The following is a 72,089-nucleotide window of genomic DNA, read 5'->3' on the forward strand; positions in this document are numbered from 1 at the left end:
TAGCCAGAACTAACCAATCCAGACCAGTGGTCTTGGCACTATTTGGACATATCTCATACTCTATCATGTTCTTGACACTAGCTTGACCTAAGTTCCGAAGTTGACAGCCTTACGTAGTACGCTGTGACGTTTTGTAAGTCATGCTATGTTGGATTCTTAGTTTTTAGAGAAGCCTTCAAAAGAACCTATAAAGTAACTATTAAAATTTGTATAACTACAATTAAATGTATCTACTCAACTACCACTTCCTTACAAGAGGTAACATTTATATCTAAAAGTTACAGGTTTGATGTTTGAAAAAATAGATTTTCCTTTCCATTTTACAGAACTAGGTAGAGTACTCAATCTTAGTATTAATTTATGAGCAAGGATTAAAGTGGTTAATGTCCAGCTCTATGGCTAAATGGTTAGCGTGCTGTCCTTTGGTCACAGGGGCCCCAGGTTGGATTCCCGGCAGGGTCGAGAAGTTTAACCATAATTGGTTAATTCTGCTGGTCCAGGGGCTGGGTGTATGTCATCTTCACCATCATTTTATCCTCATGATGACGCGCAGGTCACCTACGGGAGTCAATTCAAATGACCTCCACCTGGTGAGCCTAACTAGTCCTCAGACACTTCCAGCACTAAAAGCCATAGGCCATTTCATTTCAAAGTGGTTAAAGATGTGAAATAAAATGTGAATTATAAACTCACTAAATATGAATCCCAAACCTATACAATACAAAGATAGAAACCAATTGAGCTCTACCAATGTAACACGACCTAATAGGTTGAAAGTTGATTTTGATTACAATGTGGTCGTGAAAATTCAATATTCATCGACTTGGCCCTCAACGGGCAACTTAAACGCCCCCTACAGTGTGATGGCAGTAGGGCCAGACCTGTAGCTTAGATCCTTTCCAACACAACAAAGATGACCTAGGCCGCCGTAGCTCAATTGGTAGAGCAACAGACGCGAAATCGGGAGGTTGTGGGTTCGGATCCCACTGGTGTCCGGTTGGCCACTTTTGTTCTGCACTTAACATCTCTTCAACACGTACTAAATGTATGTAACACGACCTAATAGGTTGAAAGTTGATTTCGATTACAATGCAGTCGTGAAAAATCAATATTCAATAATGAAAATATCTGAGTAAGTAAATAAACTACAGCCCACAACAGTTCTCAAATATGGATAAGCACGCTTAGCACTTCCAACAATACAACTGTAGCCACCAACCGCTTCCTGCAGAATAGTGCACTCATTTTTCAGCTGGCCTGTTAACAAATGAACGACTTTACATCAATGACGATGAACATGGCTTCACGTGATCTCTACTAACGTGCAAAACAAGAGTCATTAGTGAAGGTGACCACAGCCAAAAATACAAGAAAGCTGAATTTCCTTGAAACTGTTAGAGTGCAACTTAATGCTCTCCAGTCTATTGAACACTAAATGTAAATACAATCCTATAACATACCTATAAAAAAATTTAAACAAAGAATAAAAAACTCACTTCTTATATTTAGTGCTCGACAGACTGGAAAACGTACAGTTATATTAACTGAGTCACCACTGGAAAATATGGCTTCATTTTTAGTGAATAGCATTACGAAGAAAATGCACATGATATTTCTAGTAGAAAAATTGATTTCAAGACAACATGGCGCACTTCACTTTTTGACAGGACCAACTGCTTACCCGTTATTTTAGTTATTTTGCAATGGAAAATACAGCCAAAATTTAATTTCAAGGTCCCATGGTAATCCTTTACCAGTTCTTTTAGCTGATGTAGGGCAAAATTTGGAACATACTCCTGTAAAATCCCCCAGTAGCTTGAAATGGTGAAATATAAAATCAAACATGTCCCCCTTTTTTTTTTTTTTGCTTTAAGTCGCACCAACACAGATATAGGTCTTATGGCGACGAGGGGATAGGAAAGACCTAGAATGGGAAGGAAGCGGCCGTGGCCTTAGTTAAGGTACAGCCCCAGCATTTACCTGGTGTGAAAATGGGAAACCACGGAAAACCATTTTCAGGGCTGCCAACAGCGGGGTTCGAGCCCACTATCTCCCGGATGCAACAAGCTCACAACTGTATGCCCCTAACCGCACGGCCAACACGCCCGGTAAAAGTGTCCCTTGTGTGACTCGGGATTTCAATTTATGTCATTACCAAATTTCAGCTCAATCGGTCCAGTAGTTTACGAGCCTATTCAGAACAAACACCATCTCATCTCTATTAACAGGGAGCCTATCCGGAACAAACAAACACCATCTCATCTCTATTAATAGTACAGATGTAGATTCACTGAAAAAAGAAAAAGTCTGTTCCATGGCTAAATGGTTAGCACACTGGCCTTTGGTTCAAGGGGTCCATGGTTTGATTCCTGTCTGAGTTGGGGATTTTAACTTTCATTGGTCAATTCATATGGCACAGGGACTGGGTGTTCGTGCCATCTTCAGCATTAGAATTCATTTTAAGTAGGGCCGCATCCTCACAGATGTGCAGATCGCCTATAGCCGTCAACTAGAAAAACCCACACCAGGCCTCTCCAGAGGCCACATGCCATTATCATTATTATTCAAATCATAAAGGTATTTTTTTTTAAGTATTCCTTTACAAAATATCACTAGATAAGTCAAAGGAAAATAAAACATTTTAACCTTGACAGAAATTGTCTTCAAAAAATCATTTAAAAATAAGTAAAATTAAATTTCACATTAATGTTAAGTATTACAAACATTTCTAGGCAGAAATTAATGGTCTTTCTCTGGATCAGCCCCCAGCAGCGCAACTGATAGAGAAAGCTGAATACCAGCCAGTAAGTCAACATAATGTTGATTGCTGAATGCAAGACTTTACCTGTACGACATGCAGAGATGTGAATTTTTCAATCGTCAAAAATCCACAGATATAAGACAAGATCGAACTTATGATCTTGGACTTAAGGTAACTCAATAACCACCTGCTCACAGGCAGTGATAGTAAAGAAAAAGTTCCAAATCCCTCATGCTTTCCCATAATGATATTTCCATGCAATTTAATTCTGACATGCAAAACCAAGCTGTTTCTGGGTACAAACTGAATCTCATAAAGAAAAGAGTGAGGGAACAATCTCTCTGTTTATTTAATTTAAAGGGTTTACAATGAACTCTATCTATGATTACAACCCTCCTGCCAAATACCAACTAAATAATTATGTTACTGATGCTTCAATTTGAGCGGGAGATTTATAGTGGACCAGTAGCATGAACTAGACAAGTAACAAAACATTGAACTTTGACAAAAAAAAATGTAAACCAGATTCTATAACAAAATTGCAAATAAGTTAAGAAGAAAATATTTACCTCTTTGCAAATCCGGTACTCGATGCGCTGCTTGGACCCCATCTCTACATCATCGTCATCTGCAAACTCGGCTTCTCCATTGATGGGCATGGATGGATCACGGATGCTCTTATCGTGCTTGAACACCATTTTGAGGGACGACTTTCCACGCTTCTCAGGTGACCGCTGCAGTTTGATAACGGTCTTGAGGGTGCCTGTGTAGGAGGTATCTTTGCGTTCGATGGTTGACTTGGACTGGCGAGACTGGAGGCCCAGCGCGCTAAGGATACTCTCCTTGATGGCCTGGTCCTCTGGACTGACTTCCTCCAACCCCCCTCCCTCTCTCATACCCACACTGTCCAGATCTTTAAGATCCTCCACATGCAATGGATCCTCATTCTTACCATCAACGCTAAGTGGTAAGCCATCTAACCCCTTCAACATCTCACATTCGTCCAGTGTATTAGAGTCTTCAGACAACTTATCATTTATAGAAGACCTATTTTCAGCTTCCAAGGTTGATTCAGAATCACTGGTGGTTTTGCAACGATTAGAATCATTGGAAAGATCACCAATTTGAGACATTTCTATATCGATATCAATAGACTTCAACTGTCCTAAATCATTCTCTACCTTTGCAATAACGCCAACCTTTTCTTCACTTTGAACTTCACACGATCCAGGAATAATAAGTTTCTCGTGTTCTTTCTCCAGTGAAGTTGCCAGCTTATCATCCATGATCCTCTCATTATCCTCTTCAGGAGTTAATATCTTTGGCATTTTCACAGCTTCCTGGTTTGATTCAGTCTTAAGTTCTTTGACAGTATTGCAACAGTCTATAGAAAATGGTTCTTCCTCTGTAAGCACCACACTCTCCTTTGCAACAGTCTCCTCCGATAAGACAGTATCTCGAGTCAACACCTCTTCTACACTCATCACAAGACTTTGAACAGTATCTTTTACTTCATCGTCAAGCTCGTTAGGAATATTTACTTTCTTAACATTCATGAGCTCACCACCTGACGAAGGTACAATTTCAATTTTATCAACAGCAGCAGTAATAGCGCAAACATCAGTTGGTTCCTCAACAACAGACATCAAAATATCTTTAATCTCGCCATCCTTTTTCTCAGTTAAACTGGTTAGAATATATTTATTATCTTCACTATCAGCAGAGCAAATGTTGTTAACCTTTTCAACTATTGAGGCTAATACATCGCTCACTGCATCCTCCTCCTTCTCTGCATTAACCTTTTCAACTATTGAGGCTAATACATCGCTCACTGCATCCTCCTCCTTCTCTATCACACAAGTTACACAAACTTTCTCCTCTACAGCAGCGACAGAACAAATGCTATTCGTTTTTTCAGTAACAGAACAAATGCTATTTGCCTTTTCAACTACTGTGTCTGAGATATCCTTCACCTTATCTTTTGCCTCAACTAGAGAAGTCAGAATGTCCTTAATCTTGTCAGCATTGACGGAGAAAATGTTATCTTTCTTTATGACCGTTAAGGCAGAGATATCCTTCACCTCCTCCTCCTTATTACCAATTAAAGAAGGAGAAATGTCCTTCACTTGCTCAGCAGTAGCAGGACAGAGGTTATCGTTCTTCTTAACTTCCGAAGCTGAGACATCCTTCATCATCTCTTGCTTCTCAAGAGAAGAAACGAGAATGTCCTCTCTCTCATCATCGGTGACAGATGAAAAGTTAACTGCATTTTCAACTGTCAGGCTAGGGACATTACTCGTTTCCTTCTCTCCCTTCTCAAGTAACAAAATCGGATCAACCTTTATCTTCTCAGCAGCTGTAGAATAAATGGTGTCCGATATCTCAACAGTATTGTTATTTGTTTTCTCTTCTAACTTCTCAAGTAAGGAGGTTGAATTCTTCTGTGCAACTTCAATGGTAGAAGCAGTCTCAGTTGTGGAACGTCCAGTGTCTACGGAGGAAATAATTTCCACATCAGAAAGGATTGTGTTTTCCTTGGTCTTTAGTGCATCTTGTAAAGCATGCTCAGTTTCTTCTGTACAAGAAGTAAATGATGATGCTGATTCCTTTTTCCCTGAACTAGTTACATCTTTAACATTCTCTTCAGCGGGCTCTGCTGTAGAGGATAACACAGGATTGCACTTCTCAATGGTGGGAAAATCTGCAGCGATCACAGTAGGAGCTTCAGAAATTTCTTTCAAACTGTCAGCAGCAAGACTAGGAACAGCATTAACACCTTCCTTTGAACAAGAAAGGGCAGGATCTTGAATTCTCATTTCCTTATCAGTTGGAGAGGTTGTAAAAGCCTTGTCTGAAAGTACACTGTCATCAACATCCATTGATTCCACAATTGGACATTCCCCCTTCAAACTTTCAGCAGAAACAGATGGACTTTTTCCTACATTATCAACAGTACTACTGTTCAGCTCCTTGGAGACTTCATTCCCTTCACTTGTTTCACTTATCTCTAGTGTATTTGTGGCAACACCAGGAACAGTTTTTGGATCTACGAGGGGAGAGTCATCCTTCCTCTTTGTGGAGAACTCGAAAGAAGCGTCCTTCAAATCACTTTCTTCCTTCTTCCCTTCAAGTCCTCCTCGTACCTTGGACACATCTACTGCCTCGACAGTCTTTTTCGGTGATTTCCTTGCATCACTAGAAGATGAATCCCGTTTCTTTTCAACGCCTGATTTCTTCATATTTTTGGCAGCAGTTCGTTCACCTTGTTTAACAGCAGCAGAACGCTCAACTCCATTTGAAACAGCTGTACCTTTAGCAATAGTTTTAGAAGCTGCATCTTTCTTAGCAGCTGCAGCTCTCCCTTTTCTGACAGTAGTAGCAATACTTTTCTTGACAGCTGTGGCAGCAGGATTTCTCCGTCTCCTCACTCCAATATTAGCAGCAATTTGTTTCCTAGTAACTCTGTTCGGAATGTCTTTACCCTCCTTTTGACCCCTCCTCAAAACACGCCTTTTAACCTTCTCTTCAGGCTTAGGCGCATTTCTTTTATTAGCACCTAAACAAGGAACTTCTTTCTGCAATTTGTCATTGATGGTTGAATTGTTTTTCCCCATATTTGGAGTATCACAGCCTTTATTCAGAGAACCACCTATATCGTCTTCATCACACACTTCAACTTTCACACGAACACCAAGAGCATTAGATCCAATATCAGAATCACTTCTACTGTTCCTTCGAATTTCAGTCTGCATTGATTTTTTAAGATCGGACATAAGTTCCGAGTCATCAACTTTCACTGACCAATCAGTATCTTCAATATTTTCTTGCTTTGGTATAAGAAGTCCACTAACTGCATCCTTTTTGCAATTACTTTGATCACTGAGCGCTGAAAGTTTTGCCTTTCGAAGCATCTCTTCTTCGTGTACCGCCCAACTGTCTACTTCAACTTTTACACTCTTCACAGGTTTTACGTTCGCCGGGCTATCTTCACAAGTCTTCCTCTTTTTACTAGAAGTTTTACACGACTCACTGATACGTTCACTAACTCTTTCATCAGCTCCATCCATGGAATTATCCTCATCCATTTGACATGAAGAATCCAATTCTTGTTTTATTCCACCTTCACTTTTGGGTGACCGAGTCCTAGGGGTTAAACACTGTAGCAGGGCAGCACGTGTCTTGGGGATGGACGTGCGCATGGAACGTCTCTTATGGGAGCCGCTCTCGTCAGCATCATCCCCAGCACCCTCTCCCGTTTTCACATCTTTCCCCTCTATTTCTTTGGATTCTATAACAAGGGAATTTTTGCCACCTTTGGAACCATCAGCAGCAATAATAGATGATCCTCTTCCTGAATCTAAAGACACAGGAACAGTATTATTAAGTAATTTATCATTCTCATCAAGACACTTTACTAACGAGTCCAATTCTTCATCAAAACTACTGCCATCTTTTATCCGTGCATCAGTGTTTTGATCAGAATTTTTGACAGAAGATTTCCTTTTATCACAATTAAATGAACTGATTTTATCCAAGGCCTTATTACCTACATCACTTGATAACTGACCTGCATTACACACCACAGAACTTGATTCTAAACTGCTCGTAGGTGGATCACTAGTATCCTCCACCTTGTCAAATTTAACTGTGTCATCAGAATTCAATCCCAAATTAGGAACTTTCTCTTGCACTGAATGTGCTTCTGTTTCTTTGGTATCAGATGTATTTGACTGAACTGCTTTGACATCAGATTCTGATGATTTCTTAACAGCAGTCTTATTATCACTAACATTCCTATTTAAAGCAGGTTCCATTCCACATAAATTTGAGTTTGTATCGGTTATATTCTTACCAGTGAACAGGTTAACATCATTATTTTCTTTACTTACTTCTACAGACTGAGTAGTACTCATCTGAGACACCCTTGCTTCACGAGCAGCAGAGAATTTCTGCAAAATTTCAGTGACTTTACCTCGTTTTATAAGAGCAGCAATTTTGCTTGAAATGGACTTACCCAAGTTGTTGTCCCTTGAGAGTTGGTCCCCTTCAGTACAGTTTAAGCCTAACGATTCCTGAGATATTTCTTCAAATCTTACTTCAGTCGAACACAGAATTGGCATTTTCTTCTTGTCATCGGCAACACAATTAATTTTTCCGTTCTCTAGTTTTGGAGAGGCACACGCATTACCTTCACTTTCACTGTTAACTTTATCACTCGCTCCTACAGTTAACGAACGCTTACGCCTTATGTACTCTAGCGGTTTAGCAAGTTCCTCAAAGGAGGGACTTGCTAACTTCCGTCGCTTTCCATTTCTTAAAACCCGAGCAGGAGAATCTGACCTTGTTACATACGGGCCCGATCTGCTACGTATTTTATTTCTAGGACCCGATTTACCACCAATTAATTTAATTGATTTGAAATTCCTTTTCACTTTATTAGGGCTTGGAGATGATTTGATAGACACTCCAGGTAGACTAGTAGAACGAACACGGTTAACCTTCTTGGCTACTGGATTACCAATTTTACCAATATTATTTGTCTCCCTAGGCAATAATTTAACTTTTTGTTTCCCAACAGCCCTTTTAACTACACCCGAATCTTCTTTATTTAATATTTTCTGTCTTTCATTTTCCTTCTTAATACTAGATACTGGAATGCCAATCTCTTTCTTAATTTCCGAGACCCCAATTCCTTTATTTAATTCTTTATTATCACCCAAATGTTTATTCCCAGAGTTTTTCTTTTCTCGAGCAGCCATTGCAGCTGTCAGTCACCATGTGTACCTATAAAATATTCAATATTCAGAGGTTAAAGCCATAGCAACAGTGTAAGATAGCGGTATACATAGACAACATAGAGGTTAAACCTACCATGTAATGGGAACCTACGAAACAGGACCAAATAGTCATCAGTGTAGTCTGTATAATCCATGCAATTTGCTATTATCTTAATTAGTGCGCTTCAATTCCAACAAATTTTCAGAAAAGAAGCATATAAGTACACTGCAGTTAACTAATATCACTATATATAAAGATTAGGTGTCACATGAACTACTATTTATTACTTTACAAGCTGTCAATGACAAAGCCAACAGCAACACCGAGTAGGCTTTACAAAAAACTTCATGCATAAATAAACAAAACACTATCGGTAGTGAAATCCGGAATGTATAACAATTTTTGAAACACAATTTAGGCAATAATATGAGCCCCTATCATCTAATAATGCCCTGGATATGTAAAAACATACCTTTAAGTACATTTACCATTATAAAATCCTATTGTAGGCAACTTCAGCACGCCGTAAAAGTTGTTTAAAAACTTCCTAAGGCTGAACACAGATACCGCAAACACCTTTCCTATATCATGTTATTTAACGCCACCTATGCGATGATACGCACGTAGTCATTGCCCAAAAATTTTGGCTCTTTAAAGTAGCTATTCATTGAAATATTGTAGTTTGAAACAATCTAGAGCTACTGAATTTAGTAAATATACAAGGAACCATCCTGTTTAAGCAGCACTTATAGTAGAACACATTTTATACCGAATTGTGTATAATACGCTGTAACTCCATATTGGCGAAGTTAAAAAATCTGAACGCGCGAAGCGTAAAGAAAACATGGCAGCTTATAAGATAGCTGTAAATGCAGTTAAATGTTTAATTCCATCAAAACTGTGCTATCCTGCTATAATTAATCCTGTATGCTGTACGGTTATCAGTGGAAATACAGCAGCAAATAATTCGGTAAATAATATGCTCTGAAATTTAATCTCACAGTTGAGTGAATAAAAGAGTGCCTTTCAATGCTTGCATTCATTTGCATTAGTTGTGTTTAATGACGAAACCATAATCGGTTTTCACGTCGATTTTATCAATTTTCTGTTCTAAAATAAAAACGAAAAACAGAGAAATCCGTGTATATATTTTCAGCTATATCTGTGACCCTATTAACTATTGACCTCATTAAAGTATTTTAATTCTTAAACTGTCTACAGCAGTTGACTACCACATTGGTCCGTTTGTAAATGCCATTTAATCATGTATTGGGCGGGGAGTAAAAGTACTCAAATGAATAAAACTAATTTAATATCGATGTTCATTTTACAGATAATCCCATTCAGATCATCTTCGTACCGAAGCAGCCCGATAGAAGGCCCTCCAGAACAATATACTGGCTATGAAATATCAAATTCACCAGAAGAATGGAAATTTGTTGAGAGACTTCTGCCTTTAAAAGTTGTGCCGGAGCCTGTCCCCAAGTCCGAGTACCCATCTGGATGGAAACCTCCCTCTGGTAAAGCAGGCATTTAATTCCATGTAAACTTAATGTGTAGGCCAATTAGGGCTAAATGTTTATTTGGACTAAATGATGGGCTCATAGAAAATACATGTACTGACACCCATACTCTATTCCTCACAGCATTTTAATTAGATAAATTTGATAAGTAAAACTAGGGCAGGCATAACTTCTGTAATACCTGTTGTTTGAGTCATCAGTCCATAGACTGATGCAGCTTTCCATGCAACTCTATCCTGTGCTAACCTTTTCATTTCTACATACCTATCGCATCCTACATCTGCTCTAATCTGCTTGTCATATTTGTCTACCCCTACCATTCTTACCACCTAGGCCTACACCTCCTTCAAAAACCAACTGAACAAGTCCTGGGTGTCTTAAGATGTGTCCTATCATTCTCTCCCTTCTTCTCATCAAATTTAGCCAAATCGCTCTCCTCTCACCAATTCGATTCAGTATCTCTTCATTTGTGATTCGATCTGTCCATCTCACCTTCAGCATTCTTCTGTAACACCTACATTTCAAAAACTTCTATTCTCCTTCTTTCAGAGCTAATTATCGTCCATGTTTTACTTCCATACAATGCCACGCTCCAGATGAAAGTCTTCAGAAACATCTTCCTAATTCCTATATCAACGTTGAAGTGAGCAAATTTCTTTTCTTAAGAAAGCTCTTCCTTGCTTGTGCTAGTCTGCATTGTATGTCCTCCTTACTTGTGCCATTGTTAGTTATTTTACTACCCAAGTAACAATATTCACCTACTTCTTTTAAGACTTTGTTTCCTAATCTAATATTACCTGCATCACCTGCTTTTGTTCAACTGCACTCCATTACTTTTGTGTCAGACTTATTTATTTACATCTTGTACTCCTTACCCAAGACTTCGTCCCTACCGTTCAGCAACTTCTCGAGATCTTCTGCAATATTATAGGCAAATCTCAAGGTTTCGATTTCCTCTCCTTGGACTGTGATTCCCTTTTCAAATTCTTCTTTGATTTCTTTTACTACCTGTTCTATATAAACATTGAAAAGGAAGGGGGACAAACTGCTGCCTTGCCTCACTCCTTTCTGGATTGCTGCTTCTTTTTTCAAAGCCCTCATTTCTTATCGCTGCCGACTGACTTTTATACAGATTGTAGATAATTCTTTGTTCTCGGTATCTGATCCCCATCACCTTCGGAATCTCAAATAGCTTCGTCCTGTAAACATTATCGAATACCTTTTCTAGATCTACAAATGCCATGTACGTGGGCTTGTCCTTCTTAATTCGATCCTGTAAGATCAGATGTAAAGTCAGGATTGCTTCACGTGTTCCTACATTTCTTTTGAAGCCAAATTGATCTCCCATCTCAGCTTCAACTTGTCTTTCCATTCTTCTGTAAATAATACGTGTTACAATTTTGCATGCATGAGATACTAACCTAATGGTGTGGTAGTTTTGACACTTGTCAGCACCGGCTTCCTTGGGAATAGGTATAACAACATTCACCGAAAATCGGATGGCACTTCTGCTGTCTCATACATCTTACACACTAGATGGAATAACATTGCCATGCTGGTTTCTTTTAAGGCAGTCAGTAATTCAGAAGGTATTTCATCAATTCCAGGTGCTTTGTTCCTGTTTAGGTCTCTCACAGCTCTGTGAAACTCTGACCTCAAAATTGGGTCTCCCATTTCATCAGCATCAATAGCCGCTTCCTTCCCAGTCCTAGCTCTTTCCTGTCTCATTGTCGTCATAAGACATATCTGGGTCGGTGCGACGTAAAGCCAATAGCAAAAAAAAAGTAATTAAGGTACAGCTCCAGCGTTTGCCTCGTAAAAATGGAAAATCACGGAAAACCATCTTCAGGACTGCCGATAGTGGAGTTCAAATCCATTATCTCCTGAATGCAAACTGATAGCTACATGACCCAAACCGTGCAGTCACTTTCCTATCCAACTTCTCGTGTTCGACTGTTGTTCTTTTCTGACGCTGAGGGTATTATGATTTGTGAGGCCCAAGGAGTCCTTAATTTCATATTCTTCATAGCCCTTTCCCTTTTATTATTGATACCTTCATTCTTTGAATGTACATACCTGTACCTTTTCCCCTCTGATTAGTGTTGAGAGAGGATAAACAACTCTATTCCTGAACAGAATATAAACTTCTGGTTTCACCTATTCACTAATTCATTAGACCATTCATATTCAAACAATCATCATATATCGTACTAGGACATGTTTCAGCTTGTATTGGGCCATTTTCAGCTAGACAAATGCAATTGTTCATGAAATATTTACCATTTTTTTAGCATTTACATTGGCACGTTATGGTATTGAGAACATATTAAAATGTTACACAAATTAAAAACATGCATGAATAAATATAGGTTAAGTAATTAAAAGTATTTAAAATATTCTCTCATTATTAGATGAATGTTTGATAGTGACACCACTTATTGATGGATCGATGTGGATACGTTAAAAAAAAAAAGTTTAATGGGTGCCGGAAGCTATCATGTTGTAAAATGTTAATTTACAGTATACTGACATTAGATCTGAGAACCTTATTGTCAATAAGGAGGCCTGTGAAGTTTTGTTATTGTTGATAAAATTGAGCAGGAATCTCATTTGAGACCTGGATACAACACGACTATGAGACCAAAGACCAAGTAACTGTGGATGACGGGATGATTGGGGGCATTCGTACCCTAGTCCACTCTGACATTTATAGTAGTACCGCTACTAACTCAGCTGGATGCAGTTGCAGTTTGCACTCCGTTGTCATTACTGGCAATGTGTGCAATGTGTACTTTCCTCCAGATTACAATCTCACATTCATGATCTCGTAGATTTGATTTCTCAGTTACCTCCTCCTTTCCTCTTGCTGGGAGATGAGAATGCCTATAACACCCTATGGGATTCTCTGTCTAGGGGGAGGATTCTTGAGGATTTGCTAGATGAATCTTTGTGTGCTGAACACAGGGGAACTTATTCAATTCAGCAGTGCCCATGGCACATTCTCCCACTTGGATGTCACCTTGTGCGGCCATGCGCTAGTTCCCCTATTACGGTGGTAAGTACAAGATGACCTCTGTGATAGTGACCATTTTGCAATATTTCTCATGCTCTTGAATCAAAGACAGTCTGAAGTACCAAAGTGCTGGTTAAGTTACTTCGACAAGAAAATTGGCCAGAGTTTTTAACACGCACAGTGATGGCGGATAAGGTGCTTGGTTCTGTTGATGACCAAATTTCTTCCAATATCACTGGAATTCTGGCTCCTGCAAAGGAGAAAATACCATCCTCCTCCAGTATCCCTTAACGGAAACAGGTCCCATAGTGGACCGAAATAATTGCAGCAGCCATACGTGATCGCCAACAGGCAAGAATTATCATTGGAATCCTATGATAGCCAATCATATAGGGTTTAAGCACCTCCGTGCTAAAGCCCGTTTCTAGATTCGAGAGTAAGAAAGCTACATGGGGAAAGTGTGAGTCTTCCATGACGGTACGTACTCCATCAACATAAATGTGGACAAAACTCTGCTGTATTGTTGGAGTCCATAACTTGCCCTCCGTCCCTGCAATCTCCATTAATGAAGATGTAGTTACGATTCCTTCAGTCATTGCAGATCACATTGTGTCACAATTCGCCGATACATCCAGCTGTGGAATATATGACCCTGCATTTCTGTCTATCAAGCACAGGGTGAGGCCTCATTTGCCTCTAGTGTTTAGCATTCCTATAATGGGCTTTTTATGGAGTGGGAATTGCGGAGTGCATTCACGCTGTGCAGAGACGCCTCCTCGGCCGGACAAAATCCAGTATCAAATGCTTAAACATTTGAGTAACCGATGTCTCAGAGGTATCCTCAACCTATTCAACTGAATATGGAGTGAGGGGGAGTTTCGATCTCAATGGCGTAGGGGAATTGTAATACCAATTCCCATGCCAGGCTACTGGATAGTTAATAGGCCAATATTCCTTATAAATGGCCTCCGTAAGCTGTTTAAAAGGCTGGTGAACTGGCGACTTGTGTGGGCTTTGTAGGATGGGGATCTCCTGACTAACTACTAGCGTGGTTTTTGCTCTCATTAGTCTGCCACTGATCGTATGGTTGGACTGGAGAACGCCATTCACGAGGCCTTCGTTCAGAAGCAGCACTTGGTCACCGTGTTTTTTGACCTGTAAAAGGTTGCTGTAGATGGCCAGGCAGGCATCAATTTTTGGAAATGAGACATATCTCTCATAGTGCATTGGCACTGCTGGTGGCTTCAAGTAGCCTATGCAGTGGCCTCCATGGTATGCACTAGCCTTGCGTCTTGGGTGGTGTGCTAAGTCCCAACTGACGAGCCTAACTTAGCACACGAGGGCGAAATGCAGGCAACCAAGAATGAGTTAGCTGGAAAATTTATAATGTCCAATAACGGACCATTATATTGGTATTACTGTAAAAGGTTTACAACAGTTACTGCCGTTATGGAATTATCTCCACCCTACACTAGTGGGGATTTTAAAATTATAAGTTGCTTCACATCGCACCGACACAGGTAGATCTTATGATGATGATGGGATAGGAAAGGGCTAGGAGTGGGAAGGAAGCAGCTATGGCCTTAATTAAGGTACAGCCCCAGCATTTGCCTGGTGTGAAAATGGGAAACCAGAGAATACACAATGTTAAAAAGAGAGAGGTTCCACCTATTCAATACAATGATAAACTGTTGCACAAAATTTATGTCGCAACATGTTTAATTTGGTTTAGGACCGGTTTTGACACATGTCTATGTCATCATCAGCCGATAGAAGAAATATGGCACTGCTTTGCTGATGATGACACTTCAAATGTGTTGAAAGCTGTCCCAAATGAACAGGTTGTAACCTCTATTTGGTTCAACTTAACAACGGAGTGTTGAAAGGTGGATCCTTCCTTCTATTTAATATTGTGACATAGACATGTGTCAAAACTGGTCCCAAACCAAATTTAAAATGTGACATAAATTTTGTGCAACAGTTTATCATTGTATTGACTAGGTGGAACCTCTCTCTTTTTAACATTGTGATTCTCAGTTCAGTACGGATCAATTATGAAGTTTTTAACTTTAAAACCACGGAATACCATCTTCAGGGCTGCGACAGTGAAGTTCGAACCCACTATCTCCCAAACACAAGGTCACAGCTGCCCGCCCCTAACCATACGGCCAGTTTGCTCGGTACCAGTGGGGATTTAGGGGAAATTTACCAATATTTATTGAGAATTTCCCTCCAGCATTTTAAAATCCAAATAGGGGATGCATTTTCTCAGTATTACGTCCAAGAAAATGGAGTACCACAAGGATCTGTGCTGTGTGTCACACTGTTCACAATCACCATCAGTTGCGTAGTTGCTACTGCTGGGTCTACAGTCATTCCATCGCTCTATGTAGACTATTTAGCTCTACATTTCAGCTCTGTAAGGAAGATAGTTGCTGAGGGACAGCTACAACAGATGGTCTCTGCAACACGGTTTTCAATTCTCAGCAGTGAAACACTCGGTTGTACATTTCTGTTGATATCAGCTTGTGCATCTTGATTCAGAACTCCGCTTACAAAACAGTACCCTACCGGTTGTAGACACCTGCAAGTTTCTTGGTATTCATTTTCGTAAGTGAGTAATGTGGCAGCCCCACATCTGTCAGGTAAAGATTGCTTGCATGACGAGACTTATATGCTTAAATTTCTCAATGGTACTTCGTGGGGGCTGACCGTATGGTGCTGTTATGGTTTTACATGGCCACGATTCTATCCTGAATGGACTATGGTAGTGCGGCACACAGTTCAGGGTCAAAAACCCTGCTGAACCTTTTAGATAGTTTAAGTGGAGTTAGGCTGGCAACCGGAGCTTTCCATACTAGCCCCATTGCCAGCCTATTAGTTGAATTGGAAATTTCATCTTTAGGAAGAAGACAGCGGCTGATACTCCGCACATACACTGCCAAAATTCGTGAAATGCCGTCACATCCAAGCTATCAATGCCTCTTTCATATCCAGTACCAGCAGAGGTACGAAAACCGGCCAAATGCCACACAACCAATTGGGAGTCAAATTGATAGCTTGTGTCATGAATTGGATGTGGCTATCAGTGGTTGTCTTGAGTGGAAGCCTAGCAAGGTACCGCCATGGTTAGTTCCATGGCTAAATATATGGATAGATCTACTCCATGGATGCCTCTGTTCAGAGGTATTTCCAGGACTTCGTTCACCAGTATCCGGATATGCCACGTGTCTTCACGGATTGCTTTAAGGCAGGAGGAAATGTTGGATGCTCTTTTGTCTCCAATAATATTAGGACAACTTTCCAGTGTCTGTAGCGTATATACTGTGGATTTCTTTGCCATCTTCAAGATTTGCAGTTTGTGCTGAGTGACAAAAGAAGTAACTTTCTCTTGTGTACTGGCTTGTTAAGTTCTCTGCAGTATATTGATACCTATTTCTCACAACACCCACTGGTGCAGCAGATTCATGACCTAGCCTGGTTGTCCGATATTGGCACCAGAATCATTTTCTCATTGCTTGCAAGCCACACTGAGATTGCAGGAAATTAACTTGCGATTCAAGCTGCAAAAGAAGCAGTACTTTTACCACCTAGACGTATGAACATACCCGCTGCAGATATGTATTCTCAGCTACGTTGAACCACCTTGGAGGCCTGGGAATCAAAGTGGCTAGCTATCCGAACTCCCAACAAGCCGAGAGCAATTAAGAAGACAGCTAATGTGTGGGGGTCCTCTTTCTGGCTTTCACAGATAGATGCCATAGTTTTGTGTAGGCTGAGGAAAGGCCATGGAAGATCTACGCACTCTTACCTGTCGAAGAGAAAGGACATCCCCACACCACAATGTGGTCTTGTGGTGCTGACTTTACCGTGGCCCACATCATCACAGAGTGCGCAAATCTCTCTGGCCTGAGACGGAACCTTGGCCTGCAGGAGATACTCAAACTCATACTAGCCGATGATGTGAATACTGCTGATCTTGTCATTCATTTTATGTAATAATAATAATAATAATAATAATAATAATAATAATAATAATAATAATACCTTGGATTTGCTCAGAATACAACTCTGGAGCACAAGAAAATCAAACAGGAACTCAGTGATAAATATACATCGAGGTTGCATCAGATTTTGCGCAGCTACCTAAATGCCAAGAACAAAATTAAAGCAATAAACACGTACCCTATTCCAACCCTTGTTTATTCATTCGGAATTCTGAAATGGTCTGCTACAGAAATAGACAGCATACAAAGAAAAACGAGAACTTTGCTCACTACCTATAGATTACATCATCCCAATTCATGCATGGAAAGGGTCACTCTCCCACGAAAATCGGGAGGCCGAGGAGTACTGGATCTTCAAGTCATGCTCCTGAATCAGATAAAGAACGTATGGAGATACTTCCATAAAAAGCAAGAAAACAGCCTTCTCCATAAAGCTGTAGTACTTGCTGACAAGTACACTGTTCTGTATCCATATAATGCCTCTGACCCACATACAAATCACCAAGTATCCCTACAGGAGAAAGAAAGGATACGGCAAGAGAAGACCCTCCACGGAAAATACTACAGCAATCTAAACCAACAGAGCATAGACAAGAATGCGTCGTGTATGTGGTTACAAAGTGGGCGCTTATTTGGAGAGACAGAGGAATTTGCAGTTGCTATACAAGACCAAGTAATAGCTACAAACAATTACAAAAAGTACATCATCAAAGATACCAGCGTACTCTCCGACAAATGCAGACGATGCTCCGTTCATCTCGAGACCATCGACCATATCACTGCGGGCTGCCCAGTACTTGCCCCCGTAGAATACACGAGACGACACAATCATGTCTCGGGAATCATACACCAGGCACTTGCTCAGGAAAACCAATTAATTCAGGAGCGTATCCCTTATTACGTGCCTGTTGCCATTTCTTGATGGATGCGGTATTTTTGTATCTGTCTCTTGGCACAGGCCAGAGCAAAGTGTAGCTTCCACCGAAGTCCCAGTCTCATCCATGGCTGTGACAATATGGAAGCTGCTGGGGTATGAGTGGTGCTGAGTAATGACATTTGGAACACAAATAGGGTCCGAGTGTTATGAAAGGTGTTGCAGTGGCAGCTTCTGGTCTAGTGAGGAAAGCAATGGCAAACTACCTCACTCCTCATCTTGCCTAGTACGCCTCATTTGGGCTCTGCCATTGGTTTTTGTGGTTTTCCTATAACTGCATAGCCTTTGGTGGTGCTATCTGAGGATCCAACCAGCCTCTGGGCTGATGATCTAACAGACATCCCTTATTACAAGTACCATCCAACACCATTCCTGGAGAACGAGTCGATTAAGCTTTATTGGGACACTGCTGTAGTGACAGACAAAACAGTCAACCATAACAGGCCAGACATCATACTGGTAAACAAGAAAACTGGGACGACTTTCATTATTGACATCGCTATCCCCAATGACACCAACATTGACAGGAAGTACAGTGAAAAAATCTCCAAGTACAAAGAACTTGCAGAAGAGATAAAGAGGATCTGGAAGATGAAACTGGTACGAATAGTTCCTGTGATTCTGTCAGTCAACGGCCTCATTCCACACACACACACTTCACAAGAGTCTGCGAGAACTGGGTCTTCCACCGAACATCTACAAAATTATGCAACATTCTGTCCTCCTGTCAACATGCAACATTGTGCGATCGTTCCTCTCGCAAGAATGAAGATCCCGTGATCTCCAGTTTTGTATATACCTGTACATCAATGTTTGTATTATAATGTGTAAATACTTTAATTATGTAAGGCACTTGGTGCATCCCGTGCCCCATTACTACCCATATTTCCTGTGGAGAAGTGTATGAATAATAATAATAATAATAATAATAATAATAATAATAATAATAATTTTGTGTGGCTATTTCTAGCTGAGTGCAACCCTTGTAAGGCAGACCCTCCGATGAGGGTGGGCGGCATCTGCCATGTGTAGGTAACTGCATGTTATTGTGGTGGAGGATAATGTTGTGTGTGGTGTGTGAGTTGCAGGGATGTTGGGGACAGCACAAACACCCAGCCCTCAAGCCATTGAAATTAACCAATGAAAGTTAAAATCCCTGACCCGGCCGGGAATCGAACCAAAGACCCTCTAAACCGAAGGCTAATACGCTGACCATTCAGCCAACGAGTCGGATATTCACTTTTATGTGTGGGAGTGGATTAATCAAGGGAATATCAATTTAAAGTGTTCTGTGACTCAGGGAACTTATGTTCCCTTTTGATGTGTTTGTAACCTTTTAGGCTTAATAAAAAAAAATGTTGTTATATATTTTCAAATTCCCCCGTCGAATAAATAAATTTATTTAATTTTTGTCTCCATTTAATTTGTTCAGAGAGGATGATTACAGGACATAGTTGTACTTCCTCTTGAAACAAAAACAAACCTCCATCGCCACCACCACATATTAATATTAAATTGTTACTTATAGCAAGTTACAATTAAATATAACAGTGTTCTTTGTTTGAATTTCACTGCACAATAGGTAATTTTAACAATATATATTGTAACGAGTTGGCGGGGTAGTAGGATCAATTAACACTAGACTGATTGCTTCAATACTAAGATTTATTAGCTAGGCACTAAACTACACAAGACTACACACAGCTTTTGCTTATAACACACACTTACGCAGTTCACGCACCCTCTCTCCCTTCATTTCTCACTTGTTCTCACACTACACAGTTTTACACTCACACACAAGGTCCCGCGTCGCACGGCTACACATTCCCTCCTTCGCCGACAGTCCGCACTGTAGCACACTAGTCCGATAATCATGGCAGTTCACATACTTCACTACACTGGCAGTCGCTCACGACTGAACCACACCAACTTCTAACTCAGTCTAACTCTCACTAACTCCTGGCAGGTCGTTCCTCTCTTATATACCTGCCCTGGCTCTTCTAGAATCGTCCGGATGCTGGATGGATCCAGGAGCATCACGAGATGGAACACTCCAGATTAATCGGGGAGTAATTTCCATGCTCCTCTGCTACGGGACCGCGAGCGGAAGTGAGTGGGGCTGGCCTAGCACTTAAATGCTGCTAGTGATTGGCGCAGTTGAACCGTAAGGGTGGGCTGGGCGCACTGCCAGTTGACATGGTGGACGCTATGACCATTACAATATATCACATACTTGTAAATACAAAACTCACCACTCTACTCCAAAGATAATCATGGACTGAAATGACTGAATGTTGAATGAGATATTTACAATGGGGAAGGGGACAAGAGAAGGCTTAAAATGTACCGCTGCTTCCCTCTAGGCCGTGTCAGTGAACCATACTGTCAAAGAAGGCTACAATGTGCTTCTGAATCCTCCAGAAAGATCTGGAAATAGAGGTGCACTTTGATTTGAAACTCATTTTAGCCAAGCATAATCACTACTTGGTTGTCATCGGAACCAACTGTAAATATGTACCTATTCATTGTGGCTTTGGAGAGGACTTCAGCCTGCAAGTCGAAGACAAGCAGGAAGTTCCAAAACCCTTTTCCTATTAGTACCCCTGCCAGCCTTGGTGGCTCGAACTGAACGTAATGCAGAAAGAAAAAATGCTAAGTTATTTGGACAGTGGATTTCAAAGTTTAAAATTATCTGGAACAAAGTTTTATATTTAATTATTTATAGATAGGTCAAGTGGTGCTTTGTTAGATTTACCCCAGTGGCTGTTACAAATGGCAGTGGGGGGAGCATAAACCTCAACCTTCACAAAGAAAATATTCGCTGGATGGTAAGATCCAGTGAATGGGAAGCCACCCGAAATCTTAGTTCACATTCCCTACAGTGCAACTTGTTTAGTGTTGTAGGAGTAGCATATTCAGGTACGCTCGTATGTGTCCATGAAGTAACCCCCTGTGGGCGGGGCCAGTAGAATACACCCGTGTTATCCCCTGCCTGTTGCAAGAGGCAACTGAAAGGGGACCTGGGTGTTCTCAACTTGGGAGTGTGGGTTGATGACCACAGGTTCCCTTGCTGAGTCTGTGATTCTGATCACTTATATCACTTGTGCCAAGCTCTTCGTTTTCAGCTCTCTTATGACCTCACTTAGTTCTTGTTCTCTTCTGACGTGACAATATTAGATTTGCGAGGCATAGAGAGACTTTCATTTTCTTCAGGCCATTCATAGCCCTTCCCTTGCTCATGTTATCATCATTCGAAGGATTGGACCTCTTCCTTTTTCTCTTGTTGGCAGTTCTCTGAGTGATGCATGGGACATTCATGGGTAAGTGGTAGGTATGCTTCTGCTACATCACGGGGCCAGCCATACACATTAATATGTTACTTTAATTTTATTAGTACATATGGTTAATAGCTTCCAAACTTCTTAATCCTTTACTACTGAGCTGTTATCTAATATGAACCAAGAAGAAAGATCCAGCTTGTAATTATATATTTCCAGATACAGTTCTTGCAACTGTTGAGATTATCTCCTATTTCGATGCACTTGTTTAATAGTTATGTTCAGGTGTCAAGTAAAAGGTTTGCTGATTGCTTGATGTATTAATTGAAGATATTGTCTGGTCCTTCTGTTTTTCGTTGATTTAATGACGTGTTCCACTTCTTCATATGTAATGGCTAGGAAGTTTATAAAATTTTTCCTATTTGTTAAAATCTCAAAGGCTTTTGGATTACCTAGATGTTAATGATCTTTGAAAAGTGCTGTTCCCAAGTGGACATACCTATAGAATTTGCATTGTGGTTTCTTCTTCGTTTTAGTGTGATATGGGGATCTCTCATAGCATCTTCCACTGTTCTCCTGACTTCTGCATCTACATATGCAGATTTCTTTTATTAGGTCTTTGTATTTCCTTCCCACTTATGCATATTTCTGAAGATCATGAAGTCTGTTATTTTGTTTTGCAACCTGTAAAAGGTGTGGGGTGTAATGTCACTCCCCATAGCATTGGGCATCAAAATAGGGCTTTGCTCTTCTCTCTTTTTTGTGGAATGGCTATTTTTATTATTCACAGTTTTGAAGATTGCTATGACCAGTTTTCCCAATAACATTACGTGTAATGCAATCACTGCATGGCTACAGAAAGACTGAAGTCGTGTGTTCAACAAAAGAAGCGAACACTAATAGTATACCTAAAATTCGTAGTATAAGTACATGTTATTTCTTCTTCCTCTTTTACTCTGCCTTTTCCTGTTCAGATGAGATCACCATTTCTGGTGAGTCTCTTTCACATTCCTCGGTACTAAATATCATATCCCGCAAATCTCCTTCATTGCATCTCTTCTCCCTCACAGTCTATCTTCCTCTTTGGTCTTCCTCTCCTCCTACCCCATCCATATTAATTTCAAATACTTCTCTCTGAATATGCCTTGATTCCATCTCGAAATATGTCCATATCATTGTAAATATCTTTTGTACACTTTGGTATTTCTTTCAGCTTTACACATCCTCTGATGTCTTCATTCTTTGTTCTCAATCCTCGTAACCCCACACATCCAGCTTAGTATCCTCACCTCTGCCACGTCCAGTATTTTTTTTTTTCATACTTCCTGATTGCCCATGCCTCTGCTTCATATAGCATTACTGGTCTAATTGCTATTTTATATGCTATTCACTAGAGATGGGAGTTACATGTTGTAACATGATACTGTATCCTATTCCATCAGTGTAAGCTGTTCCAGAAATATTATGTTCCACCAGAGACCCTAATACAAAAGTAACTGTCTGAGCAAAACCAAGGGGAGGGTAGGAGTTTCTGATTGGCTAATGGATATTAGGAAACATAGCAGCTCACTTTAAGGGCACACTCCTGCGCAGGGAGGACCACTATCTGATCTGTAGTGAACTAAGTATCTCTGGCCGTAGGGTAGAGAAAGTGAAATCGGTCTGCAAACGAATAAGAGTAGAAAATCTCCAGGACGGGGAAATTAGACGGAAGTACATGGATATGATTAGTGAGAAGTTTCGAACAGTAGACAGTAAGCAGGTTCAGGATATAGAAAGAAAATGGGTAGCATACAGGAATGCTGTAGTAGAAACAGCAAGGTAATGCCTAGGAACAACTGTTTGTAAAGATAGGAAAAAGCGTACATCTTGGTGGAAAGATGAAGTGAGAGCAGCATGTAAACGTAAAAAGAAGGCTTATCAGAAATGGCTCCAATCAAGGGCCGAGGCAGACAATGATTTGTATGTAGATGAAAGAAACAGAGCAAAACAAATAGTTATTGAATCCAAAAAGAAGTCATGGGAAGATTTTGGTAATAACCTGGAAAGGCTAGGTCATGCAGCAGGGAAACCTTTCTGGACAGTAATAAAGAATCTTAGGAAGGGAGAGAAAAAGGAAATGAACAGGGGAGGGTAGGAGTTTCTGATTGGCTAATGGATATTAGGAAACATAGCAACTCACTTTAAGGGCACACTCCTGCGCAGGCGTGAGCAATAATTTTGTAATAGTTTATAGAGGCAGTACTGATATTCCTACCCTGTTACTTGCTGGCCGGTTACAGAAATTCTTTAGTTATTCGAAGTGCTTTGTATTAGGCTTACCGGTGATGATAATACGGAAGCGTAGTTTCTCAAAACTGTTATGCAGAGTCTTCCCACTTTGCATCTTGTGCTTCACACCGTGACAAGGAGCAAAAGACCTGATACAATTTATTTGGACAAAAACTCAATCACAGGGAAACGGTTTCTTTGAAATGTGCTGTAAGAAGGTACAAAATAATAATTATTATTATTTTCAGAATTCAACTGGTTAATGTAGTTCTCATTAATGTACTGTACATGGTACTCATTACAAGATATTAGAATCATTCCGTATTGACGGTTTTCACTTTACAAAGGAAAGTTGGCTACACAGTTTGCGTCACATAGCTATTGGCTTGTATTCCGGAGATGGTGGGTTCTAATCCCTCTGTTGGCAGCCCTAAAGATGGTTTTCAGTGGTTTCCCATGTACACACCAAGCAAATGCTGGGACTGTTCCTCATTTGAGGGCACGGCCGCTTCCATTCTAGTCCTTTTCTATCCTATCCCATCGTCACCATAAGATCAATCTGTGTTGGTACGAAGTAAAAAGACAAACAAAAAAGGGAAAAAACAGAAAAGCATTCTGGATTAAACTCTGCTTATTTCTTTCCTGATAAGAGGACTGTTTCCTCATCTCTCATTCCGGCAGCATCTGAAGTGTATATGACACTCGTTCATCAACATATTTCTTAATGTCGGGTCTGAGTGTCCGTTTAAATACAGATCCTGGGACATCTAGGAATACACAGATACACCTAGCAATCACGGTGATTTTTACAAATGAAAGTTTCGAAGTGTTAGTTCTCGAAGTGTATATTGGTCATTACAAATTTTTCTAGGAATAGTTAAGAATGTGAGTAACGAGCTGGTGAAAGGTAAAGTGGGAGAGAAGAGAGAGAGATGGAGATATTGTATTGCTATTCATAAGTACTTACTAAGATGCGGTAGGGGCTGCACAAGACAACAGGTATAGTGAATGTTCCTTCCAAAAGTTGACCTGCAACTTGTATATGTTACCTTTATATCCTATTACTCCAACCTAATACTACAGTGTTACGGTTACACAGGAACATGATACTGGAAAGTAACCATTTGTCCCATCCCTACTATTCACTTGAGTTTAGTGGTCAGTTGTTTGTCACTGTGCACACCTGATATATTTTTCCATTCATTCATTCATTCATTCATTCATCCATTCATTCATTCAATTAGGCCATCTTAAGAACAAATGAAACAGTTTTCTTCTTCTTGCACCGAGCGAGTTGGCTGTGCGATTAGGGGTGCAGAGTTGTGAGCTTACATTTGGGATATAGTGGATTCGAACCTACTTTGGCAGCTCTGAAGTTGGTTTTCTGCAGTTTCCCATTTTCATACCAGGCAAGTGCAGGGGCTGTACTTTTTTTTTGTTTTTTTGCTATTTGCTTTAAATCGCACCGACACAGATAGGTCTTAAGGCGATGATGGGACAGGAAAGCCCTAGGAATGGGAAGGAAGCGGCCGTGGCCTTAATTAAGGTAGAGCCCCAGCATTTGCCTGGGTGAAAAATGGGAAACCACACAAAACCATCTTCAGGGCTGTCGACAGTGGGGTTCGAACCCACTATCTCCCGGATGCGAGCTCACAGCTGCGCACCCCTAACTGCACGGCCAACTCACCCGGTGTGTACATTAATTAAGACCACGGTTGGTTCCTTCCCACTCCTAGCCTTTTCCTATCCTATAGTCGCCATAAGACCTATCTGTGTTAGAGCAGATTGCAAAATTTAAAAAAATATCTTGTCTTCCCAAAACTGCTTCCTTCCTCGGTGTTGTTTTCTTTCTTCCATCCATTTACTGCCTGATTTCTTCGTGGCTCTGTCCTAAATTCTTTTCCATTTGCAGTTTGTCCTTTTTTAAGGTTATTTATTTATTTATTTATTTATTTATTTATTTATTTATTTATTTATTTATTTATTTATTTATTTATTTATTTATTTATCATTAAATGAACACAAGTACACAAATGTGTGTTCGTCAAGTAACTTCAAACAGTTCCCGTCCAAAACTTGGCCACTTTGAGAGCACTTGAATTAGCTTGAGTCATTATACATCTGGATGGGCACAACGGACAACATAAGATATGTTGTGTTGTTTGAAATTCAGCACAGTGACGTAGAACTGTCTTGGTTGGAAAATGTTGAGTAGTGTCTCAATTTAGCATTCCTAGGTATTGACTTTTATTGATCATCATCATCTTCATCTTCTTTCTGATGTTTTGTATAAATCTTGTTCTGGTCGCAATTTGTATATGTCATTCTTCCAAATAGTTCCCATAATTTTCCTTAGGATTCTCTTTTCTGTTTTGCTTATTCTTCTGTCTGAGAAGGTACTCAAACACACTATTGCGTATAAAGCTGCTGGAAGGATTACAGTTTTGTAGAGTTTCAGTTTAGCATTCCTGGGTATTGACTTTTATTCATCATCATCATCATCATCATCATCATCATCATCTTATGTTCTTTTATTTGTAATATTTTATTTCTCTTTTCAGTCTGTACTCCCATATATATTTATTATAATATATAACAGTATTTATGGCTAAACTAGTATGTAGTAAGTTCTTGTTCATTTTATACTCATTATCCATTGAATGCTTGGAGTGCTGTGAGTTTAATGCTAACTCTTATTGTTACAGATGAATGCCTCAGGTATCCCTATTACATTGAAAGATCAAAAAATCACATGCTTCCTGTTTACTTGGATTTAAGTTACCGAGGTATGAGGAAAATCACCAAACTGAAGAGGATACACGGAGACATCTGGGTATAATCATTTGATGAATTAACCAAATTTTCCATTTAAGCTTCTCCATCATCTTCCCTTCGTAATTTAATAACATTTATTAAACTCAGTGTGTATATGAGAGTTGTATATTACACAAAATTGTTATCAACTGCGTAAAATGTCAGCGAGTTTGTCCTTGCTATGCAATCATATAGATGATACTGTTCACAGCGTCGTCCACCTAGAGTGCAGGAACATTGAGAGAGATGACGCCTGGTGAAATCCTCGTTGGATGCAGATTCTGAAATGAAATCCATGCGCCGCCATTGTCGTATATAAGTGTCACCGTGGGAAGTTAGGGGCCCTCTATTAATTTGTGCTCATGACCGGCGTGTGATAGAAGCCTTCATCTATTGTATTAGCTTTCTCTTCCCATTCCTTTGTATGGGTTTTGTATGCTGGGATTTGTGGCAGATTGTTCTTTATTGCTACCTCCCGGATGAAGAAATCTGTGTCTGCTAGTAGATAAACGAGTCTGGTCCTTGTCGTTTGGGATAATAGAAGGGCTCTCCGTAGATAGGTTGATTTCACGGCCTCCAGCCTTCTTAGATTAGCGGGAGTAAGATGGATCAAAAGTTTGGTGATTGCGTAACAGGCTATATGGGCAATCTTGATGTGAAAATGTTTTAGAGCTGTGTCAAGTGGTAGCTTTTCAATGGTCTTTGTGCCAAAGTTGGCTCTAATTGCTGCGGTGCATATTTATCCTGTATGTTTCGTTAATTCTTTCCCTATGACTTGAAGGGTTAGTCCTAAGTATTTATAAGAGTTTACCAACTCTGTCTTGTTGTTTCTGCAGTGGATGTTGTCTAAATTAGAGATGGACCCTCTTAGATGCAGCCCTGCCCAGGGAGTGGCGCCCCTGCCTATTTGAGTCCCAGAGCACACTGATCTGGTATGTAACATCTGGTAAAGGGTCCCAGCTCAGGGTAACAAGTGAAGACCTCAATGGCAGCAAAAGCGGAGAATGTGATTCAGTACGGTGGAGCTGGCGGAGGAAGGAACCCATTCCTCTGGGGGTAGTACAGATGGAACCCACTGCCTTGTGGGATGAGGAGGGATCCTCAAAGGCTAAGGGAGTAAACCCCAAAAGAAAATCCTGAATTACGTTAGGCCGAGCAAGCCAGTAAAAGAGCTTACTTGTAGTTGCTTTCAAAACACATAAGGCCAGGCTGAGTGGCGCAGATGGTTAAGGCGCTGGGCTTCTAACCCCAACTTGGCAGGTTCGATCCTGGCTCAGTCCGGCAGTATTTGAATGTGCTCAAATACAACAGCTTCTTGTCGGTAAATTTACTGGCATGTAAAAGAACTCCTGTGGGGCTAAATTCCGGCGCCTCGGCGTCTCCAAAGACCATAAAAGTAGTTAGTAGGACGTAAATCAAATAACATTATTATTAAAACACATAAGAGCCTCGGAACGCATTTATCAACTAAATTAAGAGGCCAGCATGAGCAGACTCATGTCAGGGATGATGGTTTATGGCCTGATGATAGACAGGGTCTTGCCAGAATGCACAAATCCTGGAGGAGACTAACACGGATTGGAACCGTCAACTTACTCAGTCTCACAGAAAAATGTGAAGAACTAGTGGACCTCATGGAAAGGAGGAAATTAATGATACTGGGGCTGAGTGAAACCAAATGGAGAGGGAAAGGAATGAAGAAATTAAGAAAACAGTATACACTGTATTGGCATGGAAATGACAAAGAGATGAGGAATGGTGTTGGTTTCATCATGAGGAAAGATCTAGGAGTCGCTGGCATTCAGTATGTTAGTGAGAGAATAATAAAGGTGACTGTACATTTAGGGAAAGAGAAACTAACTTTGGTACAGGTGTATGCACCTCAAACTGGATGTTGTCAAGAGGATAAGAAACAGTTTCTTGATGATTTGGAAAAAAAAAAAAAAAATTAGTAAAGAGAGATTAATCGTTATAGGGGATCTGAATGCACAGATTGGGACAGATAGAACAGGATATGAGAACGTAATGGGACCTCATGGATGTGGTGGAAGAAATATAGAAGGCAAACATCTCCTTGAATTCTGTATGAGGAATGGGTTGGTGGTGAAAAATAGTTAGTTCAAGAAGAGACAGAGCCATAAGATAACACGTTACAGTTGGGATGGACTACAAAAGACTGTAATTGATTATGCCATCTCAGATGAAAAAAGGGTCGGAATGGTAACAGATGTCAGAGTAATACCCAGTGAGAGTCTTGACAGTGACCACCATCTATTAGTAGCGGATCTGAGAAACTTCTATGTGCCAAACAGGAAAATGCCAAAAATCAAAAGTATGGGAACTCCAGAAAACAGATAAGAGAACTGAGTATCAGAACCGGATAAAATCCCTGCTATCAAGAGATGAAAGAAAAAATGGAGAGGCAGAATGGACCAGACTAATGGCCGGTTTCTGGTACATCACAGTTACCTGTGAGTTACCTAAATGCGCTTGTAACTTTAACTGCACTGTTAATTTTAATGAGTTTCCGGAAAGTTAAATCCACATTTACTGTATAAGCCCTGGTAATGAACAGTACAGTTATCGTCATGTTTACTCCCGTATAATCCTGAATACCAACCGCCACCGAATAAAACCCTCACCCTTAATTTGAGACGGCAAAATACAGAAGAAAATCAAAAATCAAATAACTTGCATACCTTTTTTAATTTTCTTCAAATATACCACAAATATAAATTCAAACAGCTTACAATTAATAAAATCATCACAAAAATCATAAATAAAATCGGTCCAATACTCGGATCCTACACAATTCACCGTCGTCATCTGAAGTTTCACCATAGGAACTTTCGTCGCTGGCATCTTTCCACAAATAGTCGTCCTCACTACAGTCCACTGAATTTGAAATTCCACATTTCTTAAAGCTTTTGGAATGTGAACTCATGCGGTCTTGATCCAGCTGCATATTAGTCCCACTTCAGGCCTCTTCACTCGTCCGGTTGGTGTTAACGTGTGATCACCATCAGACATCCATTCGGTGTACAACTGTTTCATTGCAGTTTTGAAAGGCCGGTTCACGCACACATACAATGGCTGTAGAATAGAAGTAAGTCCTCCGGGAATTATCGCAAGATTGGTTTTTCCTTTCCTCATCATATCTTTTATGGCGTCAGTTGTATGTCCTCGGTAACTGTCCAACACAAGCCTGTTTCGTTTTTGTAACAAAGCTCCCGGGCGACGCTGCCAAACGCACTTCACCCAGTCCTCAACTAACGCACTATCCATCCAGCCGGACTCGTGTGTTCTAACAATAACACCGGACGGCAAGTTTCCTTTCGGAAGTGTTTTCCTTTTCAGAACCACATATGGAGGGAGTTTAGTTCCATCCGCTAATATGCACAACATTACCGTGCATCGTTGCTTTTCATTACCACCTGTTCTGATGGTTACACTTTTAGAACCCTTCATATCCACTGTATTTTCCAACGACATTTCAAAATAGACAGGTGTCTGGTCAGCATTCCCATTTTGACAGCAAAATAAGAATTTTGCTTCCTCAAATGAATAATGTGATGCTGAAAGGCTGTTAATTTTTCTTCATACACCCCAGGGAGACGTTGTGAAATAGACGTACGTCTCCAAATGCACGATCCCTTTCTATGATAAAAGTTTTGGATCCATCCACGGCTTGCAGTAAAACCCTGTGTTTTGAGTTCTTTTGAGATCTCTAGTGCTTTCAATTGACACCACTAGAAACACCATATCCTAACTCACGTTTTTCTGTCACAAATTTTTGGAGTCGTTCTTCAATTTCCGGAAACACTGCACTCTGCCCGTGGAACGCTCTGCAATCGCCATTAGAAGATGTTTCTTCTTCTTCCACCATCCACGAATACACAATTCATCAATATCGTACTTTCTGCCAACAGCACGATTTCCATATATTTCAGCTTTGCTTACAACTTTAAGTTTCTCATGCACAGTAAATGACCACAGACGCCGTTTTGAATCCATCGCTTGCTGTCGAGACAGCACTTTCACGGGGCAGATACGGAACTCGAATGTGAGCGAGGTAGACTTCCGTAACCAACAGTCTCGACTGGAAAATTCTAAATTCCCGTGGAGGGAATTAGATATTTTTCACTCTCGCAAAGTACGATACCCCGCGAGATCAGCTATTGCACACCCAGCATGCCAGCAACACTTGTGAAACAAATAACGATCGAGCATCCGCGGCAGCGGCTTTCATATTTACCGTATATTTACCCATATTCTTTGATTTACCGTATTTCATTATCTTACATTTCGTGTTTACATGCCACTGAAACCGTATTGTGAAAAAATCGATCATGTTTTCTAGAACGCAACTAAAACACAATAAGACCTGAATGCTGAATGCCCGTTTACATGTGGTATATTGAGTACAGTAACCGTATTCAAATCTATTTCAATACTCCATGTAAACAGTAAATATTTACGAGAATGAACAGCTTGAATACGACCTGCACCCAACATTTACAACCAATATTTTGGAGAAAAAAGTGCAGGTGGTATTCGGGATTATATGGTATGTTTTTTAAAAATGTTGGTGATACTGTAAACATTTTAGGGTTATTTTTGTAATACTAGTTACTTTTACTAGCAGAAATTTTCTGCAATGAAAAATGGGTGTCAAATATATACACAGACATCTCAATCAATCTGATTCAGCATGTAATAATCTCTCATAATATGAATATATGTACGATCTAATAATGCAAAAATTAGATATATTTCCCCTTCGTTCTTATTCACAGTAGGTACGCAGACATCGTCGTAAATTTCACCTTACCGAGCTCGATAGCTGCAGTCGCTTAAGTGCGGCCAGTGTCCAGTAATCGGGAGATAGTGGGTTCGAGTCCCACTGTCGGCAGCCTTGAAGATGGTTTTCCGTGGTTTCCCATTTTCACACCAGGCAAATGCCGGGGCTGTACCATAATTAAGGCCACGGCCGCTTTCTTCCAACTCCGAGGCCTTTCCTATCCCATTGTCGCCATAAGACCTATCTGTGTCAGTGCGACGTAAAGCAAATAGCAAAAAAAAAAAAAATTCACCTTTATTGTTGTCATCAGTAAAATTATAAGAATACACTGCAATAACCAAACAGATCACTTTTCCTGATCCAGAACACAACAAGCATAAACGAAAATAATCATATAAATGAAAACGTGCAGCACACTTTGGAACCTATCATTCCTGCACTGATGTCCTACACTAATGGTGCGATATCCATTTGTTTTTGCTGCAACTGTTGCAGACTTTTTTAGTAGACTACAAACAAACCGAAAACTCCTAATTAAAACATGCATATGCTGTTTTTCTCTTCAACGATGCTGGACATGTACGACAAGATTGCCATTTCTTCAGTTTTTCTTCCGTATCTTGGCACCAAGTCTTACGTGCATAATATTGCTTATTCCTGCTCGTATCTCTCTGGGAACTCACTCATTTATCATTCTTCTTTGACATGTAATTTCACCTGATCGATGCCAAACCCTTCAAGAATTCCATTTTATTTCCCGGGCTTAAATGGCACAACTTGAACAACACGAAAGCATTACAAATTGTGATCGCCAATAGCCAGAAGAAAATAGCCATATCACTAAATTTTTCATTAGTAGTTACCTAATGTACTCCTCAAACTGAGAATTTGTAGTTCTTAATAACTAAAACAGACTAGTAATTTGAGATGTTTTACTTACACTGACCACGCAACATGCATTGACAAAAATACTCTCGTAACTGCCGACGTAAAGTCCACCTGAGAATTTCAATTGAACATAGCGAGCTAACGCTGACTCAGGGTGTGAAGTGTGTTGACACAGATAAGAAGGTAACATAAACTACAGCCCCCTGCAAGATTTTTAATTAAGTAAGTCCAGATGTTTTATGTTTATTGGGAGTCTATGAGACCACACCTCAACGGTTAAAGGATATTATAGCATTAAAAAAAAGCAATGAAAAATCTAAATTTATTATTCAGCAGGCTTATAAAATGCATACCAATACCTAAGATATTTATTATTTAGTACAAATGTAAACATTAATGATAAATACTCCATAATTTCAGATTGTGTTCACTAACTGTTTGTGGAACTCATAATTCAAAGCCGTATGAAAGAGACCTTAACATTGTAGCTACACTGAAAGATCAATTTGAGCCTGATGAAAATCCATTTGATCCGAGTTCTATTTTATTTGATGATTCAGTTCCCATATTGGAAGATATATCTACAGTAGAGGCGTCATATTCCGAGGAGATTGTAACCTAAAAAGCTGGAACAGATGACACCATACAAGTGGAATCAGAGACTTAAGTCAGTGATAATGTGAAAGTAAATGTACTGAGCAAAATATTGTTGATTCCCGCACACCCTAGCACGTTAAAACTACAATGAATGACTGTAAATATATTATAACCAGTTCATTATCACTTACTAATGTTTATGAAACTAATATAAGACCTTATACAAAAGGGTATGGAGTGGCACCTCATATCGGTATTTGTTGGAATCAGTTCTAACGTAGAGGTAACTACAGCACTAGCTGCAGTTACCAGTCGTTGCGCAGATAACTGTGAAGAAGCCAATCACTGTTGTTTCAGAAACTCATTTTAAACGTATCACCATGTTAAGTCACTTATATCTATGCATCTATGGATAACTGTCATTCCAGAAACCAGTCATAAGGGACACATTGGTTAAGGAAGCAACTGAAGTTTGTGGAAAGACAAGTATGAAAACAAAGGAGAAGGAAACACCTTGGTGGATTGAATGAGAGCAGGAATCAGGGAAAGAAATCTCTTGCAGAAAGAAAGGGAATGGGAGAAGAATAACCCGGATCTTACTGGAGATGAGGCAAAGATCAGAAACCTCGAACAGTTATACCGAAACAAGAAACTGGACGTTAAAAGAATAGTTACAGAAGAAAAGACTAAGGCATGGAATATATTCACTCAGAAACTGGAGGAAGACAGCAGAGGCAATAAGAAACTACTGTATAGTGTTATTAGAGGTAAAAGGAAACCAATGAATGCCATGAAGGCACTTGAAGTTGAAAATGGAAATCTGGTTAGGAGAGAAAGTGACAAGAGAGAAATCCTGAAGAACCATTTCGACCACCTACTGAATAGACCAGTTCAGGAACAAAATACTGCACCATATCGGTCCTAAATTGAGCTAGTCCCAGGGGTAAGAGTGCGTGGTTGCGTTAGGAAATAAAAGGCGACATGAAAAATCTCTAAATATCTTATACTAAAGAGTACATGGACAGGATTACGACTACATTAATTTTGTGAATAAGAAAGCAGATTAAGGGCTAAGATGGATTTATTTTAGTAAAGAAATAGATTTAATTCACACAAAAATATAATAAACTGAGTAAATATATAAATAAAGTCGACCCCAAATCGATCATAAAAATATGTGTCATGCACATAAGCAAAAATATATCTGACAAGATAATATTGATATCAAACAATCAGGTGACAACCCGGAAAATAAAATACAGAACTTTAATACATTGGAAATCTTGGGTTATCGCTACATTGAGATGGTGTGTCGACTTGGCCAAACTTTCTAAGTCTGTGCCCATATGGCGTGATAATTAAATTGTCTGTATGCTGGCTCGGTATGAAAACAATATACTAGCACGTGATCCTACTTTACATGTATACACTCCGATGATATCAGACACAAAGATAAATGAAACAACTAGTTCAAGGCTATTCCTAACCATCCCACCAAAAAGTATGATTCTACTTATATGCAAATTAACCGATACAGAAACTATTATCCCAACAATTAGCTTTTGTGCTAAAACTCTACAATCAACGCAGAATAACATGATACACACATAAACACAGGACAGTGAAAATACACAGACAAGAATACGCATATACAAAGAACCTGCAATATAAACACATAAATATATACACTTCTTGATGAAGATTATCGGAATATAATTCCAATAAATATAGGCGTTGGATTTGCGTCTTCAGCAAGACACAATATAGCAGTCTATCTCTCTCAATCTCCACGTGGGTCGGACGATCAGCTGTGACCCAGAAACATCTAACTGGTTGGCAAAAGAACGCAAGGTTCATGGAAGTTTGCGGTCTAGCCTCGAAACTACTTTCACTTGAAGGGCCCACAGCTCTGTCAGCTGTCTTCGGCTACCTGCTATGGGAGATAAATTGTCGGGTCTAAGCCGATCTTTCTTCTTCAACTCGAGACACAAAACCTCTCTTTCAACAAACAACTACAGCCACTGCTTTCATTACACGAATATACAAACTGGTTATTTTAACACATAACTCTGCTCTCAGCAGATAAATATGGCTTCAAGCCTATCTCGCATATATACGGCTTCATTGGCCATTCATGTGTACCTCTGGCCTCTTTAACTGATATTTCCTTGGTTCAACCCTTCACGTTCCAGAACTTGCCTTCCTTGCATATTTAAAGACCCTATCTTAATCAGCGCCATTTGTAGCTTTACCGCACATATCGTAGTCATATCTGAAAAGTCGTGCTACGTGCATAGAGAAAAAAATACATCCTGCTCTACTGATGTTAAAATATTCTTACCCAAAACGACACTGAGGGCATACACCCTATTTACCGAATAAAGACTCTATTCTAAATCTCCCTATAAAAATCACACAAAGAAAAAAAAACATAAAATGGGATACTCTAATGAACATAAATGAAATGAAACACACCTACCACTATCTTATCCCTTCATCCCATCCATCTAAATTATATGCACTGTCATGGGCTAGAGCATGCATTTAGCCCTGAACAACATTTACGTTTCTCAAACAAAGCAAGTGCCACTCTGTCTTGACATTTAATTTTAAACATACAACTTGAAAAATGATCTTTCTAGTGCATCTTATCTACCAGCCCGCACCTTGGTGTCATCACCATTACAAACATCTAGATCGAGGTAACTATCTTTCTTTCAAATATACCTTTACTAACAAACGATTAAGCAGTTTGCACTGCACAGCAGTGTGTGGTTGAATTTACACAGTCGTAAAGAAAAAGCTCGCTTCTAGCGTGCGACTAAGTTCAAAATACATCAACACCAAACGGCTCACAAACGAATTAGCAGTGACTCAGCGAATGCGATTTATGGAAATCGAATGAGAGCTGTTGTCCTACCATTCTCTCTTTTAAAGCGTTGCAGAAAACCGAATAATGGCGCTTCTCTCTCAACGACCACACAAGTTCAAACAGCTTTCCGTTAAAATGCATATTATACTCAATAGAACACAAGTAGTCAATATTTTCATACTCAGGTAGATAGTAATTCTAATCTCGATTACTGAATAGGTCAAAACTGTGGAATTATGGCACAGTGACGGACTTCTCCTCTTATATTCAAATGATCCCACTCCTGCGGAGACGAGGTTGGTCAACCTGGTTTTGTTGTCTGGTGGATCCCAATCTTCAAATATCCTCCCCTCCAACTCTCGCTCTGTTGAATTTGAACTCTAGCACAATGGAGCTACGTGACTGCTCTCGCTCAACGGCTCCTTTCAGACTTGAAATAAACGTTTCTGCTAGATGGATACCGGCTTGGCTCTAACAAAGACGTGGCCCTTCTCTCTTCTGGCCTTTGTCTAACTCTCATGCAGTTATGCTTTAATAAATAAACCCACAGTGTTATACATAATCAAATATTAATTAATTGGAGCATATGACAATATGGTTCAATACAGAACTGGAAATCCAAGCCTACAACGAGGAACCTCCCATCACCTGGACAGAAACTGAGACAACCTTAAAAATCTATGCCTAAAGGAAAACCTTTGGGTGCAGATGAAGTGAATGCGGACATAATGAAGGCAGCAGGCATCCAGGGTATACAATGGCTGCACAAAGTACTAAATGCCGTATGGGCAGGCAAAAAATTACCTGCAGGTGGGAGCAAGGGCGTTATCATTCTCCTGTTTAAGAAAGGCAGCAGACGGAAACCCACCAACTATAGAGGAATAACACTTCTGTCTTATGGGCTAAAAATTCTAGAGAAGATAATATAAAGGAGATTGAGAACCATCATTGAACCACAATTAGAGGAGGAGCAATATGGATTCAGAGGTAACAGATCAACAATGGTTCTCATTTTTAGCACCTGGATGCTGATGGAAAAGTATTGGGAGAAAGGCAAGAACCTGGTCATTGTATTCCTGGATATAGAAAAGGCCTATGATAGGGTTATAAAAGATAAGATCTGGGAGTGCCCAAGGAAAAGAAATGTTCCTGAAGGACTGGTAAGGAAAATTCAGATGTAGTACAAAGACTGTACTAGCTGTGTACAAATTGGGGAAGGTCGATCATCAAGGTTTGTGACCAAGAGTACAGTTCAGCAAGGAAGTGCGCTGTCCCCACTACTGTTCATCGCTGTTATGGACAAAATGTCCGACTCGTTGGCTGAATGGTTAAGAAGTTAATATAAATAACCACCTAATTGATACTTTATTATTGCCTCAGGCAAAATTGAATATAAATTAGCACTTTCAGGACATGTTTCGACCACTTAGTGGTCCTCTTCAGCTGTATAAAGAAAGAATTGAGAAGAAAAAACATTAGGACAATGTGCACTTTTATTATTTGTGCTTATTGTCGTAATGTTTTTTCTTCTCAGTTCTTTCTTTATACAGCTGAAGAGGATCACTAAGTGGTCGAAACATGTCCTGTAAGTGCTAATTTATATTCAATTTTGCCTGAGGCAATAATAAAGTATCGATTAGGTGGTTATTTATACTAACTTCTTGATTATACTCATCGATACAGTCATGAAATGGACAACTTGTAAGGCTGAATGGTTAGCGTACTGGCCTTCGGTTCAGAGGGTCCCGGGTTCGATTCCCGGCCGGTTTGGGGCTTTTAATCTTCATTGGTTAATTCCAATGGCCCGCGGGCTGGGTGTTTGTGCTGTCCCCAACATCCCTGCAACTCACACACCACACATAACTCTATCCTCCACCACAATAACACGCAGTTACCTACACATGGCAGATGCCGCCCTCCCTCATCGGAGGGTCTGCCTTACAAGGGCTGTACTCGGCTAGACATAGCCACACAAAATTATTATTATTATTATATGGACAGTATAATGAAGAACGTCAAGGAAGGTGTACTGAATGCAGTGGCCTTTGCTGATATCATGATTTGGGGTGAAACAGAAGAGGAAGTACAGACCAGACTCAACGTATGGAAATCCCAGTTCCAGGAATATAACCTCAACATCAGCGAGACCAAGACAGTGGTGATGGCAGTCAGCAGAGAAGGGCGTCCAGCAAGTGTAAAACTAGGAGACCACCAGCTAGAGTGTGTGGACACCAAGCTCGATAACTGCAGTCACTGAAGTGCGGCCAGTATCCAGCATTCGGGAGATAGCGGGTTCGAACCCCACTGTTGGCAGCCCTGAAGACAGTTTTCCATGGTTTCCCATTTTCACACCCTTAATTAAGGCCGCGGCCACTTCCTTCCCAGTCCTAGCCCTTTCCTGTACTATTGTCGCCATAAGACCTATCTGTGTCGGTGCGACGTAAAGCCAATAGCAAAAAAAAAAATGTGTGTGGATAGTTTTCCTTACCTTGGAAGTGTAATCTCCGGTGATAATTTGGTCAGAAAGGAAATTACAAACAGAGTGCAAAAGAGATCAGGATTCTACCAACAAGTAAGAACACTTTTATGGGATGACATGATTCCAAAACTGGCCAAACTGATGATGTTTAACAGCTATTTCATACCAATATTGACCTATGGTATTGAAGCGTGCACCCTCACACAAAGAGATTCATCAAAACTGCAAGCATCAGAGATGAAATTTCTTAGATCCACCATCCAGAAGCCCAAGATGGACAAGTTAAGAAATGAGGAGGTGAGGAAAGAGGCCGGAATAAAGACATCCCTGTTAGACCAAATCAGCACATCCAGACTACTGTGGTACAGGCATGTGGTGAAGATTGAGCCTACAAGAACAGCCAGAATAAGTTTGGAAAGACAGGTGGATGGGAAAAGACCTGCAGGAAAACCTAAAACCCAATGGATGGACATGATCAAGGTTGATCTAGTTACCAGAGGATGGACAGTGGATGATGTTCTCCATGACAAGTTGTATATGAACAGGAAGAAGTGGAAGAGGCTCATTAACAGTACCCGGAAACTGGAACTGTTCAATGATGAATGAATTATTCACTGTAGTCGCATAGAAAAGACATAAAATTCTATGGAATATAGGACGAATGCAATTGATCAAGAAAATATTCCTCCTCATCAGTATGGAAACCAACAAACCAAAGTACATTGACTAGTAGACACCAAAAAGATTCTCACAGAAGTCAGTATTGACCCTCAGGCAACCACATGGACTATTTATAGAAATTTAACTCATACAAGTTCATATCCAAGAAATTTGAAACTCAAAAATGTTTGGACTCAAGAACGGTGACAGACCCATAGTAAGAGGATGAGAAACTTTTGAGAGAAGATAAGAACAAGAAGTACCGGGCGAGTTGGCCGTGCGTGTAGAGGTGCGCGGCTGTGAGCTTGCATCCGGGAGATAGTAGGTTCGAATCCCACTATCGGCAGCCCTGAAAATGGTTTTCCGTGGTTTCCCATTTTCACACCAGGCAAATGCTGGGGCTGTACCTTAATTAAGGCCACGGCCGCTTCCTTCCAACTCCTAGGCCTTTCCTATCCCATCGTCGCCATAACACCTGTCTGTGTCGGTGCGACGTAAAGCCCATAGCAAAAAAAAAAAAAAAAAAAAAAAAGAACAAGAAGTCTAATAGTTCTCTGTGCTCCTTAAAGGGCCAAAATATATTATATAATAATAATAATAATAATAATAATAATAATAATAATAATAATAATATCCAGTCATTTCTGGGGTCACTGGAGTCACCTAGGTCAATTTGGTTTTGGCTGGGTTTAAGGCCACATACCTTTCCTGATGCCACGTGATTTTTGAGATGAAAATCTCAACCCAGAATTGACTGGGATTCAAACCTCGGCATTCCATGTGGGCCTCTTCATTTCTACTCCCTGCCTGCTGGAGAATTGATGATAATGATGACTTCCACAGAGAGACAAAAATTAAATAATTTTATTAATTTTTTTTACGTCCCACTTACTACTTTTGACGGTTTTCGGAGATGTCGAGGTGCTAGAATTTTGTCCTGCAGGAGTTCTTTTATGTGCCACTAAATATACCGACATGAGGCTGACATATTTGAGCACCTTGAAATGAAATGGCGTATGGCTTCTAGTGCCGGGAGTGTCCGATGACTTGTTCGGCTCGCCAGGTGCAGGTCTTTTGATTTGACGCCCGTAGGCGACCTGTGCGTCATGATGAGGATGAAATGATCATGAAGACGACACATACATCGAGCCCCAATGCCAGCGAAATTAACCACTGATGGTTAAAATTCCCGACCCAGCCGGGAATTGAACCCGGGACCCCTGTGAGCAAAGGTCAGCACGCTAACCATTTAGCCAAAAAAATTTTTTTTTAAACTTCAAATACCACCGGACTGAGCCAGGATCAAACCTGCCAAGTTGGGTTCAAAAGCGCCTCAGTCGTCTGAGCCACTCAGCCCGGCTACAAAAATTAAACCAAAGATTAAAGCATCATTACACACCTTTTCCAAGGTAAAAACAAATTATTAGCCAAAAATAATTCAAAATACGCAGGCAGAAAAACAATTATATTTATATCATGTGAACCAGCTGTCTGTTATAATGTAGTTTTATGCCACCCACTCTTGAATGACTACCTAAAAACAGCGTGAATGCTACAGAAAGTCTCAGTCAAGGCCATACGCGATGTGTCCTTTTTTCTCTCTCTCTCTGTTTTATGTTGCACTGACACAGAGAGGTCTTGTGGTGACGATGGAATGGTTGCCTGGTGTGAAAACGGGAAACCACTGAAAACCGTCTTAAGGGCTGCCCTCAAGGGGGTTGCAACTCACCATCTCCCAAAAATGCAAACTCACAGCTACGTGACCCTAATCGCATAGCTAACTCACTCCTTAGCAATGTTTCTGACCAAAGGAGTGGCCGCGTGGTTTGGGGCATGTAGCTGTCATCTTGCATTTAGGAGATAGTGGGTTCGAATCCCACTGTTAGCAGCCCTGAAGATGGTTTCCCATTTTCACAACAGGCAAATGCTGGGGCTGTACCTTAATTAAGGCCACGGCTGCTTACTCCTAACCCTGCCCTATTTTATCATTGCCATAAGACCTGTGTATGTCTGTACAACATAAAGCAAATTCTAAAAAATAAAATAAAAAAATCATTGTCTCTAATGGGTCATTATTTGTCCTCAGAGTTAACAAAAAACAGGACTAACCATAGTATTAATAAACAAGCAGTAAGCATAGCAGTGGCATACGTTTATTCCCATTAAGCTGATAGCCAACATACTTGTAGCTGGCTGTGGTTTGCCGAGTGTGGTGAAAGTTCAGGTTTCCTACAAACTATAGTAAAATTAAGTTATGTACCAGAGTTTTACTAGTTGAATGACCGGGCGAGTTGGCCGTGCTGTTAGAGGCGCGCGGCTGTGAGCTTGCATTTGGGAGATAATGGGTTCAAATCCCACTTTTGGCAGCCCTGAAGATGGTTTTCCGTGGTTTCCCATTTTCACACCAGGCAAATGCTGGGGCTGTACCTTAATTAAGGCCACGGTCGCTTCCTTCCTATTCCTAGGCCTTTCCTATCCCATCGCTGCCATAAGACCTATCTGTGTTGGTGCGACGTTAAGCAAATTAGCCAAAAAAAGAAAACTAGTTGAATGTGGCAAGGACTGCCCTGTTTGAAAATTGAAGTTCCATGTACAAGTAAAAATATTGTTGCAATGTGGGATTCAAACTACTGAACCTACTATGGTCTGACTAGTATTCCGATATTTCCCACTTAGGGCCGGTAATATAGTGAAGGGTTAAACTGAAGATTGAGTTAAATTGTAACTTGAGTTTAAACTGATGTTGAGTCATATGATGGCCGGCCTAAGTTAAACTGAGGTGAAGAAGGAAATATACGATCTTGGTAGCAGTGACTTGTGAGAAAAGACTGTCAATAATGTTGTGCAGTGACTTGCAAGAAAAAATGACCATCAATAATGCTTTGTTTACTTCTTGTAGGTAATATGGTGGATAAAAACAATAAACATTGACCTAATTTTACTTCTAAGGAAATAGAATTGTTTGTGCAATTAGTACAGAGATATTGATATAGTCCGTGAAACAGTGGCCTTATGAATTCCTCCTAAATCTCCCATTGTAATAAACTTATTACTGGAGGCATGAAACTGCAATGCTATTTGGTAGCTGACTGAGGGGTTCTGCAGCATGATTTCTGAAATAGAAGAAAGTTACTTTCTTTTCTAAAATTTACACTTTTGATATTCAAACAGTTCAAAAAGTCATTTTTACACTCTTACCTTTTCATTGCATTTTTATTCTAGCACCAATTTGCTGAAGTAGGGTTATGACAGTCTGTTTTGTAAGCCAAAACCTATTTAAAACTCTGTTTCATTCCATATATGAAAGTGACGTGCCCTTGCTTGAAAAACTTGTGGTGCCGGTGGTCGTTCAATGATTTGAACCACTTCTTCATCATCACTTAGTATTTCTTCAAACACCTCAAAAATATCTTCGAGATCCATTCATTCTGCCATGTTGTAAGGTTATGTATTCTTAAACTTCAGTTTAAACAGTGGATGAGTGGCAGTAAAATTAATCTATAGTTAAATAGATTAATAATATACAATACTAAATAGAAGGAAGGATCCACCTTTCAATACTCTGTCATTAAGTTGAACCAAATAGAAGTTACAACCTGTTCATTTGGGACCGGTTTCAACACATTTGAAGTGTCATCATCAGCCAGTTAGCAAAGCAGTGCAAAAATTATGTCATAAAGATCTAAAAACACATAACACAATGATCACAGACAAAAAGAGAATGTAGAAAAATTAACACTATTTTGTGACGAAGCAATTCCAGTTGATGTTCGTAACACAATGATCACAGTCAAAAGAGTAAAAAGAACAACACTATTTTGTGCTGAAACAAATCCAGTTGAAGTTCATAAGCAGGTCTAGTACAATCTTGTTGTGCCGCATTCACATATGAAGACGTATGAAGATGTTGTATTTGAGGTCAATAACGAGTTAAAGGACTTGTTCCAAGATGAAAACTTGAAGGATAACTCATTATGAAATTGAACTTGTGTTATGCAGTTATGTTGCTAGTTGTTGTTGAAACCAGTCCCAGATGAACAGTTTGTAACTTCTATTTGGTTCATATTAATAACAGAGTATTGAAAGGTGGATCCTTCCTTCTATTTAATATTGTATATTCCTCTATTCAATACGGACCAATCATGAAAAAAAATTTAACTTTAAAAGTTTTATAATACGCGACTAACAGATAAACCGAAGTTTAAACAGAACCAACAGTTTAAACCTCTATTATAACACCAGCCCTTTGTGAGGAGCTTAGTACATTGTAGGCCATGTCTGGCTCCGCAATATTAGAACATTCAATGCCTAGGCTTTTTAACCAACCCCATCCCTTAGGATTCCTTTCCCTCTTATTCTTGAACTGATCATTCCTTCTTGATTTTCTACTCATTTTGATAGTCATATTAATTATGTTCCTGATTAATAGGGAATAAAGACTACATAGTTTTGAAGCTCGTAAAAGCAATCATTTCAACAACCACTCCCATGGATGGACTTTCTCTGTTATTTTAACTCTTACAATAATAAAAATACAGTATATCAGATATGAAAGATTGGAAAGTGTATCTTCTGTAAATTTTTCCCTAATAATTTTGGAGATATTAAGAAGTTTGTGGAAAATGTAAAACCATGAATATCTCCATTATTATTCCTTGTACAGTAAAATCGCATGAAATGTAAAACAATGGAAATCATAATTTGCACAAGTTTTATCCTGTATAGTTTTTTGATGTGGCTTGTATTAACAGAGAAATTTGAATTTTCCTGTTTTGGCCTCCTTACTGCTGTGATGCCACTGTAAACCAATCAAATAATATATAGCCTAGTGTACAACTCGACTGTCCCTTAACTTAAATTTTGGTCTTTGAGAAATCTCTGTTTAGCCATTTCCCTGTAGTGTCGTATACTTTTGTATACCTATTCCGACTTAAAAATTTGAAAGATTTGAAGTGAACTGATGAAATTATAATTTTATTTATATTCTGTAGATAATATTGTCGTCTTCTTTTCAAATTTGGCAATCTAAGGACCACGGAAAGTAACCCTGTGCATTCATCTTGACCCTTCTTTTCTTGACTTCCAATAGTTCTTCTTCCTTTCACTTTGCTGTTTCCTCTTTTCTTGTGACCTTTCCTATTCTCCTTCCCCTGGAAACCCTTAAAATTTTGTATCAATCTTGTGAAAGTTGTTCTGTCTTTTTTACCTTGGATCCACTAGTTGCCTTTTCTTGCTTTTGTAAATTTTGTTCAACACTCGTTTTGTCAATCTGTTGTTTTCCATCCTCATTATGTGACCAAAATAATTTCTCTTCTTTCTGATAGTGTCTGACATCCGTTCATTTTCTTTGTCCTTGTATAGATATTTATTCCTCCTATGTCTAAAATCTCCTCCCTCCGTTTTCAATGGTCCCCAGATTTTCCTCATTATTTTCCTTTTCTTTTCCTCTATCTCTTCTATTTCACCAGCTTTCATAGAGAACATGCATTCTGTGGCATATAGACTCTCTGGTTTGATTACTGTTTTGTAGTTTTTAAAATATTTTTCTTGAGAAATTCTTCTTACTGTAGGTATCTTTAGTCAGTTGGTATGCTTAGATAAGCTTGTATTAAATTGGACTGGCCAGCAGTGGCGGCTCGTGATGATAAAAATAGGTGGGGTACGTTGAACATATTAGGAACATTAGGAATCAAATCAATTAAATTCATCTTACCTTTTTATTTCTTGCATATAAAATTGTGATTGTAGGTTCTATTTTTATCTTCGAACACTTGATTTATGCTAAGCTCTGGTCTTGGTCGGCCCATTTCTTTAGCTAAAAATCTGTTTTCGTAATTAAGCGAATCTGTTTGTAAGTAGCTCACTTAATTCATTTTAAAAACACTTATGCTCGCACAGGAATACACTCAGATACATCACAGTAATCTTCACACACTTTTCAGACTTACAATGAACATCGACACCGATGGACACGATTAATCTAACAGACGTACAAGGTAAGCACAGGTTTGCTACAAACACTACTTTTGCGTGCGTTAATAATACATATGCCGACAAGAAAGTAGCTGGGTGCTATCTAGTAGGCTGTAGAAGTAAGTTCAAAATACGAACTAGCGCTGAAGTGTCACGTCGTAGAAATACTGTGACGGGGTCAATGGAATTTGCCATAACCCCCTTCACCCCTCACAGCTCGCAGAATGAGGGGATGATGTTCAGTTATAAGAACGAGTCGGTCCCATCCAGGATTAGACCTTTACTATGTTGCCTAGTTTAGTCCAGGGCTGCTAGAACAAGTACAACCATGGTGAATCATAGCCTCTTGAACTCACTGAAGATGGTCATGACACTAATTGTGCATAATGTTGTTCTGATTTTTATAATAGTTTTAATCGGTGGAGGGGCACGTGACCATGTGACCTAAAGGCAGAACCGCGCCTGCTGGCCAGGATAAATAAAGCCTTCCTAGCTTTTGGTGGGAACATTTTGTCTCCTGAAATGTTTTTCTATACAAAAGTATGCTATTGGACTTTGAGGAGCATAAATACCAATGTTGTTTTATGTGTTTCAGGCTTTGGAAAAGGAGCTGAAGGACTACTTAGAAGAAAAGAACCAGAAGATTGTAACTTCTCAAGTACATGAACAATGTGGCCATATTTTCTTTAAAGGTGACCATGTACACTACTGTCAAGAGTGGCTCTTGAGTAAAGGATTCTGAAGCACTGAATGTTAAGGACTGAACATTTTTGGAAGTGTGTACCTATTGTAATGTTATTGTCAGTAATGATTTGTGCCAGAAAGTGTACCCTTCTATTAATCAATATTAGTCTTCAATTAAATATACTTTATTAAGAATGGTTCTTGTATGATGCATTGCTAAAAGTGTCACCAAGCTATTTTTCAGTTATAATCTAAAGTCGGTACATATGATCATCTTTCTACAAATTAAGTTATACTTAATAGCAATTTGCTTCATGAAGTTCAACGTTATGAACTTATTGCAGTTCTAGCGATAGCTATTTAAATGCTGCTTGTTCAGTGAAGTTAGTTGAACTTCATCAAGTCAAGGGGAGCCTTGACTTGTTTCAGTTTGCCTGAGATTTTATGTAATAGGAAGCTTTCTGGTAAGTTTCATATAATGAAAATATAGGAGTTAAATGTAACATAATGGCATATTGTAAAATATCAATGAGGTTAGGGTCATTTAATATGGATGACATGTACCGCCGGCATAAATTTTTCATTCATGTAACTGAGATTAATACTTAAGTTTTATTTGAATTTAAAATAAAAGTTTATAGCTCTTAGCAGAAAATATATTGTCAGAATTAAAGAATGTTTGGAAATATTAGCCTGTTTTATTTCTCTTTGTACCATTTGCAACAGCAAGATGATTGCCATACTTCCTTCTCACCTCCATTTCAACAAAAAAAATTATTTGCATACTAAAGGACAACTCCCATATTCAAATCTTGTAACAATGTCTTTGCATATTCTCATATTATAAAGTTAGAATTTATTGTGCAGAGCATTAATCAAGACTGACTAACTTAATCAAGACAAGTACTCCATGAACCACTATGAATACTTTTTTTTTTTTTTTTTTTTTCTAGGGGCTTTACGTCACACCGACACAGATAGGTCTTATGGCGACGATGGGATAGGAAAGGCCTAGGAGTTGGAAGGAAGCGGCCGTGGCCTTAATTAAGGTACAGCCCCAGCATTTGCCTGGTGTGAAAATGGGAAACCACGGAAAACCATCTTCAGGGCTGCCGATAGTGGGATTCGAACCTACTATCTCCCGGATGCAAGCTCACAGCCACGCGCCTCTACGCGCACGGCCAACTCGCCCGGTACTATGAATACTAGAAAGGTTTTATTAAGTTGGTCTTGTTAGACAAATAAGTAGCTAACTATGAATACTGGCCGAAGCATCATTTTGTGGTGCAGCCTGAAATATTATTATACAGAAGAAGATAAAGCATATTACCAAGACTAGGACAAAAGGAACACACAAATATCTGGTGGGGACTTCAGTGTTATGAATCAAACTGAGTGGAAGAAAACCCAGTTTGAAGTCAATAGCAGAGCAATAAGAATTCTTGGTTCAAAGTAATTTCAAGACTTGGACAAGATTGTAATCTTAACATTGATGCTTTCACAGCCCGTACTTGTAGACATGATTTGGGCTTATGCCATGTCAAGAAAACAAGATGAAACTGTTTACCTTTCACAGAGAACTTTGTTCCGCGTCTTCAGAAGAAAATCTCGACTGCTCACGAGGAAGACTTCTCCAGTAATGAAAGTTTGAATTTAGACGTTAGTAACAGAAGTGTAAGTGGTGCGTTCTTCCGTCGCCAGATGTCTCACTGTATGCAGTACAGCGCCAGAATTCGAAACAGAAGCTGATGGCACCATCAGAATCGGTCTGGGAGCGAAGGGGGTGTGTGTGTGTGAGAGAGAGAAAAACTGGTGTACACACATGTGAAAGTATGACACTGACACAAGCCTGGAAAGAAACATCTGATGATGAGGAATGTACAAATTAGGAAAATACGAAACGAAATAGCAGTAGTGAGAGGACAGGGAAGAGAACAACCCATGCCAGCCATTAAGGATTTGCGTAGATAGTTCTCTTCCCTGTCCTTTCACTATTGTTATTTTGCTTCGTGTTTTCCAAATTTGTACGTTCCTCATCATCAGATGTTTCTTTCCAGACTTGTGTCAGTGTCATACTTTCATATGTATGTACACCTGTTTTGTGCTCCCCCCCCTCCCGGACTCGATTCTGATGGTGCCGTCAGCTTCCACTTCGAATGCTAGCTCTGTACTGCATACAGTCAGCCACCTGGTGACAAATGAATGTACCACTTACACTTCCATTACTAATGTCTAAATTAAACTTTCGTTACTGGAGAAGTCTTCCTTGTGAACAGTTGAGATTTTCTTCTGAAGACGCGGAGCAAAGTTTCTGCGAAACGTAGACAGTTTCACCTTGTTTTCTTGACATGGTATAAACCCATATCGTGTCTACAAGATTGTAATCGTTAATGCAAATTGTTGATATATTACATGAAATGGTAGTGTTAATTGTTTAAAGGGGCAAAGCAATGTGATTATCAGCCTTGTGTAACGTAATTTGGAAGAGGAAAAGTCCTGACTGGGATATGCCAGCGATGAAACTGGGTAGAACCAGTTCGAACAACTTGACTACCGGTACTCCCTGCTACGGTACCGGTTCCATATTCACATGTGTTGCTATCTGTGAGAGCAATGAAGAATCATGCATAGCTGAATGACAAGGAGTACGAAGAGATATGGTCAGCCATCAGAGGAAACTTAACACGATTTATTCACACACTCGTAGCGATAATGCTCAAATGTTCAGCAGTGTGAAGTTCTATGGAAAGGGTGCATTACTAAATGTAAGAGCAGCCTGAAGTGTAAACACATTGTTGACGGGACCAGAATCTACTTGTGTTTGGCTGGCCGAACATTGCTGACAGGTCCCAAGTTAACTCGTGTTTATGAAACTTGTACATTCGGTGACATCTGTTGGAACTTCTGATACTAGCTAGCAGTCAAGGTTGATAGAATCTTGGTGTTGGTTTTGTTTATTCATGCTACCTTTACTTTTCATTCTTCTTCTGTTTTATGTTTAATTTTCTTAGTCTTCCAACCTCATGTTTACGTCATTCAAAGAGCCATATGATGGGCGAGATGGCGTTTTCCCAGACTGACCGCATGTTTATATCTGGATGAAATATTTAATGAACTGTATACAGATAATTATTCAGAATGCCCAAGTAACTTTGAAGAATGCGAGTTCGATATTGAAAGCTCTTCTGAAGAAAGTGTGAGTAGTGATGCTGAAGATATACACCCTTCAAAACAATGTGAAATCTGTACACATTTGCTGTGTGCCCCTTCACCAAGATCATTGCTACACAACTTCCCACACCAGAAAACATTATTAGGAGTCCTACAGAAGGTTTACAGTAAATTTTTATCACAATCAGTACAAGGTTAGTGAAGCCAGGTTAATTTGATTCTATGCGTGCGCTTTCACATTAAGTTATTCAGGAAATGGCCAGCCACAGGTGATGTACAGCATAAGGAGCACCTGGTCAGCAATGTATTAAAGAGCACAATGATCCTAGTTGTAAATTAGAAATTGGCTCATAGACTAAAGTGCATTCAGTTATCGGTAATAGTCGCAGAATCATAATGTTCCATTCGATGTTCAATCAAGTTTTCATATAGGGAATTAATTTCTATAAGTTCAACTATTATACTACAGATGTAAATGAACTGAACAAATGTGTATCAGCCCCTTGTCAACAATATTTGTGGGTTTACAAGCAAAATGCATTAAGTAAATAAATCTTCCTTGTGGAAAGAACAGGCAGGTTTAAAGGTTTCAGCATTCTTTCATCTGCTCTTAGAATAAGAATATTTCTCTTTAAAATTATTAAATGATAGTTTTTGTAGATGAAATTATTAATGTATTTTACCTGAAGAAATTCCTGTCTTGATACTTGGCAAGAAAATAGAAATTTAAACATTCAGTGCCCAACGACTTTGAATGACCTAAGACATATAAGAAATAAATTGACAAGAGGTTCAACCTTTACAATACAATATATCAAGTAAATTACATTAGTCTTGGCACTAGTTTCAGAGTGGCCATCTTCAGCCAAAATAAGGAGTACGAGTATCTCAGATCATGTGATAACTAAAACATGTGTATATACCGATAAAGACAATGTTGCAGGAATAAGTATAACATTAAAATACATATAACAACAAAAATGATGATTGTGATCTTCTTGTGATAATATGATGATGTCTTTTAAGCTGATTTAGGATCTCAAGCAATGAAGTAAATCTGAAAATGACAGCCAGAATTAGGAATGAATAAACAAACAGAAAAGGAAAAAAAGGAGAAAAATTATTTTTGAGACTCACCTCTAGAGTGAAATATACAGTACATCTAATGTCTGATGTAGAACAAATCACTGACATCCTATAGGAAGCAGGCAAGGGTTGTCAATTTATTTCTTATTATTGCACTTCAATACAGAACAAAAATTCAATTTATGACCTAAGGTATATCACCAGAGAATAGACCAGAAGAAATTGCATAGGGAAGTGTGAAATGTTCTAAAAACTGACTTAACGTGTTTTGCTTGTGATCCCATGATATACCTATGGGCAGTGGAAGAGAATAGCCTACATTCACAGTATGCCCTGTCTGTTGTAAGTGGTGACTAAAATGGGAGCTCTCGACCTGAGCATGAGTTTGTGAATAACCTCGCTGAATCTGACAGAGCTTCCATGTACTCGTACCCGGCTTCCCACTTTCATCCTTATCTGACCTCCCTCAGTCAATATGATTCTCTTTGGACCGGACAGTATTAGGTTTGCGAGGCATAGGGATTTGAATTTTTGTGGCCCCTCCTTTTCTTCTGCCAATACCTCATTATTGGAAGGGTTATCTTGAAGTTTTTTCTCTTCTGATTAGAGTTAAGAGGGAATTGTTATCTATTTGTACTTCCCCTTAAAACAATAATAATAGCCGGGCTGAGTGGCTCAGACGGTTGAGGTGCTGGCCTTCTGACCCCAACTTGGCAGGTTCGATCCTGACTCAGTCTGGCAGTATTTGTAGGTGCTCAAACACGACAGCTTTGTGTCGGTAGATTTACTGGCACGCAAAAGAACTGTGGGACTAAATTCTGGCACCTAGGCATCTCCGAAAACAGTAAAAAAAGTAATTAGTGGGACATAAAGCAAATAACAGTATTATTATTAAAACAATAATAATCACTATCACCACACCTGTAATCAGTATTTACGGAAAAGTTCGTGAAGTGAATTAGCAGTGTGGTTAGATTCGTGTAGCTGTGAGCTTACATTCAGCAAATGGCGGGTTTGAATCCCCCTATCGGTAGCCTTGAAGATGATTTTCCATCGTTTCCCATTTTCATACCAGGCAAATACTGGGGCTGTGCCTTAATTAAGGTTACGGTCACCTCCTTCTCACTCCTATCCCAACGTCACCATAAGACCTATCTGTGTCGGTGCTTTATAAAGCAAATTGGAAAATAAAAAAGATTTGCAGTGTGTTAGAATATTTAAGTTTTATCACAAACCAACGTTGCATTTAAGTCATTTAAATCTCCTTGGAAGTACTGTATTTTGGAATCAACTTTGATGCAGGATTGTGTTTATTGTAAATTACGCCTGCTTGGAATTGAGAATTAGTACAAGATTTTAAATTTCTTCCTTTACTTTCCAAAAATTGTGTTAATAACCACGGGCATTATTAAATGCTGAACAATAAAAAGTAATTGAAATGCATTGTGGAGGCAGTAAAAACAATATAGGGCAGGATATGTTGGGGAAACTTACTGTAATCACTCTCATGAATAAATCGAAGATATGAGGGCAAAAAAATTAAGTTACACTTCCAAGTATGGCCATTTATGAAACCTTCTACACAAAGGCAACACGCCTATGACAACATACAATGTAAGTTCACTTTTCCACATAGTCCTCAAGAGACCGTAAACATTTCTCGGAACGGCCAATCAACTTTTCGATTCCAGATGCGTAGAAATCACCTCCAGCGCTATGTAACCATCTGGAGACAGCTGCCTTCACCTCCTCATTGTTTCGGAATCGTTCACCGAGATCCTTTTTCAGCTTACCGAACACATGAAAATCGCATGGCAGTAAGTTTGGACTGTATGGAGGATATTGTCATGCCTCCCAATTGAATCGCTGCAGCAGTTTGGACGTTTGATGTGCCGTGTGAGGTATTACATTATCGTGCAACAAAATCACACCGGCGCTCAATTTTCCCCGCCGCATTTCTTTAATTCTCTAACGAAACCGGTTCAACGTTTGACAATACGAGGCCGAGTTGATTGTCATACTTTTCGGCATAAAATCCAATTGCACCACATCCTCCATGTCAAAGAACACTGTCGCCATTACCTTTCCTGCTGAAGGTTGGACCTTGGCCTTCTTTCGTGGTGGTGATGTGGTGTGCACCCATTCCATCATGTTCTCTTTGTTTCGGAGGTGAAGTGGTGGACCCACGTTTCATCCCCTGTGATGATTCACAGCAGAAATTTACCCTCCACAGAATACCATTGCAAAAATGCCAGTGACCATTGGAAATGTGGTCTCTTGTGAACATCGGTGAGCAGACGTGGAACCCATCTTTGACACAGTTTACGGAATCCAAGGGGCTGGTGAACAATGGAGAACACACTGCCATGCGAAATGTTCAGCAGGCTGGCATTTTCCTGCAGTGTTTTGCGCTGATTCTCTGTAATGATCCCATCCACATGGTCAACATTTGCAATGGTATTGGATGTTGCAGGCCTGCCTTCGCGATATTTGTCCTTGAGATCCGTGCGTCCGGCGTCAAATTGCTTACACCACTTTACAATACCTTGCATGCTCACCATATACAGCACTGATTTCACAATATATGTCTGTGCAATTGAGCCGTTTAGCCCATAGAAATCTGATAGTTGCACGCACTTCCAATTTGGAGTGAACATCCAGTTGACGCGCCATTGAGCCTAGACTGCTCTGCGCACACAACACAACGGGATACTACACCAACCTTCCTATCGGATGTGTCAACAATCACTGTAATTTACTCTACATTGGCGACGGTCATAAAACATCATGCTCTTGCGGCGAGCTAGTGAAACTTACTTTTTGATTTGCCCTTGTACCTAGCCTTCCTCTGTTATTTTCTGATTTTTTATCCAGCTTCATCACCTACCTTTAAACAATCTTGGCTATTATACACACATAATTTCATAAAAATTGATGTAGAACTACTCTTTGAAACAAACCTGTTATATAATTATGATGATTTTGTTCTGTCAAATTCAGCCTTTGGCGATTCTGTGATTCATAGTTCTCCAGGTTGTTTTGTTCCACACTGCATCCTTTAGTTGTCCATTATCATATAGGTATCGATTAGGTGGCTAAATAAATCTTCGATTCTTAGATTGTCATAGCGATACGGACAGGAAGTGGATAGTTTGTAATCCTGTAGTTGTGCCAGGGTAAGGTTGATAGATGCAAAAGTTGAAACCTAGAAAGGCAGATGGGTTTGATAATATTGTATAATAATAATAATAATAATAATAATAATAATAATAATAATAATAATAATAATAATAATAATATAATATATTAAAGATTATGAGTTGAGATATAGTGCCATATCTGAAATCCTTATTTGATTACTGTTTGTATGAAGGAGCGATACCAAATGAATGGAAAGTTGCAATAGCAGCCCTAGTGTACAAGGGAAAGGATGACAAACATAAAGCAGAAAATGACAGGCCAGTCAGCTTGACGTGTATTTCGTAAGCTGTGGGAAAGCAGTCTTTCTGATTATGTTAGACATGTTTGCAAAATTACTAACTGGTTTGGTAGAAGGCAGTTAGAGTTTCGGAAAGGTTATTCCACTGAAGCTCAACTTGTAGGAATCCAGCAAGATACAGCAGATATTTTGGATTCAGGAGGTCAAATGGACTGTATCGATATTGACTTATCCAAGGCTTTTGATAGAGTAGATCATGGGAGATTACTGATTAAAATGAGGGCAATTGGACTAGACAAAAGAGTGGTTGAATAGGTGGTTATATTTCTAGTAAATAGAGAATTAGAGTAGGTGAAGCATTTTCTGATAATGATTAAGGGGAGGGTCCCGCAGGGCAGTATTATTGGACCTTTATGTTTTCTTATGTATATAAGTGATACGAGTAAAGATCTGGAATCACAGATAAGGATATTTGCGGATGATGTTATACTGTATAGAGCAGGATTGTGAGTGACTGCAGGGCGACTTAAACAATGTAGTGAGATGGACAGTAGACAATGGGATGAAAAGTCAAGTTGTAAGTTACACCAAGAAGAAAAGTCTTCTCAGTTTTAACTAGTGTGTTGATGGGGTGATGGTACCTCATGGAGAACAATGTAAGTACCTAGGTGTTAATATAAGAAATGATCTTCATTGGGATAATCATATTAATGAGGTAGTAAAGAAAGGTTACAGATCTCTTCACATGGTTATAAGAGTACTTAGGGGTTGTAGTAAGGTTGTAAAGGAGAGTGTAAGACCGCAGTTAGAGTATAGCTCCAGTGTATTGGACCCTCACAAGGACTGGTATGTTTCGAGCTGTCAGTGGTGAGTTGGTGTGGAATGACATAAGTAGAAGAATAAGGTTGAGTAGAGCTTTCAAAAGTAGGAAAGGTCATAATATGAAGATAAAATTGGAATTCAAGAGTACAGATTTATATTCAGTTATAGGACGAGGAGTAAGGGATTGGAATAAATTATCAAGGGAAATGTTCAATAAATTTCCAAGTTTGTTGAAAATATTTAAGAAAAAGTTAGATAAACAATTATAAATAAATGTAAATATGAGACAAACAATTGATAGGGCACCTGCCACCTGGGCGACTGCCCTAAATGAAAATCATTGATGACTGATGATAATTGTGGTGTCTATCCAGTGTGTCCTCTGGCAGCCAGGTCATCTCGTTCTGCTGATCATTCCAAACAGGGTTGCGTTTTCTTAGGAATCTGCGCATAAAATACATTAGTCTCAGCTTCATAATCTCATCAACCAATGACATATTTATCTTGACATGCTCTAAAACTCATTTATTGGTGACTTTTGCAGGCCATAGTATTCATAAAAGCCTCCACCAACACCAGAGCTCAAAAGCATCAATCTCTCTCTTGTGTGCTTGTTTCAGTGTCCAGCTCTCACGTCCATGCGTGAATATATTGGGAAGATGATCATGTGGACTAATCTATATTTGGTAGATAATGTGATCTGCTCTTCCAGATTTGGAACAAAGTCATCATAGTGCTTTAACTAAATACATATCATATTTTAATTTTAGGACTGCTGTCTCCACTTGATTTTGACTCTAGAAAACAGAAGTCCTCCACACTTGCTATCTCCTCTTCATTCATCTTTACAAAAGCTGTACCACATTCATCCGTAGTCATAACTTTGGTCTTTTTAATATTGATATAGAGGCTCACATTTTCACTTTCAAGGTGATCTTATTGATCTTCCATTTCCAAAAGGATTGCATCATCAACATATTTCAAATTATGTATAGTTCATTGTCCGGTCCTCATGTGAGTTCCTCTAAATTTAGCTTCCACATAATTATTTCTGCATACAGATTGAAAAAGAATGGAGAAAGAATGCAGTCTTGACAGAACCCTTTTCAATTTTCAACTATTCAGTGTATAGTATACTGATCTGTATAGAGCAATCGTATGAGCTGAATCAAATGTGTTTGTTCTCCCAATTACAGCAGGGCTTCCCATAATTTGTCATGCTCAACTCAGTCAGTCTTTTCTGTAGACAATAAAACCCAGAACACTGTTTTCTGGTGTTCACTTGCTTTCTCCATGATCCACTGCAGATTACCATTATGATAATGAGTGCCTCGATATCGAAGGAAGTCAGCTTGTACAACAGGCAACTGAGCTTGAAGGTTGGATGCAAGACATTCCTGTATGATCTTCAGAAGGCCTATAAAAGTAATTTTATTTATTTTTTCCTTTTCCTCCTTGTTTTAATTTCCTTTCATACAGTTTCAGGGACCCTTTGAATGAAGAGTTGGTCCTGTCTTTGAATAATGGCACCTCACAGAACCAACTCCGATAGTATTCTTGCTTCACATTGCCCACTTTTCACAGTGAGTGTGTTACATGTTTGTGGAACTGGTTCCTCTCACGCAAACCGAGTCCACTGCCTGGTCACCGCAGTACCGATTTCCAGTTCCGGCCATCATTTGCACTCATCCCTAGTGACCACTCGGAGTATGAGGGTATCAGATAAGAATAGAGATAGACTTACTTCCAAATACTCCATTTTTGCAGGGTTAAGATGAAGCTCAAACAGAATGATTGGTACATGTCTATACTTGTTGCTGGAGCTCTTCCCTAGTTGTAGCTGGAAGCATGATGTCATCAGTGAATAGCAGAGTCCATGGGACATCACACTGCAAATCATGAGTATAGTGCCCATGACAAGGATGAAAAGGAGCATTGACTGTGTAGATCCCTGATGGGATGCCAACATTCCTTCAGAAGTTACCAGAAGTGCCAACTGAACATCTCCCACGACTGGTGATATTTGAGTAGAGCAGTCTCTAGCAACATCCATGCGGCAAAAATTGCATCTTTAGTGTTGGAATCTTTGACAAATTTGCACTAGTTGATAGTGAGTGACAGTGTTGGAAGGCGTTGGTGAAGAACTCGTTCGAACATCTTCAGGGTGTGACACAAGAGGTGGACTAGTTGACAGTTTGAACACAAAGCCGGGTTCACTTTGCTTATAATAACTGATACTGTTACGCGTGATGTTCAGTCGGTAGAAATTTGACCTGACTCAACTATGGCTTTAAAGAAGCCTGTGCACTGGGCGAGTTGGTCGTGCGGTTAGGGGCGCGCAGCTGTAAGCTTGCATCTGGGAGATAGTGGGTTCGAATCCCACTGTCGGCAGCCCTGAAGGTGGTTTTTCCCATTTTCACACCTTAATTAAGGCCACGGCCGCTTCCTTCCAACTCCTAGACCTTTTCTATCCCATCTTCGCCATAAGACCTATCTGTGTCGGTGCAACGTAAAGCCACTAGCAAAAAAAAAAAAGCCTTTTAGCAAGGCATAGTAGTTTCCTGTAGTTCCATGAGCTTCCACAAATCAGCTGGCAGTCATTGGATTCTTTGTGGCATTTTCTAGTCTAATTTCTGGTTGTCATTCGAAGAATAGCACCTGCAGTTTTCTTGTCTACGTGGATAGGCTGGTGAGGAAACTCAATATTTGAGGTCTCTCTGAAATGCTGTGGTTACTGTTTCAGAATTTCACTTCTGTCTTGTAACCTGTGCGTATCATTGCCCTTCATCTACTTGGAGCCCTTGCCAGTCTCAAGATGACCTTCTCACCCTCCTTTGTGTCCAATTGCTTGTGAAGGCCGAGGTGGTGTTTGTTTTGCGCAGCTGCTGAAGTCCTCCTGGCTTCCCTCCAGATGTAGACCTACTTCCGCCAGTTCTCACCTATCTTTTATTCAGATCCCTCCTTGAAGGAAAGTTTTTATCAGCCGGCTTGTCACCACAGCATGACATCAGGCAGTTTAGAGTTACTCGCAGAAGAAAGAGAGACCGCTCCTAACATGTAGAACAGATGCTATTTCTAATGAGATTTCAGTAGCATTTCCCCTACTGAGGGCCCATTGCCCACCTATAAGGACTTATTTGCCCAAAACAGTTGGCTCTTGAAGGAAGATGGGTTACTTTCTGCTGCCCAACACCCGACATAGAGTTGCTATTTGTATGGTCTACTCTGTTACTGTAGCATAGTGAACCTGACCATACAATAACGAGAGCTGAAATACACCATGGCTTGAATCAAAGATGCCTTGTACAACTTCCTGGGAAATGCCTTCCAGACTCCTTGTATGTATGTATGTATGTATGTATGTAAGTATGTATGTATGTATGTACGTATGTATGTTCATTGATGCTGGCTACAGAAGGACTTTAACGGGGTAGTTGTCAACTGACCAGATCTCATACATGTTCATTAGGTGAACAGGCAGGCCACAGAAGAAGCCATATCTGTTTCAAAGAACACTTAACCACTTCTATCAATATAGGCTTAGGCATTGTCTTGCTGGAATGGAGTATCAGAAGTGCACTGAAGGAAGCATATGACTTCTGCCTCTACAGTTTCTCTGATGTAACAGTTGCTGGCAAAATTACCCTCAATATATAGCACCATTCTACCAGAGTGTAAGAAGCCTTGTCTGGAATAAGGAAGTGTAAAGAGATAATGTACAAAATGTATCATTGCACCCATATTGGCCTATGCAGCTGAGACCTGGACAATGGCAAGTAGGGAGGAGAGTATAATTCAAGTCAATGAAATGAAATACCAAAGAAGTACCATATGATAGGAGAGATAAGGAAAGTCAGATTGAGAAACGAAAAAGTGAGAATAGAGGTCAGGATGGAAAACCTAAATGAGAGAATTGGTAGGAGTTAACGAAGATGGTTTGGACATGTAAAGAGGATGGAGGAGGGAAGAATTCCAAAACAGATGATGGAGATGAAGTTTGAGGGAAAGAGAATGAGAGGGATACCTAGAACAAGGTGGATCTATTCGATAAAGAGGAGTGCAAGAAGAAGAAACCTGGACTGGGACAAAATGATGGAAGAGGAAAGGTGGTGAAGTGCCATAAATGTCTCGACCTAGCAGGAGTTGATATGGGGAAAGAAGGAAGATAATTATGTAACAGCTGAGATCATGAATGATACCCAAGGATGCCCCACACCATCGCACATGGCATTTGGCCAATATGATGCTGGATGATACCACTCACCACGATACTCACTGCTGCAAATATGGCCATTGTTGTCCAAGTTGAAGCAGAGTTTCCCCAAAAAGTAACATGTCAGTCTGCACAAAGAAATGTGTGCAACCAGACAATCTCACGCCTGTTTCAGTGTCCACTAACACTTGCAATGAACTGTATGATTCTCTCTGCCATGCTGACTAAATGTTTGTCATCTTATGGTGACATCACAGTTATCCAGCTTTCTTTGGTACACTGCTTCCACACCATGTGCCATTATGTGCAATATGGGCAGCAATGTTGCAGTACAAAACTCCCCCATCGTGCAGGCTGATAATTTGTCGCTGTTCAGACTCAGCTGTTTGTTTATACTGCAGCATTTTAGCATGATGAGGTTTAGTGACTTTTGGAGAAAGGTCTAGAATCTCTTTACTATAGTACACTAATTGCTTGGCTCTTCAATTATTGTCTTCAACAGCCCTTTAACATGATAGTCCAGAGGGCGCTGCTGGGCCCAGGAATGCAAAATCACACTGCAATATTTAATTGTTTGTCATGTCCTTCTTTACACTAATGTAAGTTTCATTGTATTTCAACTTTCTTTCATAGTTTGCAATTTTTATACGCACCAGTGTACACTGATGATCAATTAAATTAGAGATAGCTGCCATTTTGGAGAAATGGCGCTGTAATCAATCCAACAAATGTGATAGTACAGTGTGGCACATGACTTCAGTCTTCCTTCGGCTGTCTTTCATCATCTTATGGACATCTTCCATCTTCTATCTTCTCCTGGTCGTCTTCCAACTTCTTCTGACCATCTTTTATTTCCTTTATCATCCTCTTCTGGCTTTAAACTATCCTCTCCTGGCTTTCTTCCATCTTCTTATAGCTTTCTTCAAACTTCTCCATCATTTTCTGGCCTTCTTTCATCTCCTTTTGATTGTCTTCCATCTTCTCCTCTATCTTCTTTAGATTTCCTTCCATCTCCTCCTCCATGTTCTTTTGATTTTCTTCCATCTTCTCCTCCATCTTCTTTTGATTTTCTTCTATCTTCTTCATCACCACATTGAAGAGCGCATTTAACTGTGCCTCCATTTTCGTGTGGCCTCTGGTCTCAACTGGCATGCAATAATTAACACAAGATGATAAAATCAAGAGATTTATATGAGTGTGTGTTCACTATGCACCAACGTTCTGGAAAGTTCCCGAAGGTGGTCAAAATCTGCACTATCTGGTCCACTGATTCACACTGATTACAATGATGTATCACACATGGAGTCTATCCCACTTCTGATACCAATTTTTTACAAAATAAAACTCCATCTGTTTCATTTCTCTAATTCATTTTATTACGACCTAATAAATGCACACACACATATTTAAATACACACAATTCTAACCAGTTATGAATGATGATGATTATTGTTTAAAGGGGCCTAACATCTAGGTCATCGGCCCCTAATGATACGAAATGCATTGACGAGATAAAAGGCCAAAAACCTCCACTGACCAGAAATCAAAACATGAGGACGAAGAATGAATGGATGGATATGAATTTAAAACAGTCAGTGGAGCTGACCCAAAATGACTCAGTCTCAGAAACTGACGTAAAACACTAGTATTACTGACCAAGGGACTGCTTCTATAGCACAATACTGAATCGATGATGTTTGCAGTCTAAAGGGGTCCAGAAACCAGGTCATCGGCCCCTCATAATGGTACTTTATAGGTAGGAAAGTAGAACCATAGTATTTGTCATGGTGCGGTACTAATCATAAGTAGCGTAAACTAGCGGTATTCCACACATTATAGTACTACGCACAGGTAATGAAATTCGTACATGTAATACAGACCTATGATGTTTCGCACATTGCGGCGCCATTTACAGGCAACACAAACCTATGGCTTTCATCACATAAGTGTACTAACCACAGGCAAGTCAGAACCATGGTGTCGCTAATGTAGTGGTACTAATCATAGGTACTGTAAAAGCCTGACTGCACGGTGCACCTGCGTGCTACTGATCACAAACCTATATGGTACTTAACACAGTGGTACTACGCGCAAGTAAAAGCGACCCATGGTGTTCCCTGCGTGGTGGTACTAAGCACAATTAGTTTCATGGTTCTAATACAATCATCCCTTGGTCGCCCCTTTTAGTCGCCTCATACGACAGGCAGGAGATACCGTGGGTGTATTCTTCGTCTGCACCCCCCACCCACAGGGGGTTGTATGTTTGGTCCGCGAGAGGTATTTTATTTCCCTCAAGTCTGCCGGTAAGCCGGTTAGGACCGCCCTATCCGCCACCTGGGAGTATCACCTCTTCCCCTGCTACGCCAGCGTAGTAGGTTCATGGCCACACTTACTTATTACAAGTCTATCCACAAGTCCCTCTTCCTTATGGCACAGTAGGAGATCCAGCCCATTTGTCTACCCGAGGACGCTTAAGCCTTACTTTCACTTTCCCCAAGTCCAGTCAACTCATACAGCAACTGTGTGTAGACCACTGGATCTGAACACAGGACTACGGGCCACTTGACACAAGACGACTGTTCGTTGGTTCGGCTCTACAGGCAGTCCAGTAATTCACACTGTCACATACAGTGAACAACCAAACAGCTCAACAGTATTCAACAGCAGGACGATACAACAGTGAACATTAACACAGGTCCATTTACCTTCACATTCACGACACACCGGGCGAGTTGGCCATGCGGTTAGAGGTGCGCAGCTGTGAGCCGGGAGATAGTGGGTTCGAACCCCACTGTCAGCAGCCCTGAAGATGGTTTTCTATGGTTTCCCATTTTCACACCAGGCAAATGCTGGGTCTGTACCTTAGTTAGGGCCACGGCTGCTTCCTTCCCATTCCTAGGCCTTTCCTATCCCATCGTCGCCATAAAACCTATCTGTGTCGGTGCAACATAAAGCAAATAGCAGGAAAAAAAAAATCGTGACAGAGACTTCCCTTGCTGATTCACGCAGAAATACACAAACACACTTCTGTTCCGTCGTCTCCAGTCCACGCACTCACTGGCCTCTCCGACACCACAACAACAGCTCCTCGTTCAGACCTCGGTGGGACACTGGCGACAGCCAACACCTCTGTCGCCCTCAGCCCAGCCACCAAACCCCAACTCACTGAGTGTCACACTGACTCCACCACGGAGTCCAACAATGACTGACTGTTCGAGGCTAGCCTCCTTTTTTATAGCTTGGTGATTTGAGCCAGAAATTTTGCGATGTCACTAGAGGCAGAACATTCCCGCTGAGTCTCCAAGAAACTCACAGGTAAACTGGCCAACGAGAATAATACATGGAAAGGCCGGCCCCACCCTACAAGCCGGCTGGGAGATCCCAGGTCTTGTGAGTCACCAGCCTTAACACACGAGCGTTTTCTTGTCGTCGTTATCGACTGCAAAAATACGCATCTTTGTGGCTGGCTCGACCACTTCTGCAGTTCATTATGGCCACATTTTGTGGCCGAGCTAGTGACAAAATGTGGTCTGGTCAGCTTTACCGCTGGGACAGTCGGCAAGTGGAACTTCGGTCATTCTCATTTATAGTGGATTCTGAAGAAGAGGCTGTACTTCTTTTGCTCATGCGAAGATGCAGAAAATGAAGGAAAACGTAGACAATATGGTTACATCCAATAGTAGAAGTCCGGCAACAGTTGGGGCAGTTTCATGCTTTATATCACGAACTCTGCAATTATCCGGATAAGTTTTTCCAGTTCTTCAGAATGTCAAAAACGTCTTTCGATGAACTACTACAGGAAATAAGGCCAATTATTTCATGGACAGATACTGTGATGAAGAAGGCTATATCGTCAGAAGAAAGACTCACAATAACTTTAAGGTAAGCTTTTATTTACAAATTCTGTTACACTAAACTTATTAATCACGATAAACTTTTTATTTTCACTTTCTTATCACTCTAGGATAAGTCTGTAATTATTGAGTCCTGACTCTCTTGGCTCATCACAGGACTGGGATAAGGTGAAGTGTCTGATGCTGAACGCACTGAACAACTGGGTGATTGTGGCTCAATTGAGTGTGCGCTAAATGAGTCTGGGGCTGTGCAAATTGTGTCGAAGGACGGGCATACGTTGCCATGAATGAAGGCTGTATTTCAGGGACTTGAGGTGTTTGTGAATGAGTGGGGGAAAGATATAAACCACGGTAGTCTTGATTTATGAAATTCATTGCATTCGGGATGTTTTGTGCGCACACAGGAGAACTCAGTCTTTTGTATTTTTTTAATACTTGCAATATTTCGCACTTAGCGTCTGATTTAAGATCTTCTGAAATTTTCCTAAGATCACTTACTAATGATGAGCAGAAAAGTGTCTTTTCATCTTGAGTGCTTGTACTTTCGTTGTGTTTCCTTAACAAGCCTCTCCTGAAGTATTTGTAATACTTCATCTTCTTGATCTGCTTTTCTTTTGCTTGGCTTCTTAAATTTTGTTTGCGACATGTCTTCACATGTATCGTCTCCTACCACTGTCGACCTCACCTCAGCATCTTCACTATTCTGTAAAGTGGAAGTGGTTTCCCTCGGTTGATGAAGCGGTTCAAGAAAGGAGAGCTGATCGAAATACAAGTATTTCTTCTTCTTGGATGCAGCTTGTCCTGTCTGCACCTTCTTCACACTTTTAAGCTCCCGATTGTAAGAGTCTCTGAGGCTTTTCCACTTCCTTTGGAGGCCCGTAGCTGAGAACAATAAAAACAAGAACACGGTTATTACTTGTGCAATACTTGATGGGTTCCTACATGTTAGTTTGATTTCCATGTAAATATTACAATCTGCCACATTTCCCACAGGAGGAAGACGTGATTGGCATTAAGGCGGGACTCTACTTAGTTTTTCATTTCGTGTAATTACCATCCGATTAATATGAAATTTTAGGAGTGTCTTGTTATTATATTTAAGAATATTCCAAAACTGGACCCGACTGAATGGTTAGTTTTAAAATTATGGCAATTTTAGAGGAAGAGAAAATTGATTTTCAAAATATCCCAGGTGCAACAGTTTTATCTTTTTATTTCAAAACCTTTCTGTTATGGTTATGAATGTTTGATTAATAAACTGTAATATTATTTTAAACTCAGGTTAGTACTTCTATGATAAAAGGGCATTTCTTTACTGTATGTATAAATCCTACAAAAATGTTAAGTTTTCCATGATATGGCACATCATAATTCACAAAGTTACCAACCATCTTCAAAGTGAATACTACAAATGATAAATACTATAAAGCAGACCCTACATGGTCAGTAATATTGATCAGTAATACTGAGTCAATAATACTGACAGTACGCATCAATATTGTAGCGACCTTACATGATCATTATTACTGTCAATATTTTGGTCAGTACCAGTGCACTAGCTTACCATTGCGGCATTCTCACTTTACAAATAAAGTCAATAACCGTCACTACGGAATGAGATTTATAACATGCAATTGCGGTATTCTATCAAAATGGATCGTAAAAGACGGGCATTTTGTAGCTATCATATTAGTACTGCACGAAACGCAGTTTTAAATGTAAACGATGGGTTAAAGATTGGCTTAGGAAAAGAGAAAAGTATTCTCATATGAAGTGTTGAGGGAAACACAATATACCGAAGCAGAAGATTATCAGAACTATCTCCGAATGCGTGAGGGTACTTTTTCGAAATTACTACGAATGGTAGAGCCTTTTGTAATAAGGCAAAATACAAACATGCGGTGCTGTTTATCGGTGGCAGAGAGATTAGCGGTGACAGTGAGGTATCTTACAACTGGTATAAATTTTGAAGATTTAATGTTTTCTGCTATAATGTCACCAGTTTCCATCAGTACAGCAGTTGTGGAAACATGTAAAGTATTGTGTTAAGTACGTTTATTCTGACAGCGTTTCATATAGCTCGATAAACTTTTGCAATAGGCCTACTTGACGGTTCCACAAGCACCTCTACCTGGCCTTGGTGAGAAACGCATTTGTCGTCCACCGCTGCTCCGTTGATACTGACAGAAATAATGACAAGCGCACTCACACGGTCAGTATAACTGTCAGTATCCCCACCACTCTACAGTACTGACGCTCGCAGATCAGGAAATCCGGATCTGCTTCAGTACTGGCCTTCATTCCATCATTCCAGTCCACACACGATCAGTATTACTGTCAATATTTTTCGGTACTGACAGTATTACTGACCGTGTAGGGTCTGCTTAAGACTGCATATGTGTGAGATATTTCAGATCTCTCCAATCAAACCTGTTGATCACTGAAGTAATACATTTAAGAAAAAGCCATTTCTGTTAGCTGACACATTTCAAATGAAGGTCCCTGCTTCAGAATTTGTCAGCACCATACAAATACCTTTTACTGGACTTTTTTCTCTCCTTTACTGAAGAAATGAGGATCACTATGTACTCTGAAGTCCATCCTAACAACTTTTCAATTTTTGGACCACTTTTGGCTCCCTTTAAAGAATACTGGGACTAAATTTCAGGGGAAAAACTAAAAACATTGATTTTCACAATATTAATACACCTTTAATTCCCGTGCATCAATGGCCAGTGTTATTATCTGAAAAAGGGTGTCACCTGTGTTGTAGAATTATAAAATGTTTGAACAAGATGAAACTTAGTAAATTAATTAGAAAATTGCTTCTATCTCTGTTTCACGTCTTAAATCATTCAAAATGTTGTACGGGACACGAATCTTATGATATTGTTTTGAAAATATGCATAAATAATTTTCATTGCCCCAACTATTAACATAAGGATCAAGTTTCAGATTGCTTTATTAGTGTATCTGCAAAATGTTAGTGAAATTAAAAGGTTAACATTTTATTTTCAGATAAAAACTTGGATGTATGTATGTTGGGTATTCAGCCCGAAGGCTAGTTTGATCCTCTACAGCTCCACCAACAGCTGTCATAGATAGCCTAGGTGTCACTGAAGAGGTATACTAGGGAAGTGAGGTAGTTTCCCCGTTGCTTTCCTCACTGAGCCAGAAGAAGTTGCTATTGCATATCAGTCTGCCAAGCCCACTGAAATGCATGTACCAAACGACCCTATGAGCGATATTTTCACACCATTCATAACAGGGACTGGCTGCATAAGGAATGGCATTACTGACATCGCTCATACCTCGGTCACTCTCATATTGTCAAAGCCATGGATGTGACTGAGACGGGTCAATGAAAGTAACAAATTTATTCTAGCCCATACCAGAAGACATAGTGCACTGTAAAAAACTTGGATAGCATTAAAAATATCTCAAAAGTTATTGATGCACTACCAAATGGGATCTGCAGGTTTCTTCTAATAAGTAAAATGCACTAAAATTTTACCAGGAATGTACAGTACTTTGACTGATAAGACACTGCTGACCTGTACAATACTTCACGATTTACGTATGAAATAAGACTAAATCTGACATATCTGAAATAGAAATTAAGTCACAATACTCAAAAATTTCGTAGGGCTTATTATAATGATTTTTCACGTGAATAAAAATGTTCGACGTTATATCTCAATTTTACGTGAGTTTGAAATTCCAGTCCTCGTGTCCCTTATCACAGACTGCATAGGTTTCAGAATGATGATCTTAATGAAACGGCTGTGAGGAAATTAAAGCAAAATAAATTGTTGTTTCTATTATAATAATGATAATAATTAAATACATTATTATTACTATTAGCTTTATTATTCAAAATCTTTGATTTACTGTAATTCCAGGTACTTGGGGTTGCTCCTTTATGGACACAAATTTTGCCTTCAGATGTGGAGTTACAACAGCTACACAAAATGTGAAAGAAACCTGCCGAGCCATCTGGAATGAACTTCAGAACAGAATAATTCCTACTCCCAACAAAGAAACATGGTTTTGAAAAACGAGCCCATTTTCCTAATTGTCTTGGAGCTAATGGCGGCACGTTCGGGTAATAAAACCATCAGACAGTGGGGTCATTGTATTTCAATTATAAACTTTTCTTTTCCCTAACTATTTTAGCCGTATCCAATTCAAACTATAACTTTGTTTATGTTGACATGGGATCCTATGGGAGGTCCTCTGACTAGACAGTTTTTTCTAACAGTTCACTGCATCATAAAATGCAAAATAATGAACTTGATGTTCCAACCTCCAAACCACTTACAGAGAATGGAATAGCTTTACCATTTGTTTTCATCAGGGACGAGGGATTTGCCCTTTCAAATAATTTGTTACGTCGTATGCAAGGAAGAATCTATCCACTAAGAAGGTCTTTAACTATCGCTTGTCTAGTACTAGGAGAACAGTAGAATGGACTTTTGGGATTCTAGTCAATAAGTGGAGAGTGTTTCATAGGCCATTAAATGTATCAATTAGTTTTGCTGAGGATACTGTTAAGACATGCTGTGTGTTCATAATTTCGTTAGGCTTCGTGATGGGTACAATTACGACGACACCCTCACTTGTGAAGGATTCCTGGACTATTGGTGGAAGATCTGTGAACACTACATGAGAGGAATTTGCGAATTACTTTGTTTCTGCAGAAGGGCAAGTTGACTGGCAATGGAGAAGGATTTGAACATAATGCAGTTATCAGGAATGATTGGAATTAAGGTGGCATTGAGTTTATATGCCATGTATGTAAGAAGTTAACAACCATATTGTTACTAGCTTTAAGCCTGCTAAGCACATGTGGGAATATTTAAACATTTTGTAAATCAATATATGTAGATCTTACCTATTTCATTTTTCTCCTTCGTGCTTAAGTCCTGGAAGTTACTGTGGAACACTTCAGAGATCTTCTCCTATGCTCTGATCTTCTCAACTCGGTTGCTGTATATATCACTAGTTCGGCTTGAATCTCGGCAATGAACATATCTGTATCATACAACTCCACCACGAATACTGCCAGCGGGAACTTGCTGCCTGTGTGTAAAGGAATGCGCTGCAGTCGGTGGCCGGGATCGGCTACAGCTGGCGGCATGTGGTTCGCATGTGGTCGAGAAAATGCTTGTGTGTAAAGGGGAGGTATTCTTCCCATTGCATTGTATGGTAACGGCAAAGTGGCGACAGCCTGCCACACATGAACCACTTTTTGTGGTTGACAACGGCGATTAAAAAAAAAAACAAAAAAAAAAAAACACGCTCGTGTATAAGGCCTCTTTAAACAACAAGCAAAGCATTTGATAGGGTAGATCACAGGAGACTACTGGCAAAAATGAGTGCAATTGGACTAGACAAAAGAGTGACTGAATGGGCTGCTATATTTCTAGAAAATAGATCTCATACAATTAGAGTAGGTGAAGCTTTATCTGACCCTGTAATAATTAAGAGGGGAATTCCTCAAGGCAGTATTATTTGACCTTTATGTTTTCTTATATATATATAAATGATATGATTAAAGAAGTGGAATCAGAGATAAGGCTTCCTGCAGATGATGTTACTCTGTACAGAGTAATAAATAAGTTACAAGATTGTGAGCAACTGCAAAATGATCTTGATAATGTTGTGAGATGGACGGCAGGCAATATGATGATAAACGGGGTTCAAAGTCAGGTTGTGAGTTTCACAAATAGGAAAAGTCCTCTCAGTTTTAATTACTGCATTGATGGGGTGAAAGTTCCTTATGGGGATCACTGTAAGTACCTAGGTGTTAATATAAGGAAAGATCTTCATTAGGGTAATCACATAAATAGGATTGTACATGGTTATGAGGGTATTTAGGGGTTGTAGTGAGGATGTAAAGAGAGTGCATGTAAGTCTCTGGTAAGACCCCAAATAAAGTATGGTTTCAGAGTATGGGACCCTCACCAGGATTACTTGATTCAAGAACTGGAAAAAATCCAAAGAAAGGAAGTTTTATTTATTTTGGGTGATTTCCAACAAAAGGGTAGCATTACAAAAATGTTGCAAAGTTTGGGCTGTGAAGATTTGAGAGAAAGGAGACGAGCTGCTCGTCTAATTGGTATGTTCCAAGCTGTCAGTGGAGAGATGACGTGGAATGACATTAGTAGATGAATAAGTTTGAGTGGTGTCTTTAAAATTAGGAAAGATCACAATATGAAGATAAAGTTGGAATTCAAGAGGACAAATTGGTGCAAATATTTGTTTATAGGAAGGGAAGTTAGGGATTGGAATAACTCACCAAGGAAGATGATCAGTAAATTTCCAATTTCTTTAAAATCATTTAAGAAAAGGCTAGGAAAAGAACAGATAGGGAATCTGCCACCTATGTGAGTGCCCTAAATGCAGATCAGTAGTGACTGACTGATACACCATTGGTTTAATATCTCATGCTTGAAAAATTTTAACACGAATATTTACATAAGAATGGATAGGCACATTAAAGCGAAGTTGGGAGAAGATCAGTTTGGCTTCTGAGGAAATGTAGTAATGTAAAACAATTCTGACTTTACGTCTGATCTTAGAGGACTGAAATAAGGACAACATTCCCACGTATATGGCATTCGTAGATCTAGAAAAGGCATGTGATAATGTTGAACACTGATATAGGAATTGGAGGTTTTTGAAGACTTTCATCTGGAGCATGTCATTGTATGGAAATTTCTCTCAGAAAGAAAGAGAATGGAGGATTTTGAAATGAGTGGGACAGAAGAATACTGAAGATGAGATGGGTACATTGAATCATGAATGAGGAGATACTGAATTGAATTGGTGAGAGGAGAATGATTTGGCAAAATTTGATCAAAAGAAGAGATAGAAGGATAGGAAACATGTTAAAACACTCAGAACTTGCTCAATTGGTTTTTGAGGGAAGTGTAAGTGGTAAGAACGGAAGGGGTAGAAAAAAAAGAGGCTTGAATATAACAAACAGATTAGAATACATATAGGCTGTAGTAGTTATGTACGAATGAAAAGGTTAGCACAGGATAGAGCGGTATGGAAAACTACATAAAACCAGTCTATGGAATGATGAGTCAAACAACAAATCTGGTTTATGTTTGTGACTATAAATAATTTACTTCCTGGGGACATGGCTGTTCTGTCCAACAGCTATAAAATCTTGTGCATGCTTTGTGTATGTCCAGCAATATAAATGATCTATTTTTGAACTGACCTGTTAAGTGAGGCAGACTGGACTTTGTTCTTCAATTGACAAATGTACATATGTTGGCATGCTGACACAGGCACATGAATTTGAATATGATTTAACATAACATAACTTTAATAGCATTTTCATTCCTTTAATATTCAATAACTTTTGACTAAACAAAGAAAATACTTTCATAGTTTTCTTTTACATTTAAACTGATACATGGGTGTCCTCTAGGATTAGGAAAATATTAATCATAAAAATGTAATTTTTTTGCTAAGCAGTATTGGTCAACTGAAACTTAAGGAAGTAAAAAGAAGTAATTTAATTTTTAAACTGTTTATTTTTCATAAACTTCAATTAAAAATTGTGCCAGGCAAACATACCTGAATATCAAAATATAAATGACAACAAGTTTTCCAGTGAGCTAAATTGTTATAAACATTGAATACAAAATTTGTATAAAAAGAGGCTAAAACTGTGTTAGAATGGAGTTCATGAGACTGTCAACAAATGAAAATTTCTGTATAGGGTTGCATGCAAAAGGAAATGTCTAGTGTAAATGGTTAATGTAAGGGACACACTACTGCTGGAAAAAACAAAGAGTTCTTTCAGCAGTCTTGCATATGGTACACAATATTTTGTTAAATGAATATGGTTTGAGATGTTATAGAACATAAAAGTTACTTCAATACAGTACAGTTTTCTCTAAATCATACAGGAGTTTCAACCAGAGAAAATCAATTCTGATAATATGAATAAAAGAATTAGGTGAAGTTGCTTACTAGGACAGATATAGCAACTATTAATAGTTGTTACATAATCAGATAATTAATGCTGACACAACTCTCAGCCAAGTAATCAATGGCTTTCTGACATACTTCCTAGTACACAGTTATTAACTATTTTGAGACATATTCTGAGAGAGATAGGAACATGAAAATGAACATATAATAGGATGAAGACAGTGACAGATCAGTAGGTAAAGGAGGGAACAAACAAATGCAATTCAAGTCATATATAGAAAGCAGTGGTGGGAAGAGTACAAGAAAAACGTAATTGGACATGATTACAGTCACTTGAGAAATATTTTACTCAGTTACAATTACAAATTATTTTTACAAAAAGTAATCAGTAAAATTGTCTTGACTCTGTGGTGTAGTGGTTAGCGTGATTAGGTGCCACCCCTGGAGGCCTGGGTTTGATATCTGGCTCTGCCACGAAATTTGAAAAGTGGCACGAGGGTTGGAACGGGGTCCACTTAGCCTTGAGGGGTTCAACTGAGTAGAGGGGTGTTTGATTCCCTCCTCAGCCATCCTAGAAGTGGTTTTCCGTGGTTTCCCCACTCCTCCTTCAGGTAAATGCCTGGATGGTACCTAACTTGAGGCCACAGCCACTTCCTTCCTTCTTCCTTGTCTATCCCTTCCAATCTCCTCACCTCCCACACAAGGCCCCTGTTGAGCATAGCAGGTGAGGCCGCCTGGACAAGGTAATGGTCCTCCTCCCCAGTTGTATCCGCCAGACCCAAGGTCTCACGCTCCAGGACACTGCCCTTGAGGTGGTAAAGATGGGATCCCTCGTTGAGTCTGAGGGAAAAACCAACCCTGGAAGGTAATAGATTAAGAAAGAAAGAATCAGACTTTACTGAATGTTTTTTAAAATGCTATTTGTTCAGGGCGTCGACCCATGTGGATCTTTTGCCCCTACTGGCACCATATTTTATGAACCTGCATGTAATTGGAATGGCGGTAGTGTGGAATGTTGTGTGTGAGGAAAGGAAGATTAAGGACGTCACAAACACCCTGTCCCCAGGCCAATTACAATTAAAACCCCTGACCTGGCCAGGAACCGAACCCAGGACCACCGGGTGACAAGCGGACGCGTTGCCCCCTACACCACGCGGCCGGACTTACTGAATGTTAGTCTTAAGGAAATCACAGAATTTTTTCTTGCTACTGGAATAATACAAACGTATGCAAGGAAAAGGAATATATTACTTAATGTTTAGTTGTTTTTTTTAGCATAGAGGCATTAAGTGGCTATCATCACTAGGTGAGACTAAACATGATAACTTGAAATTTTCAAAATTATGTTTTCCCATAATTTTTAAATTAGTTAATGGCATTTAGGGTTTGAAATATTTTCCATTTACTTTACAATTAAATTAATTGGTTCTTAAAATTCTCATCATAATCCTGGATGTCTTAAGGGGGAAGTACATCTTTGCATTCACTGAAAAGACACCCTAAAGGGGCACTTGAGGAATACCTGTGTTTAATTTGAAGAGCATCGTTGGAATGTCTTTGAAAAGTACTGGAGAGGTAACAAAGTAGCTCATCCAGAAGTTACTGATTCTGCTGTAGAACTCAAAAAGTTATCTTCATTAGCATGTTTTTTTTTCTGTTTCACATTTTTGCTTCCATGCAATGTATATAAATAACTATGTAATGAACACAGCCCAGCCCAAATCGTGCTGCTTTCCTTTGAATTTTTTCCAGTTCTCACATCAAGTAGTCCTGTGAAGGTCCTATAGACTGGAACCATACTCTAATTGGGGTCTTATCAGACTTATACGCCCTCTCCTTTACATCCTTATTCATCATCATCACCAATGTCCCACTCCAGTCGCCTGGGTGTGGTTAATACGTCCTTATTACTAGAGACGAGAATTTGCCTATTTGCCTATTTTATTTCTGTGTTCAGAAACGTAGGCTTTTGATATATAAATCCATTTTACGGTCTTCTTAGCTAATTTCATTGTGCCTATAAATGCCTATTTCAGGGATTTGTGCCTATTTGGAGTATAATTGCCTATTTGATGCCTATTGAGTGTATTTTTTTAAAATCCGATTTTCTTCTTGTAGCTAGTGTGCTCGACAGAATTATCTTCTCTTTTCTCAATACCTGTTTATCCCACGAACAAAAATGGGAATTCTCAGAAGTCACCAGTAACAGTTCTAG

At 39.6% G+C, this 72,089-nt stretch overlaps 1 protein-coding gene across 1 annotated transcript; it reads left to right on the forward strand.

The window, feature by feature from the left end:
* Positions 1–9,352: 9,352 nt before the first annotated feature.
* On the forward strand, positions 9,353–46,021 carry mRpL49 (mitochondrial ribosomal protein L49). The gene is made up of 4 exons (XM_067155978.2): positions 9,353–9,509; positions 9,873–10,059; positions 26,271–26,398; positions 45,245–46,021. The coding sequence occupies exons 1-4, from the start codon at positions 9,384–9,386 to the stop codon at positions 45,389–45,391; spliced, it is 588 nt and encodes a 195-aa protein (XP_067012079.2). The 5' UTR covers positions 9,353–9,383; the 3' UTR covers positions 45,392–46,021.
* The last annotated feature ends 26,068 nt before the right edge of the window (positions 46,022–72,089 follow it).

Source organism: Anabrus simplex, chromosome 11 (assembly GCF_040414725.1).
Source record: "Anabrus simplex isolate iqAnaSimp1 chromosome 11, ASM4041472v1, whole genome shotgun sequence".
Classification (NCBI taxonomy): domain Eukaryota; kingdom Metazoa; phylum Arthropoda; class Insecta; order Orthoptera; family Tettigoniidae; genus Anabrus; species Anabrus simplex.

Bases quoted from the DNA above. Each gene is read 5' to 3' on its own strand.
- mRpL49 (XM_067155978.2), top strand. From the start codon at position 9,384: ATGGCAGCTTATAAGATAGCTGTAAATGCAGTTAAATGTTTAATTCCA. The intron at 9,510-9,872 runs GTAAATAATATG...TTCATTTTACAG, and splicing joins ATACAGCAGCAAATAATTCG to ATAATCCCATTCAGATCATC. The intron at 26,399-45,244 runs GTATAATCATTT...TATGTGTTTCAG, and splicing joins GGATACACGGAGACATCTGG to GCTTTGGAAAAGGAGCTGAA.